The sequence below is a fragment of the Rhyacophila brunnea genome, unplaced genomic scaffold (genome assembly GCF_057557595.1).
Source record: "Rhyacophila brunnea isolate RB1 unplaced genomic scaffold, BYU_Rbru_1.0 scaffold_22, whole genome shotgun sequence".
Lineage (NCBI taxonomy): Eukaryota > Metazoa > Arthropoda > Insecta > Trichoptera > Rhyacophilidae > Rhyacophila > Rhyacophila brunnea.
Window position 1 is genome coordinate 23,873,670 of NW_028232882.1, and position 72,089 is coordinate 23,945,758.

The 72,089-nt window shown below is 34.5% G+C and overlaps 3 protein-coding genes across 3 annotated transcripts; all 3 read left to right on the forward strand.

Annotated features, from left to right (window-relative positions):
• Window positions 1-2,941: 2,941 nt before the first annotated feature.
• LOC147070247 (protein yellow-like) lies at window positions 2,942-9,917 on the forward strand. Its single transcript, XM_085949754.1, has 2 exons — window positions 2,942-8,020; window positions 8,440-9,917. The coding sequence occupies exon 1, from the start codon at window positions 3,043-3,045 to the stop codon at window positions 4,480-4,482; it is 1,440 nt and encodes a 479-aa protein (XP_085805880.1). The 5' UTR covers window positions 2,942-3,042; the 3' UTR covers window positions 4,483-8,020; window positions 8,440-9,917.
• Window positions 9,918-28,564: 18,647 nt separating this feature from the next.
• LOC147070248 (protein yellow-like) lies at window positions 28,565-29,959 on the forward strand. Its single transcript, XM_085949925.1, has one exon. The coding sequence runs from the start codon at window positions 28,565-28,567 to the stop codon at window positions 29,957-29,959; it is 1,395 nt and encodes a 464-aa protein (XP_085806051.1).
• A 19,398-nt stretch (window positions 29,960-49,357) lies between these two features.
• LOC147070249 (protein yellow-like) lies at window positions 49,358-62,795 on the forward strand. Its single transcript, XM_085949755.1, has one exon. It carries the CDS (start codon window positions 49,664-49,666, stop codon window positions 51,035-51,037), a length of 1,374 nt encoding a protein of 457 aa, XP_085805881.1. The 5' UTR covers window positions 49,358-49,663; the 3' UTR covers window positions 51,038-62,795.
• Window positions 62,796-72,089: the final 9,294 nt, after the last annotated feature.

The following is a 72,089-nucleotide window of genomic DNA, read 5'->3' on the forward strand; positions in this document are numbered from 1 at the left end:
CAGAAACAATGACCGAAGAGGGGAAAAAAGTCCAGCCAATAAAGCTAGTGAGGCAAACATGAAACTGGTTATCGATCACATTAAGAGTTTCCCTTCGTAGACTTAACAGCCGCGTACGATACAATTAACCATAGAATTCTGCTGAGTAAACTTTACATTTACAACCTCCTGAATGATTTCAAAATAACAGGAGAGATTGAAAAGCTCCTGGCCAACCGAAGATTCTTTGTAACACTGCACGGAAAACGCAGCCATTGGAGACAACAACGGAACGGCCTTTCACAAGGTACCGTCTTCGCACTCATACTGTTCAACGTTTATACTAATGATCAGCCAATCGGAGTAAACACAAAACATTTCCTCTATGCAGATGATCTAGCCGTGTTATATCAAAGCATTAGCTTCGAAGTGATTGAGAAACAGCTTAAAGATACATTAAGCGAGTTAAAGACATACTACGACCTCAATCAACTTAAGCCAAATCTAGGTAAATCACGGGTAGGAGCGTTCCATCTCCAAAACATGGACGCAGGGAAATTGCTTGATGTTGTTTGGGATGGGGTGCATTTAGAACCCACAAACAGCCAACAAATACCTGGGAATCACCTTAGATCGGACGCTTAATACTAAAATGAAGACACCAGCAAAGAACAGTATCTTGAGAAAGCTAAGCAGTAATACGTAGGGAGCTCAACTACATACACTCAGCCCTTGCACTATGCACCTCGGTGGCCGAATATGCCTGTCCGGTGTGGCACATGTCTGCGCACACGAGACATGTGGACTGCGCTCAACGAAACCTGCCGGATCGTGACAGGGTGCTTGAAATCCACGCCTGTCATTAAAGTTCACGTGCTTTCAGGAATAGCCTCCCTCTAATCCGACTCCAAACTGCAGCCCTAGTTGAAAAGGCAGCCCAAGAGAGAGTCCGCGACAAGTCATGCATGGGTATCAAATGTGCAAAACAAGGCTAAAATACAGAAAAGGCTTTATGGCGACAACTATAATACGTCTGACCGTCTCACCCGAATAAGATAGAATATCCGCATGGGTGGCCAACCTAGCCTCTGAGGGTTTCAAAGATTGGGTAAAGCCAGCAGAGCACCTCCCGCATGGAGCCAGTCTTGGGTACTGAACATGGAAAGCTCTAAACAGACTGAAAACCATGGCAGGGCGCACCCGAGATAACATGGTGAAGTGGGGGTTCTCTGAGGACCAAACCTGCGAGTGTGGTGAAATGCAAAGCATGGAGCACCTATTTTCATGCAAGGCTTGTCTAGTAAGCTTCAATTTCGACTTGATCTTACAAGCCGAGGAAAATGGTATTACCTTCGCTAACTTCTGGAGTTGTAGCACATTGTAGGTATTGAAGACCCAATATGACGAAGAAATTTAAAATTAATAAGCAATAGGAACATAGATGTAAATGTAGAGCTAGTAATGTGGCTCCAAATTAAATGTCTACGTTATGAGAAAAAATCACCTGGAATTATCCAATATCGGTATAACCATACAGGACCTTACAGAAAAATTTATGCAGCGGGAAAAGGGAGACGGAGTAATGTTATTCCACAATTAGTAGGTGCATATCAATCCATATTACCAATATCTAATTTGAAAATTTACCATCTATATAGATCGCAACACATTAGACACATTACCAGAGCCAGACGTTTTGGAAGACATTGTTGAGGAATAAAGAATATTTTTTATTGCTGTTTATCTTACCTCAATTTATTATAATTATTGGTTTATCCTTATTACCATCACCAGTGTATTATTATTGTGAAATAATTATTATTAATCTCAGTGTATGTTTAATTGTTTTCAATTTGAATTGTTACTAATTCCTATTTTGGTTAAAATAAATATTTTTTATTCTTTAGTACTTAGTAGTAGTCTTAAGTACCTACTAAAAAAGAATCCAAAACAATAAAAAACATTGCGAAACCCTTGCCAAAGTATTGACATACTATCACTTTACTAACAAACATGTGTGTGGAAAAACTCATTATGTACAAAAACTCATTTTTTTAAATGTTCCTAATTTTTTATAGAATCTGATTACCTTCAATGTATTCTCTGATTTTTTATACATTTTATACAAAAAGAAGAAAAAATGTTAATTTGAAATTGGATTTTTAATTGCAAAAAATATGTTCAAACCTCATTATCTCAGAACATCAAAATGTAACATAATGAGTTTTACCTTTAAACCAGCGATATTATTTTCTTGGTGGGTAGCTCAAAAATGTTGTAGTGGGTAATTTAATTGCCCGCGGGTAGTATGTTGCCAACAACTGATATACGTGTTTGATAGATAAACAGAATGATGTAAAAATAGCACATTGTCAAATGAAAATGTAACCCATTATTAGGTACTTACATTATTATTATAGGTATGTACCTAGGTAATATATAGAATATAGATAAACTTGGTAGGTGGATAATGATGTTACAGTGATATTGTAAAAGATAACAATATACCTACCTATTATTGCAATGAATTGCATTATTGTTTTTGTGACCTTAGCAGCCATAATAATATTAATAACATAAACATAATAATATAATGTGACCAGCTGGTAAAATTGATTTAACAACAATAATATTATTAATAGCAACATTAGTTAGTAGGCATCAATTTTCAATGACAATAATAAATAATCTAACGAAATTTGAATTTGGAATGATGGTCTACTAATCCAATGAAACGTGCAGCTATGTGATTCGTGAATAATATTATGTAAAGTACAATAATAAATAATATATACCTATTCTACCAATGTTGTTTTGACTCTGAATCTAAAATCTAAATAATAAAACATTTTATTTGGGCAGGGAAGAGCGAGGTGCGGTAGAGGGAACGCTTCTGTCGCTGTTTGGCCAATAGAGGGGGAAAAGACATATAATCGCGTTCCGTCGGCGCCCCGCTCAGTTTGCCGTCATTCTACCTAGATATTTCGTGAAGTCGGTGTCGATCGTAGATTCGCTCATAGAATTGTATTTTTCTCAGTGCTAAGTGGTGCCAAAATAATCGACATGGCGATGACGTCACGTCTAGTGGTGTTGCTTGCCTTGGTAAGCCTTGTGGCCTCACAGGATGCGTTCTATCCCCAGCGCAAAAGGGATCAGTTTAGAGTATTGTACGAGTGGAAAACCCTAGACTTCGACTGGCCGAATGGCACAGCTCGCGAAAATTCCATAGCAGCTCGCAATTACATTCCTGAAAATGTGCTCGTTTCTGGAATCAAGCAGTACGGCGGCAAGCTGTACGTGACGCTGCCGCGCATGAAACCCGGCGTCCCGGCGACTCTCGCGACTATTCCGATCAGCCCCGTTAAAAATGATACGAGCCCCGTCTTGACTCCCTTTCCCAGCTGGTCCCAGAACGCTATCGGAGTCTGCACCGCTTTCCAATCCGTCCAAAGCATGGAGATCGACCGCAACGGAATAATGTGGGTTCTCGACAACGGAAAGGTTTCGACGCTCGCCCCAGACTCCAGCGTGCCCGCTTGCCGCCCTACCCTCACCCTGGTCGACCTGAAAGATACTATGGGGGCGTCGACGCGCTTCACCTTCCCCGATAGTGTAGCATCATCCGCCAGCTATTTGAATGACATCGTTTTGGATGACACCGATGGTGGTTACGCCTACATCACCGACAATGGCGGTTTGGACCCCGGCATAATCGTGTTCAGCAGAAAAGACGGCCGCTCCTGGAAATTGAGAGAAGCGAACTCAATGCGCGCCGACGTTCAAGCCCTCCACTTCAATGTGAACGGAACTCAAAGCGACTCCCAGGTGAACGTGGACGGAATCGCTCTGGGACCTAGATACGTCGGTATGGATGGGAAAGTCGACCGAAACGTTTACTTCTCTCCTTTGGCAAGTTTCAAACTGTTCGCCGTCAGCGCGTCAGTCTTGAGGAACGAAAGCATGGTATCGAGCCCGGCCTCCATGACGATGCAGCTGATCAGAGAACTCGGCATCAAGCTCTCGCAGACGGACGGCATGATCATGGACGAAGACGGCTACCTCTTCTACGGCCTGATCGGTAATTATTCGATCGCCCAATGGAACAGCATGACAAACTTCGCCACGGAACAGGTGATAATCGCCCAGGACGCGAACTACATCCAGTGGCCGGACAGGTTCGCATTCGACAACATGGGCAATATGTTCGTCGTCATCAACAGACTGAACAACTTCGTCGCCGGAAATGTCAACGTCAATCAGACTAACTACAGAATCTTGAAATCGAACGTCGGCGTCAGGAGTTACATGTACGGACCGACCGAAGAGCAGGTGCTTGAGATATTCAAAATAAACCAAGCGCCTCCGGTGACCCCCCCGAAGCCGAACCGCCCCGTGCAGGTGCACATCAACCGCAGGCCCGCAGCAGACCCAAACAGTTCCTCTCGGCTGATCGGTCACATGATGACAACCTTCGTAGCCTTCATTATTTGCTTTTCAGTTTAACTATAGTGACTGTCACAAAAATATAAGCGTTATAGTTATACAGGCAGTGATAATTAATACGAGAGTTAGCATTTATGAGTATGACTACTGTTCTCATATCGAGAAGGCTGACCATAGTGTTTGATGAAAATAATCCGTGATAAACACTGGTAATTGCTATTTTAATTAAAGTATCACAGTGATTGTTTACATTTACATATTTACAACATGATAACATCATCGGTACATACATTTACGTTTCGACAAAAAGTATTTTGTCAGAAGTGAATCCGGTTTGTAGAAAAGAGTGTCGACGCAGTATTTAATAATGATATTGTAATGATGTGATCATAACGTTTCACGATATTCACTAACCTTGTGATACACTGGTCATTTAATTAACAAGAGTTGTAATTTCAAAAGCCGGTATGATATATTTTTATTTTTAAAATGGCTATCCATCGCTCGGTTTGTACTTTACCTGGGAGCGTAGAGCACTCTAGCGGTGTTAGGACAAAGTTCATTGGCGCCTAATTATTTATTATGTATCTTATTATTATTATGAGCAAATCAACAACTAAGTAGTTAGGTTCATCACTATCGTCCTTATGTTTTTTTTTGTAAATTTACTGGCTTAAAATTTAATAATCTCAATAAGTAAACACGTAGGTACGTGTTGTAATTAAGTATAATATTATTTGTAACTTTTAATAATAATTATACCTATGTCATTGGGTGTGAAGTGCTTGAGCCGAAATACAATGTATTAGGTCAATGTAAGGAATAAGTTTAATATGTATAAGCTTCTGCTTAACACCTCTTCTGTATGCATAAGGGTATCCAACTGAAACTTCCTAATTGAACCAGCTTAAAAGGATCAATTGATAAGTTCGGGACTAACGTTGAGATGGGAAACTTGGTAGATATGTTTAAAGTACTTTAGTACCCAACTATCTAGTCTTTAAAATACGTTGTATGGATTACATAGTTACTGTAAAATGACTTTATATTATGTACATGTTTCAATTCCAGTTGTATTCTATTTTAACTTTGCACTACACACAACTAATTGATATCGGTATACCTGCATACATAATATTATACCGATATCTGTAACAGCATACATTTTGTATAGTTAAAGTAAATACCTACCATGTGCATGTATCAATTTAATTCTTATTGTTTATTTTTCGCAACCTGGCAAGGAATTTAAGGATTTTGAATTTAGAAGATTATATTAAGCTATGTCATCTCTTGTTCACATGAATCTTCCAGTTTGCTTCATGTTTTAATTCTGCTTTTTAACGCCGAGTAGTTTTTCAGTCTACTCTCATTTAAACAGTCTACTCTCATTTAAATAGTCATTGGCCCACCAAACACCTATTATGAAATAGTTCAAGCTGACGAGGTGACATTTATAACAGTTTTCCTTGTAAATTCCTCAAATCCTTGTCTAGTTTCATATAAATAATTGTACGTTTTTGAAGTGATGAATAACGAAAAGACATTTTGACACAAGCTCCTTATCTATCTAACAATAATAGGTTTCAAAATCTCAAAATCTAGTTTTAAAAATCCACCGGAAAATGTCACCATTGATGCGCACATCTGATTATGTAAAATTCTAAAGCAGACGTCACGCATTATTAGCAAAGATTGTTTGTTAAGATTTCACTGAACACAAAGGTGGTGACGTTTCCACATATTATATTGGTTAGTAATCTCATTAATTATGTATTTTATTATTGTCAGTGAGTAAATAGGCACATTTTTTGCGGTGATCAATTGTCCGAGTTGATAATTAATAAGTACCTACTTGTTTTATTTAATTTTTTTGAATAATTTAATTTATGACACACAACGATTATGTAAATTAATTTAAATATCTCTTAAATGTACACAGTTTTTACTTTACTTTTCAATCAGTAAAACCACATGCTTCAGTAGTAGTAAAAATGCTCTAGCCTATTGTCAAGTAAAACCAAATAAGTACTTATTTGTATCAATTTCGTTAATTGTAATGGCAGCTATTTAGCTGATATACCATCATACATTGTCAGGTGCTCGAATTTAGAACTAAGCTCATCACGGTATAAAAAGTATTGAACTATATGTCAAATGTTAGTATAGCGCCCTCACTCATTGGACAACTTATACTGGTGGATCTATAGGTGGGGAAACTAGCTGTAACCCAATGGTCGATATTCAAAAAAAGTACAATTAGATGCACTTAAAAATAGTATGTACTAACTAACTTAAAAAATACATATTTTGTATTCGTTCCCCACTAGTACACTACTTTATGCAGATACGAGCTTGTGTCAGATTGTTAAAAAAAATCTTAATATAAAATACTTATTATGTTTTATAATGAATATATAAAATAATACTGTAGAATTAAGATCATTACCAAATCGTGGTGTATTTTTCGACCAACATAAAATATTGTAAATAATGCTCAGTAAAATGGGAGGTACATACCTACTTTGTTTTGATAAATAAATATATATAATATAGTATATTGGTGAAACCAATAATAAAATTGTGTGGCTTCAAATCTTACTGATATTATAATATGCTATTTTCATAAAATATTGATACTTAATTTATAAGGACACCAAGCCGTCGACTGATTTTGCTAAAAGCTAGAAAATCCATTTTTTAATACGACATTTATAAAAATTAAAACACAAATTTTCAGATTTCACGTTTTCTATATACCTAACATTAATGCGTTCATATTTGGGTTTCATACTCAGCTCAATAATATATTTAATACTTACAATATTCATTCCGAAATAGCTGGATATAATCCAATGCAAACGTTGTCTGCATTCAATTTTATTTCAGTGTGATTTAAAACCATTTTAAAAGCCTATCTAGTAATATAGTATTATGTAAAAGAAGATGAGTTTTAAATATTGTTATATAACACTAGATTTAATAAATACTTAATTATAATAATCAATACCATCCCAAATATAAATAAATAATTATGTAAAATTATATATTATTATTATAAACAGTTTCATCGATGTTAAATATTTTGAGGTATACATATTGTTTCAATAACCAATGTCAAAATGTAGCGTTGTGGCTAGGGATTGCAAAACCGAATGAAAATACCACTACCGATATTTCTTATTGAATACCGGTATTTGTGAATTACAATGAAAAAAAACTATCAAGTAATAATGTCTACCAATAAATCTCTGCCTGATTTCCAGGTTGTTCTATATCACAATATGTTTAAGCAAAATGACTTATTAATGTCAGTTTGTTCTATTTCCTTAACTATATATATTCGGAATACAAAAATTATTAACGGATTTGTCGATAATATCGACAATAAGTTATTCTTTTATATGCAGAACACAGTTTTTAATATATATAATGTATTGGTTGTGCAATTATTTGAATATGAACTTACAAATTGCTCTCCTGAGAATTTTACTGAAAGTGACATAGAGCAACATGTAAATCACTCGGCGGAATATATATATATAAGTAAATCTCTTTAAAATGTTTTTATTTTATGGCAAAAATATCTAAATAATATGTAAACATTTAAAAACATGCAAAGGTAAAAAAAAGGTAGAGATACTGACGTTTACAAATACATAGTTGAACTATTGTTACTTTCTTCTTCGAATGATCTTTTAATAAATTTATATTATGAAGTGTTCCACCATTTTTTATTATTTTATTTCACTTTTTATAATAAGCAATTTCTTTAACTTTATCCCGTAAGAAGTACCTAAAACCAAATACAATGTTGTTTACTGTCTCAACAAAATTATATTTCTTCATTATTGTTTAAGGCTAGTCTTTGTTTAATAGATAAACATCAAAAAACTAGGCAGAGGCAAGTCCATTATAGGGTATAATTATTATTCTATCATGAAATATTTGCCACTAGGACTGAGGTTGCTGATGTATATACAAACGAACAACGTAACCCGGCAAAAAAAAATGAAGTTCTCTTAAACCTTTCATGTTAATTAGTAGGTACAGTTCGTTTCCACTTTCAATACCGAATAGTAGGTATAACGGTATTGTCTGATTTTTAAAACCGGTATTTCAGAATCGACAAATACTGGAATACCGGTATTGCAATCCCTAGTTGTAGCTGCAATATTATATTTTACGAAATGACTAAGTACCAATTTACTTTTATTAAATTTAATATCGTTTTTATTATCCTTTCTTAAAAATTTTGAATGAGTGACTTCAATAATAATTAATTAAGTAAGTACTTAATTGTACTAATTCTGTTACGGTAAAATTATCTTATTTATTCAACAAACTGCCTTGTATTACAATCAAAAACCACTACAATTATGTCTTAATATTATATAATATGACTTTTTTAAACTGTACTTTCACAATTGAAGATGAATTATTTTTGTTTAAACAACCTATCATATTTTGACGACTTAAAGATGTGTACATAAACAAGTGGCGAAGGGTGGAGGTAGGCTGTTAAAATCCGACATGTAAGAAGTGCACACCAAACTTTGTCAGTCAAACGTGTTTGGTTTTATTGAACTAAGACTACAATGTGAAGATAGTATTAGTTAGTTTTCAAAATTCAATTACACCCTGCCTAATCCAAGCCATAATAGATAATAGTCAAAAAATATGCGTTTACCTATAAAATATTTTTATCGATAATGGTTTGGTTTAGGCAGGGCTTAATGAATAAAAAAAAACTATCCAACACCATCTGTAATGTGTATTCTTAATTCAACGAAAGCAAAAAGTATGACTGCAAAACTGTCCACTATTTGAGTTCAATCGCCCATAGCAAACCAAATAAGTATAACTGATACAGTTTAGTGTGCACTATTTATGTCAAAACTTAACAGCCTACCTCCACCCCTCGCCACTGACATAAACCTATTTGATACTGTTGAAAATAACGTATGCAGGGTGATTATTGTCAAACAACGTTTGTTAACGACCAAATGCATAATCATTGCGTACACAGTCCAAATAACAGCATTAGTTAGTGGATGTGAGAAAAACAAAAGACGTGTTTATTATTATTATTTGTATTAAGTTTTCAGTAATCGTCGACGTCTGTGCATATGGTCATAAGACCAATAATTATTCATGTACATATTATTGACTTAATTAATGTTGATTATTTTTATCTAGTGTTTTGTATTACGATTTTTCACGTGTACATAACGTTGTTTGACTTTCAGCCCTCGGCTTAGGCCATGCGCACACACAACCACCGCTGGTTGCCGTACAGCAAAAGTGAGCGGCAACCACTAATGTATTTATTGTGTCTGCGTGCGGCCTTACACTGCTTAAACAATTATAACTCTTTTATAATGGTTAGAATTAATTTTTTGTTTATTATTTTACAATTTTATGCAAAATTAATAATAAAATGTATCATATATGTTGCATTTACCACCATTAAATCAACAATGTTACCAATTTTTCTTTCGTTGTGTTTCAATTTTTTTTTATTTTTATTCGTCCAATTTAGTGGCTCTAGCGATTACACGCAAATTGAAGCCTCTCTCAATAGATATATGTTACATTTTGGCAGTTTTTAACTAAATATGCAACAATGATCTACATTCTACATCACATTGTCTCTGTTTTGGCATATATTTTTTTTTGATCTAGCAACATTAGTCAAGTCACGTCGTTTTGATGCGTTTGCCTCTACAATAATGATCTATGCATCTGTCAAAATGGAGGACACACGACTTTTTGGAAAATTGGAAGAGGAATAAAAATTAGTGATCAAGGAATTTAGGAGAGACCTTTTAATTATAAATAATTTCTTCTCAACAAAATAGTTTTATTTGATTATCTCAAAATGCCCTAATTTAATATAGATCATTATTGACGGGTAGGCTTCAATAGTACGTATACAGTTTGCCGTATCATAGTTCACCTCGAGCTGCTGTACCGGAAACAGACAGAAAACATACTTTTGAATAATTCAAAATTCTGTATAAGTAAATAATACTTAAACGTTATGATTGTATTATTTATAATTTACTTACAAACTTATTTTCTTTTATTTTTACCTTCAATTCCAGTGGTTTTTATTATGTAAGATATATGCTATACGGCCACCTATTTCCGATACAACAATTCACGGTGAACTGTGATACGTCGAACTGCATACGTACACTTTTCCGGAGACGGGCTCTAGCACATTTCGGATGAGGTGTGGGTTAGACAATCATGTATAAATCCTATATAAATAAAAAAAAGAATGGATAGCCATATGAACTTACATTTTCAATCGTGTGGTGGGAACGCACTAATAATTGTAGGTATACCCATTCTTGTGGTGGTAACGTGCAGAACGTTTCGGGTCAATATATGTTTATGAATATTGTGCCTATTAAATTTTCTGTGGAAGTGTGACGGGAATAATGTAATTAATATATTATTAAAATTCGTAGGCCGATTACCACCCACTAATTCTTGTCAGATAGCTTCAACCACACCAAACAGTTTAGATTTGAATTCTTTTATATTCTATGATTATGAAGCATTATTGAATAGAGTGTAAGGCCCGTTTCCCAAGGGACACCTGTGTCCAGCCACAGGTGTGTCGAGAAATTTACATATAAATGAACGCGACACTCGTGTGTCTCCGTCTGACCGCGCTCATTCATTTATGTGTAAATGCAGCCCCTCGACACACCGGTGGCTGGACACATGTGTCCCGTGTGAAACGGTTCTAAGTTACGATTTTAAATTGTCGGATAATCTGTCACTGTAAGTAAGTATTAAAAAATCTAAATGAAAACTGACAATTATTAGTATCGAAACATTGGAACAATAATATTCCCAAATGTCATTAAATCATACTGCCTAATTTCTTGTGGTAATAAGGACAAATTTGGAAATTAAAAACATGGGTGGTCGTCTGACGTCTCATAATGTACTAAATATTTTTTTTTTATATTCGAATATATTGTATAATAAGGCATATTCACATGCGTAGATTTATTGTCGCGACAATAAGACCAAAGGAACCAGTCTACAATTTCTAAAAAAAAGTCAAGTTGGGTAAGTATTCAAATCATGATTTCTTCGTGCTCCTCATATTCAAAACAGATCCGCATAAATTAACGGTTACATGTAAATTGTACGTAGAACATTTCGCCGAAAGAGATGACCGTATACCATACGGTCTCCAATTTTATCAGATTCAATATGAATATTAATTCAATTTTTATAGCTGATTTTGGCAAAATTCAAGAACCTAACAAATAAGCCAGTATATCGGCCATTTTCAAAATTTGTTTACTGCTAGCTTCCTGTAAAGTGTAAACCGACAAGAACCGTGTTTTATTTAGACATGATTTTTATGTCAGTTAGGGATTGCAATACCGGTATTTTAAAACTGGTATTACAGTATTTATCAATACCGGTTTTAAAATTCCAAAATACTGAAATTTTCTGTATTAAGAAACCACACTCGTTTACGTTTTTGACGATGAATTTAATGTTATTTCTTCATTAGTTTGTACTGTATTTCCTATTCAATTGAATGTATCAGTTATGTGGCTGATAAAATGCAAAATATTGACTGAATCCAAGATAAGCGAAAAAACAATAAAACACAATTCATTAAATATACCCATTTATAAAATTGTCCCGATAAATTAACATATCTACTGATATTATTTCGAAATAAAAAAACATCCGCGACAAATGTTAATTATTCTATAATTACATTATTGATGATTGTACAAGTGTTGAAATGAATAAGCTTTTCTGGAAAGGCTGCTGGCAGCGCGCTTATTTATAATTATTAATGAACCAGCCTTTTTGAAGGTTTTAGTTGAAATTATCAATGTATTCTAATTATTTGTAAAAATCACCAATTCCACAATATTGTGATTAATAGGTCATACTTTTAAATGTCACCATAATAAATGTAGGTAGGTAGGTTTTGTTCTATGAAATATTGTTTTTAAACAGATTGTAATAGCTATATTTACTGATAAGTAGGTACTTACCTACTACGTATGTTTTAACTGGGGATTCCAATCCCGGGATTCCGAGCTATTTTCGATACCTATGAATCCCGGGATTGATAAACATAATCCCGAAACTTTCGGGATTGGTTTTTTTTATCAATTTTTATGGAAAATAAAAACGAAAATATAACAGAAAAAATACTTTTAATAACAAATAACTACATTAGAAATAAACTGAGTTTAAATGAAGTTTGATTTATACCCATGTGTAAGTTGCCGATTCATTTTATTTTTTCACATAAATTAATAAAAATGAGAAAGATTGGAAAAAACAATTCTTCGCACTATTAGCAAAGTAATTCCACCATGATCTCATACGTTTTACGGCAGTTTCATATTTGGCTGACTAATTAGATTTATGAAGTGGAAAGGCCACGAGTACACCATGATTTGCTTTACTATTTTAAATCTCGCTAACCCATTCATTAAGTCTTTACTATCAGAAATAGCAATCTCATATTAAATTCACATTATTTTTTACTCCATTAAACTTATGTATTTCCAAGATTGAACGTATACAATATTAACTTAAATAGTATAAATTATACTAGATTTATTTTTGACCGATTTTATCAATGTTATTTTTTGTAAATTTAAAATTTTTATATTAACAATGGAAACAATTGCCAATCCCGAGATTGTCAAATTGAAATCCCGGGATCAGAATTTTGGCTCGGGATTGGATTCCCTAGTTTTAACGAATACCGGTATTCAATAAGAAATACCGAAAAACCGGTATTGATATTTTCATTCGGTATTGCAATCTCTAAGTACTACAAATACGACCCAGAGGTTGGATGGTCTTTAATATACGGCCATATATTTCCGATACAACATTTCACGGTAAAGTGTGATACGGCGAACTGCATACGTACAAGTTTCCTCCTTAATGTAATACTTTTATTGAGTTTTCATTATCCCAAAGATTTTAATTTTTACCCCGCTTATGGTAATCTACCTCAGTTCGCCGACTGATGATAATATTATATTATTATGACATCACTTACTCATGGGGGAAGGAGTCTTGATACGATTCGTTACGACTGGGTTACGGGCGAGGGAGGGTTATAAAAAATGTACGTCACAAAACAGACAAAATATAAACATTTTTTTTCTGACATGATTATCGCTCAGCGAGTGTAAAAACATTGTAAGTGCAAATTATTCGGAGATATGATAATATTAGGACTTGAAGATTTCATTTGGACAAGAAAAATAGAGTTTATAAAATTATGCCGTGTTCAGTGGCGGGTTTAGGGATTTGGAGGCCTGCGATAGGATCATAATCATGGCCCCTACGGCATAAAGCCCACCAAAAAAGCGTTCGGTGCGCTCACTACTGAGTAGGCCCCCTCCCACCCGCGCATTACCCTTCACCTATGTACGAGAATAAGGGGCTCAAGGAGCACAAAATAATTATTATTATCAGCGTCTCTCATAACAAAGCAATAAAAATATTATTAAATTTCTCGGGGCTTGTAATTAATATCGGACACGCAATAACTAAACAAAGAGTTCACTGTTCTTAAATAATGGCTTCTCGCCCGTCTATCGATGACGCTTCGAGGAGCGTGATTTTGCTTGCCGTGTTCAATGAATGGACTACGTTGTATTTTCGTTAATTCGTATCGCTGAGAAGCCAAAAACGGTGACTCATGGGGCAGGCGGGCACAATGCGTCGTCAAATCCAGTGTGCGCTGGCGTATTTGATTACGTTGTATTTTCGATGATTCACATAGAAAATGCGCGAGCGCCCCGTAAGCCTGCTTTAGTGGACTGTATGCCTACATCTTGAAGCGGGCCCCCCTACCTATCGCTAAGGTTAAAATCAGTGTGGCGATCTAAAGTAATGTAATACAAATAGTGTAATTTAGGGTATTTTATATATATATATATATATTTAATTTAATGCACCACTTGAATTGTGGCGTTGTCGAATATTGACAAACAATAATCAATGTTAGTATACTCGTGAAATAGCGTCGCAGGCGACATTTTTTACTATTAGTGCAATTTTGTGATATGTGGTCGGTCCGCCACGCCGGGCCCCCAAGCTAGAGCCCTGTCAGCCTCTCCCTTGTGGGGGCCATGATCATAATTATACTAAATGATTGATGCAGAATAACATTGCATTTATTTGATAATAATTGTTGGACAATCCACTATCTTAAAAAATACTATTTTAATATGCAATCAAATTTAAATGATTTTACACATTTTTTCAATATTAATAGGTACATATTAGTATAAGATTAATAAATTTAATATTGTACATTAGTTCACTTCGCTCGTCACTTACCATGTTTTTTTTCTGCAGATATTCATTAAGATAATAAAAAGAGCCGAAACCAGTGGTGCACAACTCTCAATGTTCCATGCCATTTATTGCGGTAAAAATTCAGCAATTAATTACATTTATAACTTGCAAATTTTCTTGTACTGCAATAGATAATATCATTGATAGTGTATTATGCCGTAGCAGTGGCGAAGGGTGGAGGTAGGCTGTTAAGATCCGACATATTATATAGTGTACACAAAATGTTGTCAGTCATACTCGTAGGTACTTATCGTAGTATATTCGTGGGTTTTCACCGTGTCTCCTTCTTCCTTCTTTACTCGACGTTTCGGGCTCGTTGCAGAGGCCATTATCAAGAGATATGTTTTATGATGAAATGTAGTGTAGGTGTGTGAATGTAAACGTTGCTCTAAGAATGTCAAAAGGAATCCGATTATCTAAGAGCAAAAGTTGCTCAGAGTAATCTGTCAATCATTACGACCGGGGATACCGGCTCGAATATTAGATTTTGCTGATAGTCCTGGAAGCCATGACGTTTTTAACCGTAATCCATCATCCCTATTAAGAAACGTCGAGTAAGAAGGAAGAAGGAGACACGGTGAAAACCCAAGAATATACTACGATAAAAAACAACCGTGAAAGCCTCAAACATCGTAGGTACTTATCTGTCATTGAACTAAGAATATTATGGCGTTGGTCAGTTTTTTTTTTAATTAATTAAGCCCTTCCTAAATCATACGATAATAGATAAAAAATATTCTATACTAATATAATTCTGTACGGTTTAATAGCATAATTTTAGATATTTTATAGATTGACGAATATTTTTTGACAAGTATTATCTGTTGTGGCTTGGTTTATGCAGGGTTAAATTGGATTTTAAAAACTAATCAACACCATCCCCAATTTGTAATATTAGTTCAATGAAAACAAATACGTATGACTAATAAACTTTAGTGTGTACTATTTATGTTGAATCTTTACAGTTTACCTCCATACTTCGCCACTGTGTCCAAGTGTCGAGTTATATTTTTTACAACCTATAGCAGGGATGGCGAACCCATGGAACGCGTGCCACTGTGGCACGCGAGATGATTTTGCATAGCACGCGAATGTTTCATTTTGAAAAGAAAATAAATTACTATTTTATATATTATACCTGTAAAAAATGTTTTTTTATAAAAAAAACTTTTTACAAATAAATATATACTTACTTATATATAATATTAAAAAATAATGACGACATAGCCATGCGGATTTTCTTCGGTTTTTCATATTATGTTTACCAATGGATGCGCCAACGGAAACGACAAAATTCATGCATAAATGACAAATCGCATTGCATAAAAAATAGCAGGCTAATCTTTTTCAAGACAATCACTACAATCGCATAAGTCGGTCCTAAGGATCGGGCAATTAAAATAAAAATATTCAATCAACAAACCTTATGAAATTAATTATCGGCAATCATTCAAATATAATAACTGATTGTTATTTTGACTCAAACATAATATCTAAAAATGGAAAACCGTTCAGCGATAGAGAATATAATATGAAAGAAGAGTGGTGCAAATGGTTCCACGATCTCTTTGGGAATTTTAAAAACAAGACAAAAATATTGAAAGAATAAAAGATATTTTCTTTTATTTTGTTAACTCCATGGTGGAACTGCATTGTATTGTTGTTTTAATTTAATAAAACGCATTTTTTTGTAGTACTTATTCCACTTTTAATCAATAAATTAGGACCGGTTTCGTCCGCCTCAGAGGGACATTTTCAACAGTTCTTAGATATATAATATATCTAAGATATAATATTTCTAAGATATGCCTTCGGCTAGAAATACGGTGAAAGATAGAATATCAAGAACTCAATTGTAAATGCTATAGTATTAGATACACAGCACATATAACGATAAACATTAATCAAATTGTTATGAGTTTAAAAAATAAACAATATCGCGTTTATAGATAGTAGATGCAGTAAGTGTTCATTGGATAACCGTACAACGCGATTTCATAGATATTGCAGTGAATTTTTCGGATTCGTACATTACCCTGCGTGTGACCAGCGAATAATTATGTGGCCATTTGACAAAAACTGATGCGTAACTTTAGAATTTTTACTTACCGAAGATGGTAAGTACAATATATTATTTTCTGTGGAACCGCTAATTTTTAACTATATACTGAAGACATACATTCTGAAGCAGTAAATATTGACATCATAGATCAAAATCTAAAAGGGGACAATTAGTTTTTTTCCAAAGAGCCACATAATTATAAAATGGATAACATGCCCCCCCCCCACTGGTTAGAAGGTTGTGCATCACTGACATAAACTAATTAATTATTGTTTTATAAACTGTCCTCAGGGAAAATTGACTAAGCGACACATTTTTGTACAGACAATTTTATGCCAAAATGACTTATACGTCCGCTCATTGCATCAAATTAGTTTAAAATTAAGTATCTATCTACATATTATATACATTTAATTACAATATCTTATTTATATTAACGACAGATTATTATACAGTTTATGTATAACGTGTTCAAAAATTCAAAAAAAGAACGAAATTTTCTTTTCTACAATGTATCTAAACCAAATACCTTTCATGATGTCAAAGTTATGACGTAGCCTTTTGGATGCGTTATATTGCAACCGTTATTAAGCTTCCCCAATGACGATCCGCCCCTGTATTCATATTAAAATTTGAAAATAGAATGTTAATACATTTTAAATTAAGAATGACAATGATTCTAAAACTTTTGGCACCATTAAAATTTTCCTCACTATGATCATGTAATCGTAACCAATAAATATTACCATTTTATTACTATACTGTTACCAATATTTTTTTTTATAAAGATTAAAGCTTTACGATATTCTTCAAATGTGTACTTACATAAAACAATCTGCTAAGTGTCGAATTTATGTATTATATCTAGATAAATATTTTGTATTTGTACCTAATTTATGTAAAACATTAAAATGAAGTACTTAAGTAAAACTCTTTTTTCAAACCACCAACGTTTTTTTATTAACTATTTTATCACCTATATTCATATATTACAAATAGTGAAGTCCCTAAGTAAAGTGCTGCCCTAGCATACTTAAAATGCTACCTTCATGGATTATATTCACTCACTTCATAAATTATTTACATGTAACCTGTAAAAATAGAGTTTAATTAAGTGAATATATATATAAATAATATTATGGAGTGATCTCTTGGACACATTGACAAAATTACGCACATCGTACGTCACGATTATGCTTTAGTTAGAATAATAATTATTAGATGATCCAGTGGTACTCGAGGGCTTAAGATGACCGAAAGGCCGTCTTGTACGCAGGATTGACGACATATTAATGTTCGATCGAATTACGTGGCAGTGAAGTACAAGGAGCCGAGAGGATTCGATTGCGCTTGAGAAGATATCCATCTAGCAGTGTATTGAAACAGGCTAATGATGCCATAATGGTACAAGAAGGGATGTTTGCTTTATTTTAGCAATATACGAGTCGAAAAAAGAGAAGACGGCTAAACGCCAATTCTCAAATTGTGATAAAACCGTTTAACTTATTAAAAATATGCCAAATACCTTTTTGTGTACAATTTAAAGATCTTATATACATAATTTGAAAACATCTCATGCATATATATTATACACACTAGAAAAATTCATTTTGTAGAAAAAAATACGACACCCGACGGGACTTGAACTTGTATCTGCTGGATTCGCGCCAGTATGCTTTACCAATTTAGCTACGGGATTCTTATTGAATCGCGACAATTTTAACTAGTAGTTGTTTGTTACATGAAATGCTTATCGAATTGCGTTGTAATGTTGGCTATCGGTTTTTTTATATTAAATTAAGGTAGGTATCAATTAATTCCTTAATTACTAACCGACGTATATGCATAAGATGTTTTCAAATTATGTATATTCAGTATATAGAATGTTACATTCTGAAATCTTGTCTTATTCGTTGAATAAAAGAAATAGTTTATTAAAATCTTTATTTTATTTTACAATAAATTTTCTGCGGGGATAACGGTTGATGAAATATTACCGAAAAACCATTTTTGGCCGCCTCAAGATGATCTCTTCACGACAAATAGTATAATTTAATTCTCTCCCTGCGCAGAGATTAATGTCGTGTGGTGTAAGATTTGCTATTTGCAAATGAAAATTATCAATTGGTATGTTGGAAAATTCAAGCTTTTACTTTCATATTACATAAAGTGGAATAATATGTAGTCAGCGACGTCCCATGGGGGTAGGCAGATTGAGCTTCGCTTGGGGGCGGCAGTTACTCGAAGGGCGGGAAATCGATGAGAATCATTAGGTATATATAGAAATAGCTACCTGAACGTAGTAATAACGGAAATATCTTTCCATTAAAAAATCAGTTCACTGGTTGGAAACAAAATGTAATAATTAACTAACATACAAGATTTAATAGGACTATATTTTTTGTTGGGTTCGCGATGTCTAGTTTACTTCTGTCGTCGTTGGAGGTCACGTCCTTGATGACCAGCAATGACACGTGCAGATTTTTGAATTATATGTATGTACATACTTGCCTAATTTAAAATTTATCCAAATATTTTTGCCAGTCGTTCGCGAGTTTAGGAAGTTACCAGGTGTATTTTTAAATGTATCTGAAACCGTGGAAATATTTCTATTGAAGCAGAGCAATTAGATTTAGTAGTATACGTCATTTTGTCGGTAATGTAGCTATACCTACCATACATTTCTTAGATATTCTTGTCAGAAGGATAATGAAAAATATTGTATTGAAAAAATGGGGTGGCATTTTGGCGCTGCTTAGGGGCGGCATTTTGTCTAGGGACGTCACTGTATGTAGTAGTATGTTAAAAAATAACAAAGAAAGTTAATAACGGTTCGCTTGCCCACTCCATTCGCATGTTTATTAGATGGCAATTCTTAGATCTATACTGGCTAAAAATTGAAAAAATGTATCATAAATCAATAGAAAAATACATACATTATAAAAATTCTGACGGGACCCAAGTTATTCTGCTGGACCAATAATACCATCACATGTCCGCAGGAAGGTCAAATCACGTCGATATAATTGCAGTGCTATAGTGCATTTGAATTTATTTGAATCAGCTTGCTTACCTTGCCCACTCCAAATTTGCAATTTTGTTAGATAAGCTATAATTTATAGATCTAACTAAGGTCTGAAAAAAACTGAATGAAAAGTTATCATATTAAGTAGACAGAGAAAATACATTTTTTTTTAATTCTCAGTGCAACCAACTTGTTTTGAAAAATAACGTTTTCTGGCATTAAAGAATAAATTGTCATATAAACATAGTTTGTATGCAAACGACAGAAGATGGAATAGTTATTCATTTTTTTCTATACAATGAGTGGATAGTATATCTACAATTGACAGTATTTGCGAGCTTCTTTTGTCTTTTTTTTAAAATCGTGTGTAGGTACGAGGGTGGGTCAATAATTCCTTAGAAAAAAGCATTAAAACAGGTTTTATTTTTGTATTTTATTTTTATTTCTCAACATAATTTCCTTGGAGCTCAATACACTTGGTTAGACGTTTCTCAATTTTTTTTAAACCGTCAGAAAAATAAGTTTTCGGAAGGTCCTCAAAATAAGCATTTGTCCGATCGATGACTTCTTCATTTGAAAAAAAAACGTTATCCACTTAGCCATTTTTTTAAGTTTGGGAAAAGGAAAAAGTCACTGGGGGCTAAATCTGGCGAATACGGTGGGTGGTCGACCAATTCGAACTTCAATTCTTCAATTTTAGCCATTGATCGTAAACATGTGTGAACACGGGCATTGTCCTGATGAAAGAGGATTTTTTTCCTGTTTAAATGAGGCCGTTTTTCTTCAATTTTGTTTTTTAGCTGGTCCAATAAAGATGCATAATAATCCCCTGTTATTGTTTTTCCTTTTTCCAAATAGTCAACGAAAATAATTCCACGTGCATCCCAAAATACAGTAGCCATAACCTTACCAGCTGATTTTACGGTTTTCGCCTTCTTTGGACATGGTTCGCCTTTCGCAATCCACTGCTTTGACTGTTCTTTCGTCTCGGGAGTATAGTGGTGTATCCATGTTTCATCTACAGTCACAAAGCGACGAAAAAATTCATCCGGATTGCGTTGCATGAGCGACAACAGGGCTTTAGAGGCCACCACCCTATTGCGTTTATTGTCGACTGTGAGCAAACGCGGCACCCATCTTGCAGACATTTTTTTCATGCCCAATTAGTCATGTAAAATAGAAATGACGCTACCTTTTGAGATCCCTGTAACCTCAATTATCTCACTCAACTTTAATCTTCAGTCACTTAACACCATATCGTGGATTTTATTGATCATTTCTGGTGTAGTCACCTCTACAGAACGTCCTGAGCGTGGTTCATCCTTTGTTGATGTACGACCACGTTTAAATTCATTTAACCAGTTATAAATAGTTGCAAGTGAAGGAGCAGATATGCCGTGAACTAAATCCAACTCATTTTTTATTTCCTTTGCTGTTAACCCTTTTATATTAAAATGTTTAATAACAGCTCTAAACTCAATTTTCTCCATTTTTGTAAACAAGCAAAATTTTTTTTTAAATGTACGAGAAACACACAACAACCCGACCAATCTGATTGAAACTTCGCAGCATACTGAATCGGTAGTGCCGCTGCATGAAAACAAACCGCTTGCAGTACTAGTCGCGCCACCTGTCGGCTTTTCTAAGGACTTATTGACCCACCCTCGTATATACAATGAGTGGATATCAAAATGATGCGTTTGAATTTGGAATGGATATATCGGAAAATAGCCCCTTACAAATTTAATATATGTGATTATATATTCCATTATTACACCAGTCTGTGACCTCTAACTTTTTCTCTTACGATATAAAATTGTTAATAAAACCAGCAACCAACTGATTTCAAAAATACATTCAAGAAGATAATAATATGGAGAAGATCACGTGGCTTCAATATTCAAGAGAAATGATGAGGACAGATGCAGTGACATCCCCTGTGTCATGCGTTGCTTCTAGGCGACAAATTCAGAAAATAGTACGAATAATTCAATGGAATCGACAATATATTAATTTTTACCCATCTTAGAGCGGAATGTACAATCTAAGATTTCGTTCCTAAGGATAAGTCGCCGAAAAGGATGACTTAACTATAGACAATCCTGAGTATAGAGTTAAGGAATCCTTAACCATAGACTACTTTTGTTATGAACACGCCCCCTTCTGTATTACCATTTACCACTGACAGCTGCTGTCAAAATAAATTCGCATGTCTATAACACAGTCCATACACTCAAATTCATTTGACAATGTATCTCAATATGGATATTGATAGTGTTAATTCGTTTGGCATGTACTTGCAGAATATTATTTTATTTTTATACGCCAGCCCGCAGAAATACAAAATACCAGATGAAGAATGTGACACTTGATGCTAGTGTTACCATGTTAAAAAAAACTTGTGGTGCCTGTGGAATCACGTATAATGACTTATAACGGAAACATAAGAGTATTATAATTAAATATTAATATGTATTTATAGTTATTGCATTTATAAAATGCAGTTGTCATATTTTTGTCATCGTTTAACGATTATAAAATAATTTATCTAATTTACCTAACGAGAATTTTTAAATATGGTATTATTTTCAATAAAAATGATCTTAACTAAGGACAGTGTTTCTGCATAGTGTTTTCTGCTAAGGAAATTTTAGTTATGACAAATGTTTCTGCATTCCGCTCTTAGATTTTATTTCATGTTTCCGTTTAAGGGGGAGAGGCATGCTAGCAGAGAACCTAGCGGAAAAATACGAAGCTTGCAATTTGAGATTTTTTTTTTTGATAATTTACAACTGTATTGATTAATAAATAGGTATGTATCTGAAAACATTAAAAATATATTTTTTTTAATTCAAAGAAACTTACAATTGTAAAAAATGTAATAAAATGTGAATTGTTGCAGGGTCACATCTAATTATTACATTAAGTATATTTTATGGTCATATTTATTGTTAAAATTTAGTTTATTAAGTTTTCAATTTTTCGCCGTGTATATTTTTGACGAATTCATCGTTTTAATATTTTTTTTATATTTATTTTATAAAACATCGATTTATATAAAAATGTAAATGTGTATAACTTGAAATCCTTTTTATTTATATCAAATCGAGCTTCAATATTAGGACCATACCTAAAATAAAATTTCATATAAGTAAATAAAAAGGATTTGCAACTTGCAAGCTTCGTATTTTTCCGCTAGGTTCTCTGCTGGCATGCCTCTCCCCAGGGAACTCAGAAATAATGGGAACTGAAATGCCCAACGGGTAAGGCGATAGCAGGTAACCGTCTCGAGTAAGGAAGAATCCGGATTAAACTTACACACGTGTCAAGAATACGTTGTACGTCTAACACTGAAAACTGCTCTCGGTTTATGCATTTACGCTCATTTAATGTTGGTGTATTACACACACTATTGCACGTGCATAATGCGTGCTTCGTTATCGTAGGACACTCACACATTCAAAAACCCTGCTTCAGCGTGCGGCGTATTGAATATAGCCAATCGGTATTCTATTTATTATCTGTTCTGTGCCTCTCCCCTTAAAGTAGCAAAATAATGTAGTATAAGTAGGTAATGATTAAAATTTGACACTAAAAATAATATGAGGTGACATTTTGAGTAGGTATACGCACTTTCCCTGATTATGGGCGTATCCAGTGTCACTCGTTAACTGTAACTAGTTTGATTCCAAGATTTGAGATCACCAGGGTTAATGTATATAATTATTTTGCTTTTAACAGCTTCTCAATCGAGTATTTTCCGGCTAACTTTCTTCAAGGCATGCTCGCCTTTCATTCTCTTGAAGCTCGTAGGTCACTTCTGCTCTTAAAGCATTTCCCCATGCTCTCAGCTGCAGTAACGTCCCGTGGGGGTAGGCAGATTGAGCGTCGCTTGGGGGCGGCAGTTACTCGAAGGGCGGAAAATCGAGGAGAATCATTTGGTATATATAGAAATAGCGACCTAAACTGAGTACCTAGCTACCTAACAACGAAGATATCTTTCCTTTAAAAAATTCAGCTCACTGGTTGGAACCAAATGTATTAATTAACATAAAAGGTTTAACAGGACTGTATTTTTTGTCGGGTTCGCGATGTCTGGTTAACTTCCGTTTCCTTCGACGGCCTTGGTGACCAGAAACGACATGAGCACGGATGATAATAAATATTGTATAAAAAAATGGGGCGGCATTATGGCCCTGCCCAGGGGCGGCATTTTGTCTAGGGACGTCACTGCTCAGCTGTTTCCTCATGTCAGACTCACCAGGCACCAATCGCGAGGGCTGTGTCTGGAGATATAGACATTTTTAGCGATGCATTAATATGTATTCTGTTTTCAAAATTCTATTTTATTGTTTAATTTGTATTTTTTTTGAATAACATAATATGTATTGTTGTTTTTTATTTTATTTATTTTCTATAAAATTATTTTTGGCTTTGTTTTTTTTCTCTACTTTGTTTATTCTCTAGTTCAATTATACTCAACCTTTTTTTTCTTCGGGCCAAATACATATATTTGTAAAGTAACGCGGGCCGCATCACTAATAGTGTGTCGAAAAAAATCATTAAACCCCCCCTTTTAAGGAAAATTTTTTCAGATTTTAAAAAATATGCGTGTTTTTTAAATTAATCGTGTGCAATAGCAACACTCTTATACCAGATCTGATGTGGACCATAATGAAAATCATCTTCGGGTGTCACTATCTGTGCGTCAAAGTCGAAACGAATCTCAAGATATACGAAATTCCTGATAATAAATGTGTTTCGGGCCGCACATAAAAGCTTAAATGGCCGCAGGTTGAGTATCGCTGCTCTAGTTGATTTACCTACTTGTACTTTTTATTCTCAATGTCATGTTGTGAACGTCTTGAATAATAATAATTTGTTATGAGCTCAACGTGTCTTTATTTAAATTAAATAAATAAATATTTAATTATATTTTGGAAAAATCATTTTCATACTCAGTCATAGAGGACACCGATAAACGGAAAAGTTTGAAACCACTAGATTAAACATATAAATTGTAAAAAAAACCTGGAATTAAAATATAAGCTTGCAATAAAAATGTAGGTAGGTACTTTGTATTTAGTCTTCGGTCAATTCTTCGCGGCGGTCGATTATTCTTCGTGGAACCTTTCATCCCAAAGAAAACTTACCTACTACAAATTTTGTATGCCTACAAAACTGTATAATATATTTTTATCTCACTAGAGCTAGACTCTTAAAGCAGGGGGGAGGGAATTCAGAACAGACATAAAAATATACCCACAGCAGAATAATAATATATACCTACCTACTCTTGCGTTGTGCCGATGCTCACTTAGAAACTTGGCGCCGTTGTTTCCGGTGTTGTCAGATGTACTGTACATTATAGAGGTGAGTTGGAAATACTGTCACCAGTTTGTGTACTCAAGTTTCGGATGAAACTACCCATACTCAGTATGTGTGGCCCAATAAACTTATTCCAAAAAACTTGTGATGATATCATCGCGAGTCGCTGGCTAGTTGGTAAACTTTCAATACTATTGACATTAGATGCGCGCGAGCGAGGTAGCTCTCAAATACAACTATATTTTAATTTATTAGCCTATGCATGCAAATGACATCATCTTATGTGTGAACAAATAGGTCATAAATTTTCTGTATCGGCATATTATTCCCTTGGAAATGTGGCGAGGTGACTGAGGTGACGCAGTTTACAATAAAAAAAATCATTGTTATTCATTTTTGTTAACAAGAATATTGTAACCTAACAGAAAAATAACTCATAAATTTAAAATTGTGTTTAAAATTTTATAATTAATGGGACTTTTCGAGAAGCGGAGCTCAGCGTATTTTTAGCGATTCTATTGAAGAATTCATACACAGTCTGAGTTCCCTGAGCCGATACGTAATTCAAATACTAAAATATGGAGTTGGTTTTAGTTTCATTTGAGTACGAAACTTTTGTCGCATACGCACGCCAAACAGTCTATATAGTATTCCAAATACTAGTAAGTATTTTGGAACAAGTTTCTGTACTAAGTATTTTTTTATACTGGTAGTAAGTATACTTAGTCTTAAAAATTGACCAGTTTTCCCATCTCTAGTACATTATTTTACTTGGTTTGATTGTTACATACTTTATATTTTTGATAACTTAGCTATAGCGGTGCAGTATTATGTATATTGCAATTACTTCATTCTAATCACATCTATCATCAATAAGATATAAATGTGAAAGCCATCGCCATCTACCTACCCAGGGCTCGAAATGACCGGAGCGCACCGGAGCGCCGTTCCTGTTCGTGAAATCAGTAAAATTCATGGAAAACATAATTTGGCCATTGAGCATATAATAGAAAATCTGACACACTAATTTTTATGAGATACACATACAATTTGATAACTATGTAAATATCTGTCGAGCGAGCCGGTTTGTAAACATTTCTTTTTACCAGAGTTTTGAAGCCGGCTACTTCATAATGCCGGGTCCACACTGGCAACATGTCGCGCGACAACCTCGTTAAATTTTACGATAAGTATGATAATTATCGTAAAATTTCTTAAGCAATTATGCTAATTATCGTAAAATTTAATGATGTTGTCACTCGACATGTCGCCAGTGTGGACCCGGCATAACGGTCAGGCCATAAATTGCAAGCAACATAAAGCACGCTGACCCAAATATTGAATGCGCGTTTCTTTTACGTGATAAACTTAAATGCTTATTATGATCATAGCCCCCACATCCTGAAGAAGGTCCCCATGCTAGGATCTTTGGCGGCCTCCTTACCCACCGTTATGGATAAAGGCAGTGTGACGCTCTACAGTAGCGTTTTCATGGTGTACGTGGTAAAATTAATGAGTTTATTTAGTGTTTTTTTGTATATTTATATATTTTAATACATCCATTTGAATTATGGGGTTGTCGATTATCGATACACAATTAAAAACTGTATCGTAAAACCACATAATTTTAAATAACATTATTGAAGGACATTTTTTATTGAAATAGGACTGCAGGCGACTTTTTTTACTATTAGAGCAAATTTGTGATGTGTGTTTATCTTACTTATCTAGTCGATGGCCCCGTCCTGAGCCCGGGCCCCCAGGCTAGAGCCCTGTCAGCCCCCCTTCGTCGGGGCCATGATTAAGATACAGTTAAAATAATATATTCCGTAACACACCCGAGATCCGTATCCCATTATGCCATACCTGGTAAGCTCAGCCAATTCCCATTCACTTTGTGTTCTCAAGTTTAGTTATCGCACCATCGCCATTGACTCACGCCGTCTAACAGTGGTACACCCAGGATTTAATATTGGGGGGGGGGGCAAGGAGGAGAATGTAAATTAGTCCCATAGGCTCTTTTTCTTCTTCACAGCCTAATTTCTCGCTTATTGGTCTTTTGTCTATTGCACTCGGTGTACCTACACCATGGTCTCCACATCCTGAAACAGGTCCTCAGGATAGGATATTTGGAGGGCCCCCCACCCACCGCTAAGATTAAAGGCATTGTGAAACAGTACATTAATGTTTATCAAATTGTATTTTAGTTCAAATTAAGGGTACTTACACAGTGAATTATTGTGCGATTTTTAATACATCTACTTATAATGGAGCTGTCGAGTATTGACACGTCATAATAATCAAAAAATATATTGCACAATTATATAATTGAAAATGTTCATGGCCATGAAGTATAATAGCGCCGCAGGCGACTTTTTTTACTATTGAAGCTAATTTATGATGTGTGTTTATATCACTTATCTGGTCAACCCGACACGCCGGGCCCCCCACAGCCCGGGCCCCCAGGCTAAAGCCCTGTCAGCCCTCCCCAGCCATGACCTACACCACTCCGGAATTCGGGTGGACACCGAGAATTTTTTGACAGTTCCATTAGGGATTGGGTTTCTAAAAAAACCTGACATTAGTGTTACGAAATTTTTGTGTTAGAAATTAAAATCTAAGAAATTGTTCCAAAAAGGGTGCTTTTTATTTGTCTAAGCCCAAAGGTATAGTTTATTAGCTTTCAATTTCAATGCTTAAAATCATTCTGATAATTTTCATGTTTGGGGGGTGCCAGGGCCCCTTTCGCCCCCCCCCCCCCTCCCCATGGGTGCGCCACTGCCATCTAAGGTTTGTAGGTACCTAATCCCAGCATCATTTTACCACTATCAAGATTGGTAAATGTTTTGCGTATCATATCCACAATTCATAATTAGTGAAGTCATCCAAAATTGACAGAAATGGTCAGACCTTACCTTACAGTAAGTCCTATCCTATAGCAACGAAATGTTTCCAATTATTTAAAGGAACTTCCACAATATGTAATATTCACGCATAACTATTTTTCAGTGCGTTATGCGAATAACATTAATGCTAATTTCATTTGTTTTGTTCATCGGTCATGTCATCATTTTATTTAATTTTTAAATTGGGACTCATTTCGGATTTATCAAAATTTTGGAAAATGTTATATTATAATCTAAGAACAAAGTTTTATACTTCGTGCTTATTATTTTTTTTAAATTATTCATATTATACGTTTATAACGTCGAATCTGGCAACACTAGATCATGCGCACGCGGCCTAGTCCTCTCCGGATATAGCAGAATTCAACGGAAAGATTTTGAGCCAGTAAAATATCGCTTGGCCTATAAGACATCATAACATAACCACCAAAAAATATGACAACAGCGTCATATTACCTCATCTTCTTCACGTTGTCTGTCTTCGTCGTCGGTCAGCACGGTCTCGTGCCTCGCAAGCCAGACCAATTCCGAGTGATTTACCAATGGAAGTCCTTAGAGTTCGCATGGCCTGACAACTTCACCGGCGAACAGTTTGCCAACTCAACCGGCTATGACAGCAGAAATATTCTCGTAACTGGAATTAAACACCACAAAGGCAAACTATATCTTGCTCTACCGAGATTAAAAGAAGGTGTTCCTGTCACTTTGGCATATATACCGGTAAAATCTGAAAAAAATATCACCAATCCTCCACTGATTCCGTATCCAAATCTAGAAATGAATACTGTCGGAGACTGCAACAATTTTCAATCTGTCCACAGCTTTGAAATTGACCTCGGAGGAACTATGTGGATCATCGATACAGGAAGATCAGCAAATACAGTAGAAGAAATCATTGAAGATACTTTCTGTCCACCGAGTCTTATTTGGATGGATCTTGACGACGTGAACAGCATTGATAGATATATTTTCCCAGATTCTGTCGCTAACAAGAACAGTTATCTGAGTGATATAGTTCTGGATGACTCAGCCGATGGTTATGCATATATAACTGACAGTGGACCAGATCCTGGTATTATAGTCTACAGCAAAAGAACCAATCAATCGTGGAAAGCGAGAGACGCGATTACTATGATATCCGACTACGGAGCTGATCATTTCTTTTTAAATGGCACACGCTTTGATCTAGCTGTCAATGTTGACGGCATCGCAATTGGACCGAGATATATGAATATGGAAGGAATCATAGATAGAAACGTATACTTTTCGCCTCTGTCAAGCTTCATGATGCATTACATTCAAGCGACTGAATTGAGAAAGAATCCAGCGGTGTTTAAAAATTTACATTACACCAAACTCGTGCGAACTCTTGGCGTAAAGCCATCTCAAACAGCTGGTATGATAATGGATGAGGAGGGGTTTTTATACTACGGTCTAATCGGAAATTATTCAATAGCACAGTGGAACAGTCTGTTGCCATTTTCAACACAGCAGAGGATTGTCGCGAAAGATTCTGTTTACATACAGTGGCCTGAGAGGTTTACATTTGATGACGATGGTAATTTATATGCAATTGTTAACAGGCGACAAAAATTCGAGACGAATACAACGAAATTAAATGAAATAAACATTAGGATCTTAAAAAGTAATGTTGGGAGTAGTAGTTACATGTATGGACCGACTAAAGATGAAGTCTGTGAGCAGAATAAAAAACGAGTGGCGGATATGAAAAAAATTGAAAGTTCTCGAATCAGTTTTGCAAGTCGACTCGTTGACAGCTTCTTGCTGAAGGCAATTGCGTTGATTGTATACGTTCTATTTGTATTGTGATTTTCTTGTATGGTCGTTCGGTATTCCACGCTAATGGGAGTATACAATTTTAATAGTGAACGAAATCTGTTATAGGTAGTGGTGATTTAATTTCTGAGTGAAGCTATTCTGGTGCCGTAGTGTAAACATTAAAATAAACATAAGTTGAAAAGATATCATTCAGCTATTTCTGAAACTACTTCGCGTTGTGCCTAATATTGTGTACATAATGATATTTTTACACCAGGATACAGTTTTTTGTTGAAATAAGTGCTCTTAAGTAAATCTTATGAAGTGAATAATTGATTGTATTACCTACATCTTTAAAGTATTGTAAAGATATTAACAATGTAAAACAAAATGACGTTACCTAATTAATAATATCGACTGAAGGTAGGTATTTTATATTTAAATTCGAAATTATGTGAGTTTTATACTATTTCATAGGCATCGGTTTTATCGACCTTGGTGATGCGTTTTCCCAGCGCAACGTTTCCTAAATAAAGTTCCGCGAGGGTTAAAAAGGACTATGTAACTAAAAATATTTCAATTGGGCATAGGTACTTAAAACTGTGCTAGATAAAAGTTTTGTTTTCAAAAATCAATCAATACGGTCAGACATTTTAAAATTATATGTGAAGGTGTGGCTAATTTACCAGTAAGGCCCGTTTCAGACGGGACACCGGTGTAGCGCTCGATATAATATAGGAGGCATTTGTATTCGAATAAACGGGTCTTTGCATTATGTTTATGAACGCCCCAGAGCTAATGAGTCAACGCATAATTTCGCGTTACAAATTAGAACATAAAACTGGCTGCGGTAATAAAAACAAAGTGTATCGGCGGCTTGAGAATGTAGCGGCCGACGGAAAAGTGCACCGGAGACGGGTTGACTCATTAACTCTGGGGCGTTTATAAACATAATACAAAGGGACCTTTATTCGAATACAAAGGCCTCCTATATTATATCGAGCGTGACACCGGTGTCTCGTCTGAAACGGGCCTAACTCCTGGTTTTTGCATTCAAACAGCGCTCATAATTGACCGAAGAACACCGAAACGCACCTCCGGTTCGTGAAATCCGAGCTTCACAACGAAACTGATTGGTAACATGGTAACAATGATATTTATGACATGACGTATCTAAAGTTTAAGCCGCGTTTTTTGCTTGCGGCGGTAACAATATTTCACATCACAATTTTAGAGACAGCTATTCCATTTGACTATTTGCGGTATGCACATACTTTAAAAAAATCTAAACCACGCATTTTGTACATTATAATATACATAAAATTAGATAAATAAAATATTCATATTTTCAAAAAAATATCTAGTGCTCCGATTCGTAATTTTCCATTTAAAGCGCATAAGTAAATTCTCTGGAAAACTAGGTAAAGTCATCGAATATTTGACCGAAAAAATGAGTCTATTCTTTCATTCACTCCGCTAAAATAATCAAGGGATTGTGTTAAGGTTATACTTCAGCTGGGGCACGGTCTAAAACGACCGTGACTACGCGACGTGAAGATTGTGCAAACGACGCCTGCAGAACAAAACATAATTTGTCATAAAAATTCAACATGCGTCCATTTAATGTTCTGTTTATTGTTCTATTAGTAACAATAATAATATATTCATTGACATGTTTTCTTTTTCAAGTAAATGGGTAACGTTTTTTAGTCATCTTTACACGATTTAAGAATTAATACCCCCGTCGCCATCACAAAACAAATTGACGTGTCCACAGCTCGACTTTCGCTCTCCGATTGCCAGCGAGTCCAAAATTTCATCGCACCTGTTTAGTGTGCTGATTATTTACCGTCGCCGTTTCACTTATTTATGCTCTTAAGTTGTGCGAAATCATAAAAAATGGTTCCTTGACTAAAACTTATTGGGAAACGCTGATCCACTGTACGTTGATATAAATCAAGTGAGAATATACCCAAAAACGAAACCCAGGTCGCTAAAACCGGTTCTTATGGAATAACAAAAAACGCTCTATGTACAATTATAATTTAAATATGACAGTTAAAATATTGTATCTAACCAGTGTTGCCAATCGTACTATAATTATAGTACAATACTATAATTTTGATTCTGCAAAAAATGTAAAATACTATAATTTTACGCCAAATATGCCAAAATACTATAATTTTAAAGGATTTAAGCCAAAAAATATTCCTGTACTATATTTTTTAGAGAAATACTATAATTTTTACGCCTTTGTACTATAATCAGCATAGAAAAGATGGCAACACTGTATCTAACCAACTTTCACAGTTATATTATGGGCAATGACATTAATATGGACGAAACATCTGGAAAGAAAAATGACACTCAATTTTTTGTCGGGTCTGCCGAATGGCATAATCTGTTCTACCACCATTACAATAAAGGTGATATTGTTATAAATTCCCGATGCTTTTTGTCGGGTCTGCCAAATGGTTCGGTTCGAACGGGTTCGCTCAAATGAACATTGACACTAGAAACACTGTTCTAACGCCCTTACAATAAAGGTGATATTACTGATATACTGATTTTGCTATAAATACCCGATGCGTGATATCGCATAATGGAAATTGCGTGACGTCTACCTATACATGTGCGAATGTCGCTATGCGCAAATTTACTTGCTAGCTACTGTATTGAGTGCGCTGTCCCTTAATAATGTCATTGATTATAGGTATGTACAGTGCATACTGTATACTTTACATACATAGCATTCGTATGTCATTATATTATTATATGTTGACATCGTGAGGAGGATTTAGGCTAAACGGTCTTAAAGACCGTATATCCTCTTTATTTTATTGACCAAGAGCTCATGGCCCTTGATCGTAGATCTGAAGGGGAAAAAACAATCGACACGTAAAATATATGTATGCGTTGTGTAGAATGAGATTTAATGTGGGGTGGTTCCTCCCTCTAACTGATGGAAGAAGCATAGAGAAACGAAAGACGAATGATAGTGTCTATAATTAAGAATGAGGAGGGAAAGAAATTCTCTTTTATCTCACGACTGTATTTGCTCATGGTCTGTACACATTAATAGAATGGCCAAATCGTAATAATTAATATTATTGATCGACTGGTTGGATTAGTTTAATATTATTAAATTGTAGAATTAAATCAACATCTAAATCGTTGTGAACGATTTTCACGTGTGTGTCTCTGTCGGTACCTAGACCAGCTATCTCAAAACGAGATCGCAGCCCTTAGAGAAGGGCGAAGAGTTGGAAAAGATAAGGAATACCTTCTAAAAAGACGTATCAAAATGTATACGTATGCAGTTGGTCGTATCACAGTAGTTAGTAATTCATCGTGAGCAGCGTAGCCAACTTGGCGTTTTTCTGCCAGATCTAACATTTTTGAATAGCCAATTTACTTGCAAAATTCGCATCTGGCGTATGGCATTAAATCTAGTTTTTTTTTTTCAATACAAACAGCTTAAAACTTTCCATAATAAAGCTACATTATTATACCAGATTTGCTTGAAAATCAACGTTCTTTTTTTTGTACTAAATAAAATAAAATTAATGTTACATACCAAATGATGACTAATACGTCAATGATATTGAGCTACTTTACGAGCTGCTTGTTGGCGAATTTACAATCTGCCTGTAAAGTCGCCCAAGCTAACAAGCAGATTGTAAACAATCTACCAAGAAAAGTTGAAAGCCAGTCAACTTTACACGCTACACGCCAGCGTGTGGGCCTACTGCGTCTGCGCAGTAGAGCGTAGTAGCGACCTCCCGGTAAAAAACGAACTACATTCTGTCAAAATAGTCGCTAGCTTGTAGGTTTCTCAGCGAATGGAAAGTTTTGTGTGTCATCATCACAATCGCAGTAGCTGAATCGCCCGCTTTTAAATTCGCCAGCAAACAGCTCGTAAAGTAGCTCAATGTAATTGACGCATTAATATCTTACCTGAATTAATTTTATAATTCATTTTATTAGTTGTAAAATACTAAATTATGAAAAACATAAACGTGTATGCTTTGTTAATACTGAAAATACCTGTATTTTAGAATTTTGAAACCGGTATTTCGGTATCGATACATAATTGAATACGGGGCCTGGGGAGTTCTAGTCGCCCGGTCGACATGACGTCATATGACATCATTGTGACGTACTACCGGAGTGATAATAGCATTCGAGAAAATAACGCTAGTCAAACACTGGCGTTATCCATTGTCCCCATACACAAATAGGTGTTTCAGCATAATAATATCTATGGTGAGCAGTGTGTGTTGGGCGGCTTGCCTCGAGCGTGTATTGGCTGACGTCACAATTACGTCATGTCGTCGGGTGACTTTATATCACCAGTTAGAACATAGGGCTGCTGTATTGCAATTCCTAGTAGGGGATTTTATGTCAATACCGTGCGGCCATATATTTTCGGTAAGACAGCTCACGCTGAACTGTGCTACGGCGAATTGTAATAGATAAAATTTACATGTAATTAACTATGAAGGAAGTGTAATAATGAAATGGAATACGTACAATTTACATGAACCCTTAAAAGTAAAAAAATGTTTTGAATCTTTTACTAAAAATACATACCTACTTATTATATAATTATATAAATATTATGTTTTCATATTTTGGGAAGGATATATTATTCCCTGCCTTATCAAAATATATTGATACTTCTACATAATATTAATAAATGTCATGTTTTTTTCGATTTGAAATATGTATGGTTACCTACTATAAAAAAACTATAACATTGCAGAAGTATGTACCTACTTACAAGGCTTTACAAAATATACAAGATAATAGTGTGTAATGTAATGCTATGAAATAATATACCAATTGTATACAATCAAAAATGTTGTATTAGTGTAAGTAACATCGCCAAGAAATTATCGTACAAATGTATTTATATTTTTTACCAATATTTAAGCCTTTCTATTGTATTATACTTAAGCTGTAAATCGCAGAACAGATAATAAATAGAATTTCGATAGGCTATATACCAGTGGCGTACCCAGGGGGGGGGGGGGGCAGGGGGCCCTGGCACCCCCCAAAATAAAAATTATCAGAATGTAATTCACCAGCACATTTATAGAAAAAACTCTTAGATCTTAATTTCTAACACAAAAATTTCGAAATACTAATGTCGGGTTTTTTTAGAAACACAATCCCTAATGGAACTGTCAAAAAATTTTCCGTGTCCACCCGAATTCCGGAGTGGTGTAGGTCATAGCTTGGGAGGGCTGACGGGGCTCTAGCCTGGGGGCCCGGGTTATGGGGGGCCCGGCGTGTCGGGTTGACCAGATAAGTGAGATAAACACACATCATAAATTAGCTTTAATAGTAAAAAAAAGTCGCCTGCGGCGCTATTACACTTCATAGCCATGAACATTTTCAATTGCTTGTATAATTGTGCAATACATTTTTTGATTATTATATGTCGATACTGGATAGCTCTATTATTAAAGTATATGTATTAAAAATCGCCAATACTTCACTGTATAAGTACCTACTCTTAATTTGAACTAAAACACAATTTGGAAAACGTTAATTTAGTGTTTCACACTGCTTTTAATCTTAGCGGTAGGTAGGGGGGCCGCCAAATATCCTAGCCTGAGGGCCCGTTTCAGGATGTGGGGACCATGGTTTAGGTGCACTGAGTGCAATAGACAAAAGACCGATAAACGAGAGATTAGGCTGTGAAGAAGAAAAAGAGCCTATGGGACTAATTTACATTCTCCTCCTTGCCCCCCCCCCAATATTAAATCCTGGGTGCGCCACTGCTATATACCAATACAGTAAATTTTGACGCAGAGTTTTGAATGTGTGTCATCACTACTAAAATAAACCACGCATTATAGATGTGCAATAGTGTGTATAATCCACCAATATTAACTGAGCGTCAATGCATACACCAAGAGTCAATGCATACACGCGTTTAAATTTATCCCGAATTCTTCCTTACTCGAAATCGGTTGCCTGCTTCTCCTTACCCGTTAGAGTTTCCTGGTAGTAGTAGGTATCCATGGAAGAAATATCAAGAGGGGTTGCTTCAGGATAAAAACTGTTTGTGTAAGTCGATTTATTGAGAGAATCGAAATTAAAAAATTGGTATGTAATGTTTATTACAATTTGTGTGCGGGGGAAGAGTTTAGAGTTTAGAGTATTTCTCTCCTTGTACAACACGTGTACAGGAGAGGAGTATTAGTATATGTATCTATAGTCTAAGAGTATTGGGTTAAGAATATTGTACTCGCGCCAGTAAGTTAAATACTTAATCTGTATAACACTGTTCAAACGGGGGAGTGAACTACGCGAGTACGTCCGTGGTGCCTTGTAAATTGAAATACATCGCGAATTGACTTTACGAGTAAGACCCGTTTCAAACTGGACACCTGTGTGGTGCCACCGACGTGGAAAGATTCCGCATTTACATTTCGCACCGTGAGTGTAAGTGTACGGCCTCAGTAAGCGTTGCGTGCAGCGCGGCGCGCAGCGCAGCGTGCGGCGTTCTCTGATCTGTCCTTAGTGCACAGTGAGCGTTTGGAGCGTTTAGCCAAAGTGAAAATTTTAATAACTCTGGCTCTCTCGCGTACGGAAGTGTATTGAATGTGTTCTTGGGAGTTTATATGCAAATAGGTGTATATTAAGTAAAGCGATAGAAACGAACGTGGAACATGCTTGTCTAATAATAATAGCTACATGCATTTTACACAATGTTATAAGAGATCTCGAAGGCAATTTTGATCATCATCCACAATAGATTTCTTAGATTTCTCTACTTAAGAATATACGGGTTCTTTCCTTGTGATAATGATAATAAAATGAATTTCCCGACTCGTTTTATTCTGGGTATGCTTTCAATGCAATCCCTGTCCACTAGAAGAGTGATTGCTCTTTTAAAGCATTTCTTTTTACTTCTTCGTGGGTTCATTTACAATCCGTAATACTGGCAAATATTAATTTTCATGTTCCCACCAATATTACCCGTAACTCTACGGTTTTCATGATACCTCGTCGCAGGACAGATGTTATGTTTCATGATGCTGTGTATCATGCGATTAACTTATTTGATGGCACCATAAAGGTTGATTTATTTTTTATCAACTATATAATGTTAGTAAACGTGTTAAATATGTTAAATTTATAATTGTATATATCATGTTTTTTTAATATTTACATAAACACATGCTGTTTTTTCTGCTTTCTTGTTATATTAGTTGTTATTTGTAATTAAGACATTTTTATAATTTTGTATTTATTATGTATTATGGCGCATTGGCTAATCGCTGTAATGCCGTAATACTCTTTTTCTAAATAAATAAAATAAATAATTAAATAAATAAATAAAATCATTACATTATAAATAATATTCATACAGAATCAACTACGAATAAATTCTCAGGTAATAGACGAAACAACAGTTCTTCCGTCACAGCGCGAGATGTAAGAAACCAATTTTCAACTATTTTTTGGAAAACAGAATAACTCCGGCCTGAATAAATTTGTAATGAAATACTTAATAATACAACGAACTTTATACTAATAAATAAAAACATTATTTTCCTTCAATTCCGACTTTTACTGCTAATTCCCTCCACCGAATAACGAAAATAATTTGCGCGCCGAACTAAACGCTGTTAAATTTCAAACTGGTTTGTCATGGGCGCGCGCGCTCGTCTGCGCGCTGTAAAAAACACAAACACCCCTGCTGTTTTTCATAGCCAGTAAGGCCACCTGCATTGCGTAACACGTGTTTGTCCTCCACGCTGCGCGCTGCGCTCTGCACAACGCTCGTCACTGAGGCCACACACTAAGGCATAAAGCCCATCAAGACGGACGAGCGGGCGCAGTCGGCGTAAGAAGCGTATATTCATAACCATAATCACACGCCTCTTGCCGCGCATTACCCTTCACCTATGTAATAAGGGGCCCAAGAAGCACAAAATAATTATTATTACAGCGTCTCTCATAACAAAGCAATAAAAATATTATATTATTTCACGGGGCTTGTAATTAAATATCGGACACGCAATAACTAAACAAAGCGTACACTGTTCTTAATAATGGCTTCTCGCCCGTCTTATCGACGAGGCTTCGAGGAGCGTGATTTTGCTTGCTGTGTTCAATGAATGGATTCCGTTGTATTTTCGTTAAATCGTATCGCTGAGAAGCGAAAAACGGTGACTCATGCGGCAGGTGGGGCACAAGGCGTCGTCAAATCCAGTGTGCGCTGGCGTATTTGATTACGTTGTATTTTCGACGATTTACGCGCCACTTGTAGAAATTTTGAACGAGCGCCCCACTCGCTGCGTCAATGGGCTTTATGCCTAAAACCAAGGCATTTTCAAAAGACGTATTTTGGATATATTAGGGTTTGAAGTCTTCGTTTTGTTAGGAGAAATAGAGTTTCTAAAAAAACCATAATATTTGGTTTATATCTACATTATATTGCATGTTCTTTCAGTTACTTCACTTTTACATTATCAAGTTCACGAATTTTGCATTTAATCTCGAAATTGAAAAAAATTGCAGATGCCTTGGTTTTACGCTCACGGTGCGATTTATAAATGAACGCGACATTCGTGTGTCCCGTCTGAACGCGCCCATTCAGTTACGTGTAAATGCGGAATCTCGCCACGCCGGTGGCGCATCACAGGTGTCCCGTGTGAAACGGGTCTAAGAACAGGCCGGGGATGAATCCATAAGGGTGCCGTTATAAAAAGGTTATTGAATATATTATTATAATTTACCATTGTATGTACTAATTGAAGTTAAATTACACTGGATATGTGGTTGGTAAAATACTTCTTAAAAATACATTTGGTGTTTGTGATAGAAGTGCTAAGTGACCCACTAGTATTATAATATTTTTACGAATGATTAATTTATTATCGCCGCTATCCTAAAATTGCTTTGGAATAATGTGATATATCTTGTATCACTCTAATAATGTAACAATATAAAAAAAGCTGTTGTGGATTTGCGGATATTTAAAAACAATAAAGTCTATAATATTTTAATCTACCGGTTAAGGCGGTACATGCATAATTATTGACCTAAGAATAAGGTAGTGTTTTTTTGAAATACGCCATTTCTTTTGTCATTCCCCAGTGGTTAAGCTACAACATACGGCCGTAGCCATAAATTGACAAACTATAATTGAAGTAAGGAGTAAAATGATATTGACGCGCGTGTTTGAACATGTACCGTTTAAAAAAAATAAAAAATAAATCGGTTAGGTACATGTTCAAACACGCGCGTTAACATAATTTTACTCCCTACTTTAATTATAGTTTGTCAATTTATGACTACGGCTGTATGTTGTAGCTTAACCACTGGGGAATGCCAAAAGAAATGGCGTATTTCAAAAAAACACTACCTTATTCTTAGGTCAATAATTATTATAAAGCAATCATTATTCGTAGGATGTTTATCACACTTGAATGGTCAAAGACATAGCTTATAATGAGTATCTTTTGAAATATCTTCAAATTTGTTAATATTGCCGATTTTTGAATAATAAAATGCCTAATTCTTGTCAAATTTGGGATCACAGAGATTATCAATATAATTTTTTATCGTGAATATTTTACAAAAATTATCTCCTCATAAATTATACTAATGGTTTTATAAATGCGTTTAAAAAGTAATAAATGTAAAAAATCTTAACACCACTGCACAGTTGTGTACCAAAATATTACTATATTCTAAAACATTAGAGCGAGAGGTTTAAAAGAATACTATTTTATGTAACAAAAATACTTTATGCAGTCATCAAATGTTTAAAATAAATATGAAGGATAATAAGGCTTCAAAATTATATAAATAGATTATCTACAATGTTTAAGGAGTGTCCAGGATCATGGTTTGAAAATACAATAAAAACTCAATTTTGACCTACAACGAGCATGTGGGCCGTTAATAACATAATATAATCACACATTAATTGAAAATTATAAGTAAACTACCTATATAATATTTCAGTGGCGAAGGGTGACTTTTGGAAAGAGGTATGCTGTGGAGTAACCACGCTTGTCAGATATATTTACGGGAAATAAGAAGATAACCCAATATTACTACTGATGAATAGGTACACTAAATCGATGAAATTTCAAAAGCTCGATTAGTTTGATATATTGATTAGTTTATAAATGAGCAATTAGTTTGAATTATGTATTTTCCTAAACATTTATAAACGTAACATACCTACGCTCAAACTATATTACCTATCATCTTTGAAAATATCCGTTTTTGTGTATAATAATAATATGTTCCATAACAATTTATGATTTAACCCGTAAAACTAGACTAAACATTTTAAAACAGACTTTGGTATAAATAACTGATAAATAAAAATCGCGAGATAAATTATTTTATATTTTTAACAATCAATATTTATATGTGATTGAATCTCATAGAAATTATTTTTTAAATTATCTTATTAATAATTATTTTGAAGAAATGTGCCCTAGCGATGTAAGCGCAAACTAAACAACTTGTGATTTCGGAATAAAAAGCCAGACAGTGAATGGCGCCATGAGAGTCATACAAAACAGATCTGGAAAAGGGGTCAAATTAATTCATAATATAGTTGAATCCAGGCGGCGCTAGTATGGGTATATGTTTATAAATCTTATTAAATAAAATAAAACTTCTAAATTCTGACGATACACTCTCAATTGAATGGATTTTTCAGTGTATTTACTTATTTTTAAAATAAAATTAGTTACTTTAAGATCTATTTTAGAAGGTAGGCTTTAAATACTCGCCTACTATGGAGCCTTCGCCACTGTAATATTTAGTCAGGGAACACTGAGACAAGAATGACGCTGATTTGGTCACCTTTGCGATTGATTATAGGTACATATTATATTATTTTATTATGGTAAGAAGCGGTAAGAGACTTTGTATTGTTAATTGCTTCCTGTCTGGAGAGTCGATGGTGTGGATAAGGTGTGATTCTCGTTTGATATGGTATTCAGTATTTGCAATATCCATAACAATACCTGAGGGTACATGATGGAATTTGAATTTAAATTCTAATTGATTTAAATTTTGTATTCTTCCATTTGAGTATTCTTTTGCGACCCGTGTTTCACCACTATCGGTAACTTCAGGCACTATGCATACTCACCAACTGACCAGTGACGTCCCGTGGGGGTAGGCAGATTGAGCGTCGCTTGGGGGCGGCAGTTACTCGAAAGGCGGCAAATCGAGGAGAATCATTTGGATTATATAGAAATATGATACTTACATTATATAAATAGCTAAAATTATTTTGTTTTCATGTTGTACAATAATAGCATAGTAAAAATGATATGAAAATAATAGCTCTGTGTATGCTAAATGGTACAAATCAAATGTGTCAGAAATATCAACGAAATAAAACATCTAACTTAGGTGATTTGGGTGTCTAACTTAATTAAGTACATATATTATATTTATTAGCTTTTTATACTTATCTAAATTTAATTTTGAATGTTTTAGTGGTATATATTTTGTCAGTAATGTATCCATATGACACGTTTCTTAGATATTGGAGTCATGAAAGGATGATAAAGATACTATAAGTATATAAAAAATGTGGCGGCATTTTGACGCTGCCTAGGGGCGGCATTTTGTCTAGGGACGTCACTGCAACTGACACAGAATATACGTATAGGTACGTAATAATTCTCGTTTATAATCCATATTAATACATTAAAATATCGTGAATAGGTACACTATTATTAAGTAAACAAGTAATAGTATAAAATCCGTGCGAGAAGAATTGTTTGAAAATATGTTACTTTAGCATAGATGTCCAATGATACATTTTAAATACTATTGAAACCAAGGCCTGAACAAAAACGAACCATAAGTGCGAGTGAGAAAGCATTATCCGCAATATGAGTTAGAGTAAGATAGATTTTCTACGGCTGAATTAAATATTTTTTGTACACCTCGCCAGTAAATATTAGTTTGAATGACTCCATTCATTCAAAAACTGCGAGCACGTGTTGCGGAAATTTATTGTTTTTGAGTTAAATATAAAGTTAGTGTAAAATATTTTTAGTTAATTTAATATAACCTAATATGGTTAAATATGTTGTTTTTAAATTTGGTAGCCATACTGAGAAGTAACATGATGGTTTACCTACCGTTTCATAGTTAATTAATTGAGGCTATACTTCAGCTTAGTCATGGTCTAAAAAGATCGTGACTAGGCGATGCGCGGATTGTGCAAATGACGCGAGCCGAACGAAATATAATTTGTCATAAAAATTCAACAGCGTCCTTTTAATGTTATGTTTATTATTATATTCGTATTAATAATAGTAGGTATATTCATTGACATGTTTTCTTTTTCAAGTAGGTACCTACATCTTTACACGATTTAAGAATATATTCCTCCGACGCCATCACAAAAAAAATTGACGTGCTCACGCCTCGACAGTCGGTCTCCGATTGGCGACGACTGCGAAATTTCGTTCCACCTACTGTTGAAAATTATTTGCCGTTTCACTTATGTATACTATAGAATTGAGGCTCTACTGTGCGTTATACGCAAGAAACACGGCTTCCTATAGTTGAACAATACAACACTCACTCTATATCAGTGGTTCTCACGTGAAATTTAATTGTGGCCACACAATTGACATTGACAGTTCTATGGAAACGTCTGGTGGCCGCACCAAATTTCACTTTTGTTGTGATTGAAAAAATTAAAGCTAAATTTAATTAAGTAAAAAAATGGATCAATTTATTTATAGACACGTTCATTTAATAAAAGACATTTGAACATTTTAGTACATATCTATTTATTTAAAATTAATGCAAATGGAAATTCATCAATACTTCTTTTTTCCAATGCGAGCCGCATGGCTGCTTCTAAGTTTACATTAGTCTGTCAACTGGCTTCGATATGTGTTTTTTATGAAGTGCATTACACTGAATGATCTTTCACAGTATACAGTAGTAGGAAAAATCGACAATATTAATAAAGCAAATTGTTGCCAACTCTTTCAATTGACTTGATTCTTGGTCAACGTATAACTTCGACCAAAATTTTTCAACCGTTGTATTATTAAAATGGTTTTTAAGTACTTGGTCGTGACTAGGAATTCCAATCCCGGGATCCCGAGCTATTTTCGATACCTATGAATCCCGGGATTGGTAAACCCGAAAATCCCGAAGATTTTGGGATTGAATTTTTTCTCAATTTTTATGGAAAATAAAATAAAAACGAAAATATAACAGAAAAACTACTTTTAATAACAAATAACTAAATTAGAAATAAACTGAGTTTGAATGAAGTTTGATTTATACCCATATGTAAGTTGCCGATTCATTTAATTTTTTCACATAAATTAATAAAAATGAGGAAGATTGGAAAAAAACAATGCTTCGCACTTTTAACAAAGTAATTCCATCATGATCTCATACGTTTTACGGCAGTTTCATATTTGCTGACTAATTAGATTTATGAAGCGGAAAGGCCATACACCACGATTTGCTTTACTATTTTAAATCTCGCTAACCCATTCATTAAGTCTTTACTATCAGAAATAGCAATCTCATATTAAATTCACATTATTATTTATATTACAATATTATTTACTCCATTAAACTTATGTATTTTCAAGATTGAACGTACACAATATTAATAAAAATGTCTTAAATAGTATAAATTATACTAGATTTATTTTGATTGATTTTATCAATGTTATTTGTAAATATAAAAAAATTATATTAACTATGGAAAAAATGCCAATCCCGGGACCAGTCCCGGGATTGTCAAATTGTAATCCCGAAATCCCGGGATCAATATTTTGGCTCGGGATTGGATTCCCTAGTCGTGACTCATTTCCAATAAGGCATATTTAACGTTAGCCCAGTTAATTATATTAAATACTGAAAATGATGTTGGTGGCCGCAGCAAAATCCTCTGGTGGCCGCACATGTGAACCACTGCTCTAATTACTCTGAGATTGAAACGTTTGCCCGGTCTTTACAGTATAGGACAGGGATGACCAGTGCGTCGATCGCGGACATCATAATAAAATATTGTACTATTTCTTGTTCAAACGAATCAAAACTACTCGACGTTCCAGCTCTTAAAATCCACTAGTTCTTATCTCTTCTCTTACACATCATTATCAAGAAATACACTCATGCGAAGAACAGAAGTAATGAGCTTAAACTTGGAAGAAATTCTACAGGAAAACTTTAATAAAATAAATGTAAATTCCTATCCTTGCAATTTGACCGTCGGTAGATTACATGGATATTGCACAACTATGCGTTTTTATTCGATTTGTTTTTAAAGACATGTCTGCTTCAGAAGAATTATCAACAGTTTTACCACTGAAGGAACGATCCAGAAGAGAAGATATTATATTTAATGCATTTAAGTCGTATATTAATCGTACTCGATTTCCTATTCATAAACTATTATCGGTAACGACTGATGGAGCTCCTGCTATGGTTGGGAATGATGTTGGGTTTATTACTTTATGTAAAAATGAGGAAGCAATACTCACTTTTATCCAGTTATCATTGCATTATACCTACACCAGCAGGCATGGCTCCCACAAAAGGGTCTATCTGGCCCGGCGTGGCGTGTCGACCAGTTAAGTGAGAAAAACACAAACCACAAATTTGCTCTAATACTAAAAAAGTCGCCGATGTTTACATTTTAAAATAAATGGCTGTGCGGTGCAATTAGATGTGATATGATTATTTATGTACTTACTCGTAATTAAATGATAATTCATATATAGAATTTATTTTAAGTATGTTTCCTGGCGAAGGCTTGCATATTACATGGTTACAACAAAATTTCTAATTACAAGTGATATCAGTCGATCGCCATAAATAATTGTATCAACTAGTCGATCCTAGAAAAAAAAGTGTGGCCACCCCTGGTATAGGAGATAGTTACAAAAGCTTTCCTAAAATCGAATGACGTCTCTCTTCTCAAGTTCAAACATTCATTCATTCAATATTCAATCATAGAGCGCTGATTTGTATTGAATTGGCGTTCAATATTCTAAGAACTTAATACTTACTTGTTTTTAACTTACTAGAATCACTATGAGTAATTATTATGTATTATTGAGGGGACCGCTCAGGTTAGACCGCGATCAACAACGTTTGAAGATAAATCTAGAAGCCTCGACTGGTTTGCGAATGTATTCCGTTTTGTTCAATTTTACATAAATAAATATAGATCTTCAGAATTGATTCGATTCAATTAGGCCAGGGTTCGGCAAACTCTTGAACCAAAGGAGCCAAATATGAGTGGCACAACGGTTAAAAAAAAATTCGCGAGCCATACCTACGTATATTTAAAAAAATATGATTTATTTAAATGAATTAATTACATTTTATAATTGTTTATTTATTAAGTGAAGAAGATTTCCCGAATAAAACTTACGTAAGTACTTAATATTTATTATATGTTTTATTGTTGACATTACAAATATAATGTTTACAGAACATGAATTACATACAATTTTTACATACAATGGGCGGATTTAAAACAACATTAATTATACCTTTTTGTATCAACCATCACGGAGGAAAAATTAGGATCGCGATAATGTCATTATATAATATAATAAGTGTACAAATCAATGACAAAAAAATGTGAATTTTGCAAAAGTTTTTGTAAAAATTGGTAATTTGGCAAAGAGCCGCACGCCAAAACCCAAAGAGCCACATGCGGCTCGCGAGCCACGGTTTGCCGACCCCTGAATTAGGCAATAAAAAGTCGGTTCTGCAAAATATGTTAATTAAATTTCTTGACTGATTAAGCATATACCTACATCATTTTTAATTTCCTATAATAATTTATTATTATCATCACAGTAGAATCTCGATATAACAGACAAAATATCCGGTAGATGGGAAGATTATTAAAAACATGTTTATGTTATACATGTTTAAATCAAAGTATCACCACTTGAAAAAAATATTCAGCGCACGATAATCTAATAATATTTATTGAACGAAATTCAACTATATTACACACATTTTCCTAATTTTAGAGAGATTATAAAAAACAGTAGACGTCAAAAGTACAAACAAAACTTGATTATTTTTCAAAGCAATAATACAGGTCTGTTTGTATTTATATCATCCGAAGACGGAATTTGTTAAATCGTTATTCTACTGTAGTAATTTTTATCTTCCCATACCTGTGTAAAACAACATTGAAAATAACGCTATAAAAAATGTTCTATTTCTTGGAGGCGCCGCGTGGTGTCCATATGCTCCGACGAAGGGGCGGATATGGCTGAAGAAGAAGAAGAATTACATGGTTTTCCTCTAATTTCAGAAATCGGTGTCCTGGAAGGAACTTCAGAGGCTCTTCAGTTTGAGAATCACTGATATGTAACAGTGTGTATTATTTTATTACTTCACTGCACAGTGACAAGTTGTCAGACAACAGATAATATTCCTCACTTCATTTCAAGGTTCATGAAAATACCTCGAAAAATTATCATCGATAAAATTCGACATTCGACGCCGCTTACCTGTTTATGTTTTGTTATGTTTATGAATTCTTTGGTATTTAAAATGTGAGGCGTTAGGGCATTGTTGAACTGTAAATAACTCTGACATTTCCCTCCTGTGTCTGAAATAAAGCATAAACGGTCTCCGAACGATCTGATTTCGTTACCGTTCAATGGCACGATCGCATCTATATTTTTGGCTGATGATTGTGACCATCTTGAAATTCAGTAATCTTTTAAGCCACCAAGAGTCTCCATCCGTCTCGGTCCTTTGATAATCGCGAGAAATATCTGTAATTCCGACCCAGTATCTTGATTTCAAAGTTAAATTTGGGTCTGTGTCCATCGAGTGCTCGGCGATTGCTGACATCGTGTAGTGTTGTATGCCCTCTCGTGTTCACTCACACGCGTTTTTACCGTTCGTGAAGTTTGGACGGACTATATACTTCTTCGGGCATCCGCGACAGCTTATCTGGTACACACCTGCCTAGTCCAAAGGCTACGAGTCCTTTACTGGTCTTAAAATATTCCGGACCTTCGTTGATGTTGAGAATACCGTTTCGATCTCGTTTTCCTCAGTATCCTGGATGTAGTATCGGTAGTATTTTCAATAAAAGGCTGATAAGCCTGGCGTATGAATTTTGTACATTCCTAATGATTAAGTGGGTTGATTTTGTTTTAATAAGAAGTAAACGCGGTGAAAACTCAAAAATCTATTACGATAAAAAAACAACTGTGAAAGTCTAAAACAGGGGTAGTCAACCTGTCCCTACCGCCCACTAGTGGGCGTTCCAGCTTTCATTGTGGGCGGTAGGGGTTTTAAAAACATTTTCATTACGTGTTCTTAAAATTCCCCGTGACAATTAGATATACAGTATTTAGATTCGCAGCATCAGCCTCAGGGATCTCATTAATAGTTAAATTAATTAAATGTAATTTCACCAGACTTCATGCTTCTATGTATGCAAAGTATAAATAAAAAGATAGATTTAACTACAGTAAGTTGTTTTATAAAGATTTATTCTGCCAAACTTAGCGAAACACCTTACTTTATAAATGACCATTACTGTGGAACCGGTGGGCGGTTAGAAAATTTTACTACTAACAGAGATACAAAAGTGGGCGGTAGGTATAAAAAAGTTGACCACCCCCGGTCTAAAACATTATATTAAAAAAATCCCTACACCATTATCACAAATATTGACTTTTACTTTTTGGCACCTAAGTATAAACCGCTTGCCACCCCTGCACTGGTTTACCAAATTTTTCGCTTCACGGGAGCCCTTTTCTGAATATCAAAGTAAGTAGACCGTACTATAATAATTATGGTATTTTTGCACTATAATTTTGGTCCGCGTACTATGTACGATATAAAAAGGGTATACGTAAGTAAATAGTACTAGAGATGGGAAAACTGGTCGATTTTAGGACTAGTATACTGACTACCAGTATAAAAAAATTAGTATAGAAACTTGTTCCAAAATACTTACTAGTATTTGGAATACTATATAGAGCGTTTGGCGTGCGTAAAAGTTTCATACTCAACTGAAACTAAAACCAACTCCATATTAGTATTTGAAATACGTATCGGCTCAGGGAACTCAGACTGTGTATCTTATGGCTTATATCTGTGGCTTTAATAAAATCGCTAAAAATACGCTGAGTTCCGCTTGTCGAATAGTCCCATTTATTATAAAATTTTAAACACATTTTAAATTTATGAGTTGTTTTTCTGTCAGGTTAATATTCTTGTTGACAAAAATGAATAACAGTGATTTTTTTTAAATTTTAAACATGTTTTGAGCGGTCATATAACAAACTTAAGCCTGTGCGTCATCTCACCTGAATGACCTATGCCATTGTATATTTACATTCAACGTAATGCTTATTCGTGAAGACTATTTGCCTGCTATTTTTTATACAATGCGATTTGTCATTTATTATTATTATAAGTTTTTTTTATTCTCTTCAAAATAAAATATTCGCGTGCCATAAATTCGCCACCACTGACCTAGGTACTATAATTTGGTGACAAAAATATGGGAACACTGTAATGCTGCATGCTTTCTGCAATAGGCTGTGTTGCCAACCGTACTATAATTTTCGTCTGTGTACTACGTACGATAAATGTACGAAAATGCTGAAAAGTATTGGTCATTCAATGCGTACTATATTTTTTGCAGAAAAACTATAATTTTGGAGGCTCTGCACTAGAGGTGAGTTGGAAATACTGTCACCAGTTTGTGTACTCAAGTATCGGATGAAACTACCCATACTCAGTACGTGTTCCCCAATAAACTTGTTCCAAAAAACTTGTGATGATATCATCGCGAGTCACTGGCTAGTTGGTAGACTTTCAATACTATTGACATTAAATGCGCGCGAGCGACGTATCACTTGAATACAATTACATTTTAATTTATTAGTCTATGCATGCGAATGACATCATCTTATGTATGAACAAGTAGGTCATTAATTTTCTGTAGCAGCATATTATTCCCTCGGAAATGTGGTGAGTGACTGAGGTGACGCAGTTTATTGTTATTCATTTTATGTTAACAAGAATATTATAACATAGCATAAAAACAACTCATAAATTTAAAATGTGTTTAAAACTTTATAATAAATGGGTCATTTCGAAAACCCCAGCTTTGTGTATTTTTAGCGATTCTATTGAAGCCGATATTTCAAATACTAATATGGAGTTAAGTTTTAGTTCCAGTTAAGTATGAGACTTACGTCGTATACGCACGCCAACCGCTCTATATAGTATTCCAAATAATAGTAAGTATTTTGGAACAAGTTTTGATACTAAGTATTATTTTATACTGGTATTAAGTGTACTTAGTCTTCGAAATCGACCAGTTTTCCCACCTCTACTCTGTACTATAATTCCACTTTGAAAATATGGCAACACTGAATAAGTATAAATGCTAGTAGGCTTTCGAACAGATTGAGAGGCGCTCGCCAGTTTGTGTATGCGCTCACCCTAATACAAAAAGCTGTAAGTTATTGGAGGATTCGCGCTAAAATTCGTTGATATTTCCTATTCGACCGGCCGGCGTCGGTGTTTCGCGCGGGGCGGAAAAGTGAGGCAGAGGTGTAAACATTTCGGCAACGCATAAAAACGTGGAGTACCCGCCGGGCAGCCCAGTTTGGCGTCAACCATACATAGACATCGTGGTAAAACTAAAATCTCGCGGTTCGCGAATCGATCCCCAGTTTTGTGCTTTCAACCGTCAAAATAATGGCGTTTACGTCATACGTGTTATTGTTTACGCTTGCCGGCATTGTGACAGCTCAGCAATCTCTGGTGTCGCACAAACGAGACCAGTTCGAAGTTATCTACGAATGGAATTACATTAACTTCACGTGGCCTAGTTCAGAAGTACTCGAGAAGGCCGTGGCCACAGGAAACTATATTGAGGACCACGTTATTATTACAGGAATTAAGCAGCATGGAAATAGACTATTTTTAGCGATGCCTCGTTTGAAAAACGCCGTACCTGCCACGCTGGGGTATATTCCTCTTACACCTCTCGGAAATGACACAAGCCCTCATGTTACTCCATATCCAAGTTTGTCTATGAACAAAGTCGGAAACTGTGAGTCATTTCAATCCGTGCAGAGCTTTGAAATTGACCTCGTCGGAACCATGTGGGTGATTGATACCGGAAGGACTTCGACAGTGCATCCTGATAACCAAACGCAGACATGCCCACCGTCACTTACCCTTGTCGATCTTGTTGACGAGAAAAAGCCACTGAGTCGATACACCTTTCATAAATCAGTTGCTAATGAAAATAGTTATCTGAGTGACATCGTGTTGGATGATTCTGGTGAAGGATTTGCTTATATTACTGATAGCGGATCAGATCCTGGAATCATTGTCTACAGCAAAAAAGAAAACCACGCGTGGAAAGTTAAAGACCCGTCGACCATGCAAGCTGAAGAAGGTGCTCAACATTTCTCCGTTAATGGCACACGTGTCAATCTGGAGGTCAACATCGACGGAATCGCTTTAGGACCTAGGTACATGAACTCAACTGGTGGTGTAGATCGAAATGTCTACTATTCACCGCTTTCCAGTTTTAGAATGCATTACATACAGGCTTCGGTTCTGCAGGCAAATCCAGACGCCGAGAAAACTAAATCCATTGTCAAAACTCTCGGATTTAAACCTTCTCAGACGGCTGGGATGATAATGGACGAAGAAGGTTTCTTATACTACGGTCTCATTGCAAACTGTTCAATTGTTCAATGGAATAGTCTATTGCCTTTCGCGACACAGCAACATATCCTCGCCGAAGATCCAAAATTCATCCAGTGGCCAGATCGCTTTTCCATTGATGATAATGGAAATATTTACGTAGTTATCAACAGGCGTCAAAAATTCGCGAATAGCTCTTTCGATACTAAGAAAGTAAATCTCAGAATTTTGAAGAGTAACATCGGTAACAAGAGCTACCTCCATGGTCCCACGAGTGAGGAAATACTTGAACTCAACAATAAAAGACGTGAAGACAAAAAGACTGCCACCAGTACAAGCGCCTCTTCTCAATCCATTTCGAGTTTCTTTTCAATTCTGGCAGCTGTCTTATTTGTATTGTTTTCCTATTAAAAACCTTAATCTTTGAAATAAGACAACGACCGAATTCCTTCATAACAATGATTCAAATTAGCTTTTTTTCAGTTTTCAAACATATCAAGCATTTTTAATATTGAAAAAAAAATGATTTAAAAAGTGGGCAGACGAACTTTGTTACGGACAGTTGGTAATGAAACCATTTTTTTCTGTTTTTGTTCATATTTGCAAAAAGTCGTACTTACAGTAGATCTTCTTGTTGTGCCATCCCCTAGCGGAGGTCGGCCACCATTAAGGCGATCTTATCTTTGTCGTCTGCAACCCGGAACAGTTCGGTGGAGCTGCACTCGTACCAATCACGGAGGTTCTTAAGCCACGAAATGCGGCTTATTAACAGTAGATGGAGAATAATAATTGAATCATGATTAAAGGTTGTTTGCCTGTTCTGTGAACACTTACAAAAATGTGAAAAACTTGAAAGAGTGGACTCATCTACCTACTACTACCACTTTTTTTATAATAAGTGCGGTACAATTCAAAGAAACATGCTCACCTAACTGATACCATTCAATCTTCCCGCCAAAAAACGATCATTCAATCAATAACCCATTGACAACAAATAACAATCTTCACCATAGACAATGATACAAAATAAAATAGGTAAAACTCCTATGCTATTATAAAATAGTATGCAAATGACGTTTACAAAAAAAAATATAATATGTGTTACTACTTATTATAGTTATGTTAATATCATTAGAATATGTATGGCAAAGTTATTTCAGTGTTACCTAATGCATTGCGCTAGTGATTATAGTGATCGTAATTCGAATCCCACTAACTGTGTGAAATTCACAATAATTTTCTTTTTCTATCGAGCGCATGTGTGAAAATAATATATTTGAGCCTAAACACTTTATTAAGTGAATTGCCAACAACAAAGTGTAGCAAACAGCCCATATGGTTCGTATGAAGGTAAAAAATGTGATTTACCCACATAAGGTGAAAAATTTAATTCCATTTTTTTAATACATCAACAATATTTCCATCCCTGTACCGTTTGGATACAACGCAACAGCGTGCATTGGTATTGTCACATTAATCATGTTTTCTGTAGGTATAGTACAGGGGTTGACAAACTTTCGAAACATATTATATTAGTCGCATAACGATTTAGAATATGAAGCGCCTAGTTTCAAAAGCCCCTAAAACGTTTTTTGAAAATTTTTGAGTTAGATATGTAGTTAGATGGATATTTTTGTGACCTATATGTTGGCCTAAGATTGAATTTTAAGAAACGCCAAAATTCGTCAATACGTATAATCAAAAATTAGGGTAAATTTCAAAACCCGCTAAAATGGTTGGGTGTGCTTTTCAAATACCGCTAAAATGGAAAGCCAAAATACTATTTCGAATGTAACAAATTAAAAAATAAATACATAAAGTTCACAGATTTAATAGATATGATTTTTTCTCATTTTCTCAAAACTACCTAAAATCGTTTTTCTCATTTTTCTTAGAATTACCTAAAATCGTTTTAGGGGCTTTTGAAACTAGGCGCTTCATATTATCGAAAGCCATCAATATATTTTTACAAGTACGGTTGATTTAAAATGAACTGACAACATGCACAATAAAAATACATACCTACCTACCATGGATAAATTAATATTTAAAAAATATGTTTTTTTTTGCATCTAATAGGTAGTAGGTATGGCCAAAAGGTCAGTCGAAAAGCAATTTTTGGACTATCGCGGCGATATTTTTAATTTTACAATATCGAGTTTTTTACGGGGTCTGATCTAGGTACCTACGTTAATACATTTTGTGTAAATTAGGCTTTTTTAATATAAAACAACGAATAAATAAGACAATAAGTACCCATGTTAATTAAAAGATCTACAACAAAACAACCTTAAACACTTTCTAAACAATAATACATACCTAGATAGATTTATAATAACAGTCCAATTTTAATGTTATCTTTTAAAAATACGATGTAAAAATTTAAAACTTCTGTCAGATTTTTTAAAAATCGAATAATTTATTCAGTGTCTACAAACGATTCAATTTTAATAAACCAGAAATCAATCTGAAACACAATCCTTGAAATGTCATAATATGAATGTGATGTGTAAATGCTTGCGACTGTCATATATTATTATTATCTAAACACAAAATTAAACACTCGAATGAAAATTAGATTAAATGCACGCCCACTCGAGGTAACTCACGACTATAGTTTAGTTTGTATGCAAAAAATCGTTTGCAATTACAAATAATGCTTCCATCGCTGTTATAAATTACAGGGATGCGGCTTGAAGTTTTTGTTTAATTGTAAACAAGTTCTCGTATGTTATTCTGTTTCTCTTAATATGCTTTAACCTTGAAAATGGTTGCTGACATACATAGTAGAACTGAAAACAATAAGTAAAATATAATATTTTTCAAATGATCGTAAAAATTAAATAATCAGGTAAGTATGTCAAAATTAATTTCGGAAAATTATCGCGCACCCCAGTTTCCAGTCCATTTCGAGCGGTGGATCATAATGAAACCGAAAGCTCCGAACTTATTTCAAGTGTTCAAATCATTGTCTTGTTTCAATATGGCTCGTGAGCTACATTTTACCGACCCCTGGCCTATAGTATAGCTATAGTCTACACGCCTACAGAAACTATTATGAATGATACAACAATAGTAGTATTTATATCTATACCTCAAATATACTGCAGTCATGATGATTTTTTTTCTAGTTATCTATTATGCAATATTTTTCAACGGAATAAAAAAAATGCTCAATGGCATCCGAAATAATAACACGAACTTCAAAGTCTGTTTGGCTATGCCATTAATGTTGTTTTTCCATAATCTAAACACGTTTTACGACTGTACCAACCAACTTCTATAGTGTATTCTTTATCTTTTTGATTGGTAGACTGAATAAAAAAATATCAATTGTGTTATTTTGCAGCAGACATAAAATAAAATAATATTAAATAGTAAATCAAGGGTACCCAACCTTTTCGAGGTTGGGGGCTACTTTTCATATTAATTTTCATGGCCATCGACTTCTAATAAGAATCTTATAAGAATTTTTGTTGTTTTTTTTAGTTCTTCAAAGTTAAAAATATTCATTTTAAAAGGCAAAATATTGTTAAACCAAATAATTTTAATAATTTCGTATTTTTATAGATATATGGAGGAATAAAAAAAATCTCCGTGCAGTTTTTAATATGTGTAACTCGTCCTTTAAATGTTAGTATTTTTCTGAATTTAGTACTTTCCATATATCGGAAGATTTCAATTTAACCTACCGTCATTTTGCAATGCAATCAAATGTAATTCCAAAATCCTCACATCCATTAGAAAAATCATTGTGACACCGCCTAAATAATTATATAATAATTGTCTATTTCACTATAACCACATTTTCATTATATTATAAGTCGCCCATTTTTAAAAAAGGAATTCTGTATTTACTAATGTACTTGTGTTGTGTCATTTTGAATGAAATATTGTTTTTACATATTATGTTAGTATAAATATTTTTATCTAAACTATGAAGCTATTTTTGATATTAAGAAGTCATACTTTATATTATTATAATATGTATCATTGTTATAAGTGCTCTTATAATAAATGCTTTAATATTTCTTATTCGTGTTGGGAAAAAACACGATTATATTGTTCGAAGGACATACCTACCCACTAAATGTGCCATATTTGCACCACATAATAGGTATATCCAATCTGCCAATATAACCAGCGTTGCCAATTTAGCGGTTATCTTGCCAAATCTAGCATTTTTCGATAAGCATCTAGCTCGTGGCGTTTTTACTAGCATTTTTGATGCCTCCAACAGATTAAAATGTGATGAAAATACGTTAGATAGGTATTTAGTTTATTTATTTTTATGCGCATCAAATTTCTGACTACTTATCAAATACCTACTTAATGCACATATGTCGGTATGTATTCCAGTAGCGTACGAAATAAAACAATATAATAACATTGAAATAATATGAGAATTCATGGCCTTATAGTGAAATTTTAGCATATAATTTAATTAGTATAGTTGTATATCGGGCGCGACACCGGTGTCCCGTCTGAAACGGGCCTTATTTTATGAAAAATTGTCGTTTGCAGTCTCGAAAAACGCTAGATTTAACGTTGCAAAGATGCAAGAAAATGTCAAATTGGCAACGCTGGTCGACAAGACCCGATGTCACTGAATTAACTTACCTAATTTTCTGTCACTTCATCGGACAATTCTCAATATCCAGAAGTAAGCAACAACTAGTAGGTATCTCAAACTTTTCAAAAGTGTCAGTCAATTGTAGTAGGTACCTATTTAGGGAATGAGGGTTATGATTAAAATTTATTGAAATTATCTGAACCTGAACCAATGATGTTTCAAATTGGTCACGTCATATTAATGATTCCGATAGAGTTATTTTTTATGCCATCTGCTAATTTTACTATATTTACAAAAACAGCATAACTAAAGTTATCTAGTTCTAGTATGTGATGAATTAATTTCTTGTGTACTTTCTAGAAAGAATAATGTGATTTAATTAATATTAAATAGTTGCCATATTTTCGAATATATTTGACCCACCGACCCAACATTTATACTAAGTATTTTTCTACACAAAATATAACACTAATGTGAACTGGCTTATCCCGCCGGGTGTAGTAACATAACAGTTTTGAAACAGGGTTAGCTTTGTTATTTTAAGACATAAAACCAAGAGACTCAAAACGTGCCGACTGCCCTCAAATATTGAATTCACGTTACGTTTACATGATAAAGTTTAATACATATTATGAGACAGACGTAACTATTGAAACCAACATGTTCTTTAAAGCCCGTTTCAGATGGTACACCGGTGTCGCGCTCGATATAATATAGGAGGCCTTTGTATTCGAATAAAGGGGCCTTTGTATTATGTTTATGAACGCCCCAGAGCTAAGAGTCATCGCATAATGTCGCGTTATAAATTAGAACATAAAACTGGGCAGCGGTAATAAAAACAAGTGTATCGGCGGCTTGAGAATGTAGCGTCCGACGGAAAAGTGTACCGGACACGCGTTGACTCATTAGCTCTGGGGCGTTCATAAACATAATACAAAAGCCCTTTTATTCGAATACAAAGGCCTCCTTATTATATACAAGCGCGACACCGGTGTCCCGTCTGAAACGGGGGTAACACGTGTTTAAGTTTATCTCATATTATCAAAATTTTCCACACTTAAAATCTGTATCCTACAGTAGCGAAGGGTGGATGTAGGCTGTTAAGATTCGACATAAATAGTGCACACTCAACTTTGTTAGTCATACGTACCTATTTGTTTTTATTGAACTAAGACTACAATAATTTGCAGACGGTATTGGTTAGTTTTTAAAAATTATTTAAACGCTGCCTAAACCAAATCATCAATAATCAGAATGGTACATTCTTAAATCTTGTGAATTATTCGTTGAATAAAAGAAATAGTTAATTACAAATCATGATAGTGTACAATATTTTGGGCGATACGACAAAATTGTGCACACTTTTTCATTAATACTTATTTGTTTTCGTTGGATTAGGAACACATACATATTACACATATTATTGGTTCATTTTTTTAAATTAATTAAGCCCTGTTTAAACCAAACTAATAGATAAAAATTATTATTCTATCTATAAAATATTTAAAGTTACGTATGATTTAATTGCATAATTTTAGATATTTTATAGATAGACGAATATTTTTTGACTATTGTCTATTACGGCTTGGTTATCGCAGGGTTTAATTGAATTTTAAAAACTAACCAACACCGTCTGTAAGTCGTAGTCTTATTTCAATGAAAATAAAGACGTATGACTGATAAACTTTAGTGTGCACTATTTATGACGGATCTTAGCAGCCTACCTCCACCCTTCGCCACTGGATCCTGTTATACCATGCTCAGTAGGGCAAGTCAGTTCACATTAATGTTGTGTTCCCTGGCATAAATAACACTATAAGTAAACATAATTTATGTATTATTCAACAGCTGTTATAATCTCTGGCATCTGCGATGCATAACCCTAACTAGGCCAAAATTATAATATCACTTAATATGTAGAGCAATTATTTGTTTTTACTTTTGTACCTTATTGCAAATGTTATAATAATATGCAGAAGCAAAATTGAACCAGTGAGCCAAAGTTACCCGAATATATACGTAGTATATATTTAAACAGGGGGAATTAAAATCCTTATAATTATAATATATTTTACAGTGTATCTTATACACGATAGATTTTTTTACTCTCATATAATTACTTATTATAATGTGTATGTATAAGATGTACATATGAATATATTTTTTAACCTTTTTTAGCTCTTACAACGAAATCAAAATCGTAAAGTAGTATACAATTTTCTACTGTGTTTCCAACAACATTGAAGTGTCTAGTTGAATTACTAACCACCGATCCTCGTAAAAACACCCTCACGAAATGTCCTAATTATAGGATATAATATAATTAGCCTATTATTAAAATACGTGTTATAAAATATCGTCGTGTGTTTTGTAAAAAGGGCGAATTAACCAAAATGCTATTTTACAGGAAGATTTTAAACTTGACATTTATTTGTTTATTACCTGTGGATGATTATAAATATCTAACAAGTTTATAATAAAACTTAGAAAGAATACTCTCATTATAATAGGCATTATTATATAATATTTTAAAAGGCCTAATATGTCACATTCGCTTTTTATTCGTAATACTAAATGGATATTCGCCCTTAGGCATAAAGCCCACCAACGCGGCGCTCGGTGCGCTCACTACGAAGTAGGCCCCCTCCCACCCGCGCATTACCCTTCACCTATGTAATAAGGGGCTCAAGGAGCACAAAATAATTATTATTATCAGCGTCTCTCATAACAAAGCAATAAAAATATTATTAAATTTCTCGGGGCTTGTAATTAATATTCACAATGACATTATTATACCAGCGAAATATCGGACACGCAATAGCTAAACAAAGAGTTCACTGTTATTAAATAATGGCTTCTCGCCCGTCTATCGACGACGCTGCCAGAAGCGTGATTTTGCTAGCCGTGTTCAATGAATGGACTACGTTGTATTTTCGTTAATTCGTATCGCTGAGAAGCCAAAAAACGATGACTCATGGGGCAGGCGGGCACAATGCGTCGTCAAATCCAGTGTGCGCTGGCGTATTTGATTACGTTGTATTTTCGATGATTTACGCGCCACTTGTGAAATTTTGCGCGAGAGCCCCACTTGCTGCGTTAAGTGGGTTTTACGCCTTACGATTATCGTTTTTAAATACTTTCCTGTGGAGATACAAATTCGCCGTTTTTACACAACAAAGTTAGTGAGGTACATATTGTATTTTCATTAAAATCTCGATTTCGCCAAAATGGTTTATTCGCCCTTTTTACAAAACACTGACGATATTCTTGGATCCTGATATCAACTGATGCCATCGCGCGATCCATTTAGTGAAATCACGCCCTAGGGGTCTGATAATAAATATTGTGTTGATTTATGATGAATGCGATATGAGGGTTGTAGACAATGTAACGGCACAAAATCATCAAATTATAAACTCATTCACAACATTGAAATCGATCATTTTTCAACGAATTTGTTTTAAATGTAGCGTAAAAATGTGAAGTAATTTTAATCTGGATCGCAAACCAGATTGAACGTATAATGTGTAAAAGTGTATTAATTTGTATAGCATGTTGATAATTTACATCACTCACCTAAGTAAGAGTGTACCTATTTGTTACTTGATGTTATTGTATTTTTTCCATCGTGTTAAAAAATATACCTACATATTATATCTTTACTCAGAGGCCAGTGCGTCTCAAGTCCGATGTGATGTTACAAAAAATTAGTTAAAAACAGGTGTTAAATTAATTAATGACAATCAAACACATTTTTTGAGAGGTTACAGAGTTATGATTGCTATTGGTGTTTAAATTGCTTTGTTATAGTAACAACTCCTTGCTACCTACAGAGTTATGATTGCTATTGGTGTTTAAATTGCTTTGTTTTATATTTCCTATTTAGTAATAGTGCTTTCTATGTAATACTGTGCTTCTTTAATGTTGTATCATTGATATTTACTAGGGCTTGCAATCCCGATATTACGGGATTCGATTTAAGGGATTATCAGAGATTAGTCATATTTATACAGACGTGTGTATTATGAATTCAAAACATTCAAGAAATTTCATATAAAGCAGGGGGAGGCAAACTGCGGCCCGCGAGCTGCATGTGGCCCGCCGGGTATTTTTTTGCGGCCCGCCATCATTAATTGTACTTCTGATTACGAATAGCTTTTTTGTAATTTTTTAAAAATATTGACAATAGATTAAAATTTGAAGTATTTGTTGTTGTGTAAATGTATTATCTCAGTACGTCTTCGTCTCGTCTTACACCATGTAACCACTATTTTCTACGTTGAACATCGATTTCAATAGATATTGATATTGTGCCGACAGAGCTACAACTGGAGATTATTGATCTGCAGTGTGACACTGGTTTAAGAGAATCGCATCGTCGTGAAGAAATCTCTAAATTTTACAATGCCCTTAATTCAGACAAATTCGACCAACTTAAAGATTATGCAACCTATATATTATGTGAACAAACATTTTCGATCATGAACCTCAATAAAAATTCTTTACGATCAAATATCTCCGATGCCCATTTACAAGCAGTTTTGAGAATATCAACTGCAAAATTAACACCTGGATTTAAAAAGATGTTCAAAAATGTACAACAGTTTCATTCTTCTCATTATTTTTTTGTAGTGTTTATTTTTCGTGATAATAAATAGTGTATATCTAAAAATGGTATTTTACTTGCGGGGCCCGCTGCTCATTTTGAATTCTTGAATTTGGCCCTCCATCCAAAAAGTGTGCCCCCCCCCCCCCTGATATAAAGTAATAAGTAGGTGCGTCATTCAACATTTTTTAAATTCGACCCATAATCCCATAGAAGTTATGCGATGATATTTTCCTAAGATTTTAATATGTTGTGTGTATAAAAATAATCACATTTTTTTTCTCAAAAATAATAATATTAAGAGACTAATCTCGAAATCCCGAAATTCCAACATGTTTAATCCCCAGATTTCGCGACAAAGAAATTGCAAACCCTTTCATGTACGATGTATGTTTTTTCATACTAAATTAGGATATATTTTTGATAATATTAAATATCTGTGTATGTAGATTTTTATAACACTCGCTTCACCCTGTCACGCCTCGGTGTTTGGGCATGTTTCACTTATATTACTAAATACACTACTGTCATTGGGCTTCAGCGCATCTATTCTATACACAGACTGCTATCGGCAGCTCTCGAAGATAGTTTTTCATATGTTTGTATCGAAGTATTATAATTGTTAGATTAAGTTAGCCGTTTAAACAGTCTAAAACTGTCTATCTCGCTCTAAAACTCAGCACACACAAGAGAGGTGCTGTTAAAACATAGCACTTATCGTAACAATTATAACTAACTTGTTGTAATTGTTACAATAAGTTCTAATACTTCGATACATAACTACTCTAGATAGCGGCCGATAGCACTCTTGTGTATAGAATAGATGCGCTAGGCCTGTGTGTAGTGTTACAAAATATATAGGTTGTGCCAACACTTGAATGTCGCACGTTGGTGGCATTCGGAACACATGTCACAACACTCCCAACCACGTGAAGTGTATCTTCGACTTTTATATACTTACTACATTGAAAAAAAACAGATTAATCATAAATCTTTTTTATTCGTTTAAATGATAAAAGTTACTATAATGTAAAGTGTCATTTTATTACAATATACGTAACAATCTGCTAGCATACTCTGACCGATATCATCGAAATTTAATTAAGTATAATATAGTATATTATGTAAGACAGTAAAACGAAAAATATTCCAGAAAAGTTTTTTTATAATAAATATAATAATAAAATATCCTCCCATAAAAACGCCTGCTGCGCTATGTCGTGCCTTACAGTGGAACCCTAATTATCTGGATTTCATTATGAACACACATTTTCAAACGAATTGTTTATATTCTCTTAAAGTCTTTTGGCTTTTTCACCATTATCCAGATTCCAGGCTATCTTCTTACTCAATTATTGAAGATAATCGAGGTTCTACCGATTTAGTGGTGGTTTTAAACGAGGCTGTCAAAACACATCATTATTAACTAGCAATGTTAAACAACCAAGCAACATTTTTGCGAGGGGAAACATAACCTCTCAACATCTTAGGTTAGGCCTCATTTAAAACCCCCACTGTCATACTTATAATATATAATATATGAAATATGTAAGTGATACAAAAATATAATTTAAATTATATGAATCCGCCCAATTTTTTTAAACCGCCTCTTTTGATATTAACTGTATATTATGCTGAACCAAATCTTGATATTACTGAATAATTTAAAGGTTATTATTTCAGGTTCCTAATACATATTAATTATATAAATAACTCATTAGGTTTTCTAAATTTAATATAATGTCGCTGTGTCAAAGTATGTCGTGTAGTAAATAGTTACTGGAGATCAATGGCGAAGACTGCACGTTGATGGGATGTAAACGAATTGTAACCGAAAATAACAGTGCATACTTAAACTTGTCAAAGTATTTGATCATTTTAAAGCAGGGCTTCGAACCGTTATTTTTTTGTATATCAGTTCGGTACCGGTTTTCATTCCGAAAAAAATAAGGTTTTCCGGTTTTCTGGTGAGCTCCTAGTGATTAATTTTTAAATATTTTATTTTTAGAGCATTTTATGGTACCTACTGCTTTATGCTGCACAGCACGGCCGAAGCTATAATTTTGTTCAAATACTACGATAACTGAAGTGGGTAGTAATATCATGTTAACTTGGATGTTTGAACATGTACCAAACCGAATTTTTTTTCCGGTTCGGTTCCGGTTTTCGTTCCGACAAAAATAACGGTTTTCGGTTCATTTCCGGTTCGAAGCCCTGTTTTAAAGTGACCAAGTTGTAATCCACATCTAGTTGGTAGAGTTGCTATCTTTGTAAAAATATGAATCCGCAGCTGGACAAAAATATAATATGTAGTTTTTGATGCAGTGCAAGGAACCGATGGGTTGAGCGAATTGCTAACAACTATTTCGTAAGAACCTATTAATATAACTTCCGCTCTATGGAGGTCCGTATTCTCCGCTTAGAACTGAACATGGTAAATTTTTGTTTACTTTAAAATGTGATAGAAAACATTGTTCCATTGAAATAATATAATATTCGTTGACTTGCGATGTGCGTAATTTAAATACGAGGAAATAAATAAATCTCTATGGTTTATGGCACAGATTGATTACAAGTTCTTGTAAGTCATTAAATTATTTATTCAGTCTAATAATTAACCTTTTAGTATTGAGTCTTCGCCACTGCTAGAGCTCCAAACAAAATATTGGATTATGTCAATGCTTTGTACGTGTGTATCGGGTAGGGAGTCGCCAACCATATTTATTTATTTTCCAAATTCGCTCGTAGTTTAGACAAAAGTACGCGTATAATTATACTAAATAAAAAAAATATGATGTGACTAATTATTATTAAACAAAAATCTTCATGATTATGGTTGGTGTGCATTCTATTCCCATTTAAAAGTGTACTTAAAATGTGCTAGCTAAAATATCCATGTATTTTGTAAAAATGTTTTTTTATATTATAAAAAATGTATTGAAAAATCCCACCTTGGGAAACAAAATAATAAATGTCAGCTTTATTCTCGATATTGTTGTTTTTATTTACTATTTATATTTAAATGAATATACCTTTAACATTATTTTTTTTAAATTACCATATTATACAAGTACAAGGGGTCACACGTAGGTATATACTATACTATTGTAACAGGCCATGATACTGATTGGGAATTACGATGTTAGTGCTAGTTATAGATAAGATTATCTTAATGCAATGCGGCAACTTGTTTCAATTAATACAGATTTTCAATTTCAGAGATCTTTCAAACTATTACAATTTATTTCAATATGCAACAAGTTTCATTTTCTGCATACAGTTTATCATATTGCATTTGCTGTATGGTATGGGCGATAACTACCACTACCATCGAATTTTACAATTTCGTGACACGGCCTAACTACAGTGGCCTTCACACTACACACACACTAAATATTTTATCGTAATTTAATTTTGATTATATTTTTATTTTCATGCTGGTCGAGTGACTGATCAAACTGATCTGTTATGAAGCCGTGGTTCGTGGGTTCGAATCTCGCGTGTAGGATTTTCTTGTATTGTTTTCATGAGAGTGTGTTTGTACCTAAAACCCATCTAGTACCTAATTTAATATATTGAGAAATTGGTTAACAATAATTTACCATTGAAAAATCTTAAATAGCTATCGACTCAGAATCCGGATTTCATAATAATTAATGTCATCACTTTTCCATAACAGTTTGTGGCGTTCTTATCAATAAGTACGGACTGTTTCCGAGTACCTACATATAAAAATAATAATCAGTGAGGACCGCGAGTATGGCACTATACCACTGGTAGAAATCACCAGTGGCTTATATTAAATTTACCTTTTTTACGTGCCACATTTTTTACATTTCATCAGCTAACTACACATAATATGTTTTTTATCATATCCGCATTTCTCCGCGGGGAAAAGAGACGGAGAAAGAGAGAAATAAATAAATCGACATACAGAAACATAAGTAATATTTTTATAAGTGTTTTAGTTTAGATTAATTATTATTGTGTTGTGACCGCTTAAATTAATTACTTTGTAGACAGCGATAACCCATTTTGCCCTCTATGGAATGTGATTACATTTTACAAGTAGGTAATAATTAATATTTTTATCAGGGGGTCCCAATAGCGGGCATCAACGGACGCGTTCCTTGTATTGTTGAGGTCTTGTGTCCTCCCATCGATATGTGTAGGTACGCGGCGTATCCGCGATTCTTCTCAAAGGCTTGATGGCGAAAAACTGCGTACGAGGAAGCTAAAATGGTGTCTAAGTTTCAACAATTTTAGTAGCAAGTAGCAAAAACACTATTTTATCTATCTATAAGATTAGATAAAATAATTACATTTTATTTTCAATACATTGAACAATATTTGTTTGATAAACAAAAAAATGTGTATGAAAAATCAACATACTTAATTAATATACTTTGAAAAATCACAGGTAAGTATATTGTTTTTCTATCTAAAATTATGGAAGAATCATTCCAAAAAAATATGGCTACAACTTACAACTCCTTTCTTGATCATTAACGTACTTTTGGTGTAAATCCACTACATACTTCTGATGTATCTACCCATGGCCCCCACAAGGGGGGATCTCACAGGGCTCTAGCCTCGGGGCCCGGCGAGGCGAGTCCACCAGATAAGTGAGATAAACTCACATCACAAAAATATGCTTTAATAGTAAAAAAAAAAGTCGCCTGCTTCCTTCAATAATGTTATTATTTAAAATTATGTGGTTGTACGATAAATAAATAATATAAAATTTTAAATAGTGTATCCATACTCGACACCTCCATGATTCAAATGGATGTATTAAAATATGCAAAAAACACTAAATATACACATTAATTTTACCGCGTACATCATTTTGGAAACTGCTACTGTAGAGCGTCACACTACCTTTATCCTTAGCAATAGGTAGGGGGGACCGCTAAAGATCTTAGCCTGGGTATCTCTATAATATTCATCAAGTTGCGGGACTAAATTCCATGCATAGCGCTGGCCCCCCAAAGTGGGTGAAAAATAATAAAATGAAAAATTGTTTCTTTTATTCAACGGATAAACTTGGTAAATTGATAAAATTTGGGGTGATCTGGGCGTCGGTTAGTAATTAGGGCACTTTATGTAAAACACAAAAATCGACAACCAAACATAACGCAACTTGATAAGCATTTCGTGTAAAAAGTAGTAGTTAAATTCGTCGTAATTAGATAGGATGCCAGTAGCTTCATTGGCGTGAATCCGGTGGCTAGGTTGAATCCCGTCTAGGTGGAATCCCGTCAGGTGTCGTTTTTCTTTTAAAATTTTTTTTTTCTATGTAATTAATATACATGTGTGTTTTCAAATTATGAATTTTCAATGCACACCCACGATGGCTGTGCGGCTTAAGCGTCAGCCCATAGGCTTAATTAGCCCCAATTTAAAATAGGCTTCTAAACAGTTCAGACCAGTCATGAATGTAAGAACTAAGAACTATATTAAGTATTTCTCTTCAATTCTTTTTTTTTCTTAGACAATATCGATTTAGATATCACTGGTCGCCCACGATGACCGAGCGGCTTACGCGTCGGCTTATAATGCCGTGAGTTTCAGGTTCGAATCCTGGACCTGGCAAATATACATATTGTTTTTCAATTTGTGTATGAGTCAGAGTATGGACCTAATAGATTGAACAAGTGGTTGACATCCATTTCTCATAAAAACAAAATCTGTTATTACAGACCTCTACTCTGTCGAGGCCCATATGATCCTATTAGGATCGGACATGGTCGGGGAATGTTCAATATGATGAGAATCAATTTCTTAAAATACAATTTTCGCTCATATCTTACATAATTTGTATAGTTCTAGACATAAAACACATAAAATGATAGATACTGGTCGGAAACTATTTAAATGTGATGTGTGTTCTTTCATATGCATAAAGCATGACTTCAAAACTGATTCATAACACCTAGGCATCGCCTTGTTTTCTTTGACCCCTTCGCCCCTTCACCCCTTGCTTCCAACACCACTTCATGGGGGTTTTCCCACCTCAATTGGAAATTACTGTATTAAAAATATATGACATTTTAATTAGTTCATAAAATTGTGATTATATTGTGATGCGGCGACAAATTTAGTCTATGGTTTCGTCATTTTACAGAATATTTTGAACGATCATCATCTCTGTAAATTCTATTATGGAGAGTGCCAATTCTAATATATTATTAGTATTTTGAATTATTATTCATGCTAATGTCAATTAATTTTAACAGTTTCTACGTGTGCGTACGTTAAAATTACTCCATAGATAATATTTTGAACAGAACCCAACCTGCAGACCATAATGGCTAATAGACAACATTCAGAAAATACATCGTGCCAACGACTAAAAATTAAAAAAAAAATACGATTTTGACGTGAGTCGAAAATGTGTAAGCAAGTTGAAAATGATAAAAAACGTTCGTCATGCAGGTGTCCTCATTGTTGCTCTGGTGATTTCGACAGATTTTGCTGACAATGTTCGTTCAAAGCTTCAAAATATGCTACGGGATGGGAGCAGCAGTCTGATAACATTTTAAACATCAAGAAAACGACATTACAGACTTTTTTCCCGTAGCGGTAGCTTACTGTGACGTCACGTGATAGTACGCGACGTGCGACATAATATAATCACAACTTTATAGGTAAATGAATTTTAAGTTTTTTTTTCAAAAATTTGAATAATATAGTCATGTTTCTGACAATAAATGTAAAAAAGTGACACCAGAATGCGATCATTGCATAAGTAAAATCACCACTTTAGTTTTTCGTAGAAACTAAATAAAATATCGGTAGACATATTCTCCGCCAAACTATTCACAATAGCATCGGAAGCAAACCTGTTGAATAATGTCGTAAAATATCGACCGAAGCGAATAGGCATTTCTCCTCCTTTTGTAAAAAAAAAATGGGGTGACGATTTTCACCCTTTCTCGCCAACAATTTCTGCGTTTACTGCGTACTATGTAGGTCGCAGCATTTATCTATGTCCACAAATCTTAAACTAAGGGCCGCGCTTAGGTGTGGGCGTGTGGTTAATTAACATTATTAAATTAATATAAATAAGGAAACAATGTCTGATAATTAAAATTTTAAAAAAATATTTAATTTTCACGACAATTTCAAACGTAGATTACGTGCTTAGTTTAATTATTATAAATATTTGGCTTACGTCTGCGTCTATATAAATATTTATTTTTACGCAGTACCTACTTAAATACGCCAGTGGTCTAGCTAGAGACAGCGTCCGATTTTGATGTGGCAAACTTTATGTGGAGTATTCATATATATGACACCCACGGTGGCCGCGCGGCTTAAGCGCTGGACTATCACGCCGTGGGTCTCAGGTTCGAATCCTGGGTCTGGAAAGTACACATATTGTTTTTCAATTTGTGTGAGAGTCAGGGCATGGACCTAATAGGTTGAGCAAGTGGCTGACATCCATTTCTCGTAAAACACAAAATCTGTTAAAACAAAACCTCTACTCTGTGGAGGCCCATAAATGATCATATTAGGATCGGACATGGTCGAAAAAAATCATATATCATTGCATTAATATTGCAACGTAAGGATTGTTTTTTTTTTATATAATCTGTAAGTGTTGCCAACTATCGTTGAGAAAAACATGCCAGACAGAGTAAGAAAACAAGCTATTTAGCAGGAAAAACGCTAGATTTTTAGAAAATAAAATGGCAAGTAAATTTACTTATTCTATCAAGAACTAAGTCAATACATTTCCTTTCGCGTATCTAAAAAAGTGAAAAAAATCGAAAAATGTCTATATGCGTAAAAACCACACATTTGAACAGTAATACTATTTAAAAATTGACAACAAATAAATTCTGTCAACGGCGTTCAAATTTCATGTCATTCAGATAATCGTCAAACTGATGTCACATACCTAAGCCAAATTAAATTATATGATTCCATTTCACTATAAGGCCAAGAAAGCTCCTATTATCCCAACGTGTTGAATTGTGTTGTTTTATTTATCACGCTACTAAAATTAAGTACCGACCTACCTACATTAAGTAGGTATCTGATAGTCTAATAAATATCTAGCGTATTTTCAGCACATTTAAAGCAGCTGCATTAAAATGCTAGTAAAAACGCCACAAGCCAGATGCGTTTTTTGCAAGCTGGATGCCTATCAAAAAATTCTAGATCTGACAAATTGGCAACGATGTACATAATGTGTACATAATGTTTGTTAGTTTTTAAAATACAATTAAACTCTTCCCAATCCAAGCCATAGTAGATAGATAATAGTCGAAAAATATTCGTTTATCTATAAAATATCCAAAATAATGTATGTTGTAAGCAGTGGCAGCCGGTGATCTTCAGAATAGCATTTTCTGGTAGTGCGCAATGGTTTACCTTCTATAAAGAGAAAATCTTCTTCTTTCACCCTGTCACGACCCAGCATTGGGGCATATGGCAAGCACAAGTTCGCGCCACTTCCCTCGGTCCATCGCCAACACCTGCGCCTCCCGCCATGTCAGACCTCCAGCACGTAGGTCGCTTTTGTGTCACCGCTGCAGGGTGAGGGAGGGCCGGCCATGGCGACGGAACCCTTGAGGCTGTGCCATAAGGGTACGAAGTGTCACACTCTTTGGCGGCATCCGGAACACGTGTCCTAGTCACGTAAGGCTGTAAAGCGTCTTTTCATGATTACCTCAATCACCGAAGGCTGCCGTGTTCTCTTACTGACTTCTCAGAAGGTAAATTCAATATGTCTTTGTTTATTTATACTATTTCTCAAAAAAGTTTTTGAACACCTAGAATGATTTAAAATCAATAAAGAAATATAAATGTCACAGTTTATGGTTTTACGCTCTGAGCGAACAATGCGTCAGCCAAATAAATAACCGCTGATGTGTTTTTTTATTATTTTGAATGTATTTGAGTGGTTTAGAAATAAACGCGGCAGTTTGTACTTTCGTAAAATGTTGGCGATTCATTAAAATTGTTAAATATTAACTCGCCAACATTGTTATAAAACAGAAACTGGCGTTTTTGTTTCTAGAGTCTTTCGTTTCGTGCGCCGATCTAAAAGTGTGTAAAAGATTCTACACAAAATGTCATTACCGGAACATTTGACCACCGTTTAAGTAGTATACAATGACCTCATTGTAATCCTGTGCAAACTGAAAATCTATTTGGATCGCAATCGCTTTGCGCTCATGAACGGAGTATTGTTCATAATACTGCTACATATTCTACTTGGCGAAGTGAGTGATACACGTATGAATAACAATGAAAAGTTGAGCGATGTCTTCAAAAATGCAGGCAGTGCGTAGCACTTGCATGGTATTAGAGGAGCCGCCGCTGGTTGCAAGTGCATAATTTTAGATATTTTAGATAGAATAATATTTTTATCGATTATGGTTTGGTATAGATAGAGGCATAATGATTTTTAAAAACTAACCAACGCCATCTGTAATATAGATACCTAATATGACACCATCTTTAATATGTTTGTATTCTTAATTCAATCAAAACAAATAAGTATGACTGAAAAGTGTGCACTATTTTTGTCGGATCACCCATATCATACCTAAACTATTATGATTTGGCTTAGGAAGGGCTTAATTTAATTTTAAGCCATCTGCAAATTGTATTCTTAGCTTAATGTTTAATGAAATCAAATAAGTATGACTGATAAAGTTTTGTGTGCACTATTTATGTCGAATCTTAACAACCTACCTCCACCCATGGCCACTGCCTGCAGAATTACAAAATCAATAATATATTAGCATGGATATTTTTTATTATACCCTTCCTCTATGGCCTATGCCATGTTTTAGTGTCTACACTTGAGAACAAGAATTCTGGTAAAGATTTCTTGAGTAAAGAAACGTTTAGGGATCCGTCACAGCGAGAGGGTAGTTCGTAGATCAATATTTTTAATGTGTTGTCAACCACTCAACCTAATTATTATGACCTCTACGGCCTACACTGTTGGTCTACGCACGAGTTGGAAGGTCTACGCACCACATAAGAACATTTTCGCAATAGTTTTATTATATTATTATCATTTTACAATGTTTAAAAATATACCTCCGGGATTATGGATATTAAAATGATATTAATCATTAACATTTCATAATAATCTCATTGATGATATCTAGAGAAATGAGAATTCTCGAAAATTCGGAAAATTTAATGTTGAAGAATTCTCGATCACAACATTTAATTTTTATATTACCTGCCATATGGTGCGTGTCTCATCGCGATTCGCCGCGAATGAATGTGGACCTGTACCTCGACCGCGCGCTACAGTCGTCACGGCGCGAGTTCTAGTGGACGACTCAATGAGGTCACATGTCCCTGGAATGCACAGGAGTCAAAACGCAAAATGTGGACAAGGCCTTATAGTGTTAAAGTTAGCATTTTAGACATAAAATAAAGAGAAAAGCTAAAAAAAATGTTTTAGAAAATTTTCGTAATTTACAATTTTTTGACAGACGACCTAAAGAATGTGTTGTCTGTGAATTTATTAAATTACTTGGTAAAAAATGGTAGGGAACTTAATAAAAGCTGTCAAATTCTGGACAGAATTTTTCAACTTCGTGTCCAATAAAAGCTTACGCCCAACTAGCCTATTTTAACCACATTTGGCATATTATATTTTGGCTTGTCGAAATTAATTGGACAGCGATGTGTGGATGACACGAACGGATATTAACGGTCCTAATAATTAAGATCATCAGGTCACGCCCACACGATGACCGTTATTGAAATTAAAAATCACTTTAGTTTATTAATATCATCACAATAACATGTAAAATACGATAATATTGTTTATATTACCTACGAATATTTTTCGAAATGAGCCCCGTTAGCAGGGGCGGCTCTGCCGTAAGGGCTCATAGGGACCATCCCCACATCGTTATCATGCGGAGAATGCGTAAAAAACGTCCGATATTTTTATCATTGTCATAATATACCTACTTAATTAAATGAATTATTTAATTTATTTCGCGGCATAAGCGTTGGACTATAAAGCCGTAGGTCCCAGGTTCGAATCCTGGGTCTGGCAAGTACACATATTGTTTTTCAATTTGTGTGTGTCAGGGTATGGACTTAATAGGTTGAGCAAGTGGCTGACATCCATTTCTCGTAAAAAACAAAATCTGTCAATACAAACCTCCACTGAGGCCCATATGATCCTATCAGGATCGGACATGGTCAAAAAAAAAAAATCTATCTTAACCCGTTGCCATTTTAGATAGATATTTATTATTATACAAGTAAATAAAGCAATAATTGTAAATTATGTAATAACATAATAATGATTACGCGGCATTAATAACTTATTAAATTAAATACGCCCTATTTCGCGGTGACACCTATGTACCTACAAAATTAAGAAAGCTATGGTGTCTATTTTTCGCTGATCAGGGTCACTCCGTCCCATCACGTTGCTGCGGTACAAATCTCTTTCTACAAAGTATGTGAATGCATTAGCGTTATTATACGCATACTATGGACCGAATAGAATGACGCCATATGTGAGTAAATACGCTCTTTGTATGTTGTTGTTCAAAACTAATGATGGTAAATCTATAATAATTATTATTATTAATTAAGTTTATATTTTAAGCACAATTTTTAGATGTGATTAAGTAACGACTCAGATAATCATATTATTTATTCTGAAAAATGACTCATTTCCTCATTAATAAAATCATATTATTCTAAGTAGCTTGTACATAATGTATCTATAATAATATGAGTATGTAGGTAGGTACATACTTTAACATAATATTTGATAATTAATGACTTAACCCCACCACTTAGAAAGTCGTCGAGCCGCTACTGCCCGTTAGCATTTTACCATTGGTTCTGTGTGCGCGGCTGAGTTCAGCGAAAGTTCAAAGCCAGGACAGAGAATGATGCAGTCGTCTTGATTAGGCCTTCATTCAACAGTGGATTAATTCATGCATATCTCTGAAAGAATAAGTGTTAATATTTTTTTTTATTTTATAAAAATTAAACGCTTCCATATTATTATGTATTTACAGAACACCTTTTGTGTACAATTTGTAAACAATTTTCGCATGTAGGTAATTTATCTAGTTAATTCATAACACAAAGTTCACCACACTAATTGAAGGTGTGCACCTACTAACTGTATATCTATGTAAAACAGTTGACATCATTTTTAGGATAGGCCCAGTAGTATTTTAACCTCACAAGGCTGAAAGGTCACATAATGGGAACATATTCTCAAACGCAATCCTGACACGAACGTTCCCAAATGTGTGTATAGAAAA

Bases quoted from the DNA above. Each gene is read 5' to 3' on its own strand.
- LOC147070248 (XM_085949925.1), top strand. From the start codon at position 28,565: ATGACAACAGCGTCATATTACCTCATCTTCTTCACGTTGTCTGTCTTC.
- LOC147070249 (XM_085949755.1), top strand. From the start codon at position 49,664: ATGGCGTTTACGTCATACGTGTTATTGTTTACGCTTGCCGGCATTGTG.
- LOC147070247 (XM_085949754.1), top strand. From the start codon at position 3,043: ATGGCGATGACGTCACGTCTAGTGGTGTTGCTTGCCTTGGTAAGCCTT.